At 47.5% G+C, this 60,948-nt stretch overlaps 1 pseudogene, besides 10 other annotated features; it reads left to right on the top strand.

Annotated features, from left to right (window-relative positions):
- Positions 12,166 to 12,794: an enhancer, noted in NCBI's record as "H3K4me1 hESC enhancer chr20:55383713-55384341 (GRCh37/hg19 assembly coordinates)". NCBI's record gives its function as "activates a minimal SCP1, AML or CMV promoter by ChIP-STARR-seq in naive H9 embryonic stem cells {active_cell/tissue: H9 hESC(naive)}" and the evidence as "EXISTENCE:reporter gene assay evidence [ECO:0000049][PMID:30033119]".
- Positions 13,426 to 14,055: an enhancer, noted in NCBI's record as "H3K4me1 hESC enhancer chr20:55382452-55383081 (GRCh37/hg19 assembly coordinates)". NCBI's record gives its function as "activates a minimal SCP1, AML or CMV promoter by ChIP-STARR-seq in naive H9 embryonic stem cells {active_cell/tissue: H9 hESC(naive)}" and the evidence as "EXISTENCE:reporter gene assay evidence [ECO:0000049][PMID:30033119]".
- Positions 14,056 to 14,686: an enhancer, noted in NCBI's record as "H3K4me1 hESC enhancer chr20:55381821-55382451 (GRCh37/hg19 assembly coordinates)". NCBI's record gives its function as "activates a minimal SCP1, AML or CMV promoter by ChIP-STARR-seq in naive H9 embryonic stem cells {active_cell/tissue: H9 hESC(naive)}" and the evidence as "EXISTENCE:reporter gene assay evidence [ECO:0000049][PMID:30033119]".
- Positions 15,939 to 16,810: an enhancer, noted in NCBI's record as "NANOG-H3K27ac-H3K4me1 hESC enhancer chr20:55379697-55380568 (GRCh37/hg19 assembly coordinates)". NCBI's record gives its function as "activates a minimal SCP1, AML or CMV promoter by ChIP-STARR-seq in naive H9 embryonic stem cells {active_cell/tissue: H9 hESC(naive)}" and the evidence as "EXISTENCE:reporter gene assay evidence [ECO:0000049][PMID:30033119]".
- Positions 15,939 to 16,818: a biological region, named in NCBI's record as "Sharpr-MPRA regulatory region 537".
- Positions 16,524 to 16,818: a silencer, noted in NCBI's record as "tiled region #537; K562 Repressive non-DNase unmatched - State 21:Repr". NCBI's record gives its function as "represses a minimal TATA promoter and a strong SV40 promoter by Sharpr-MPRA in K562 cells {active_cell/tissue: K562}" and the evidence as "EXISTENCE:reporter gene assay evidence [ECO:0000049][PMID:27701403]".
- Positions 31,572 to 32,330: an enhancer, noted in NCBI's record as "H3K27ac hESC enhancer chr20:55364177-55364935 (GRCh37/hg19 assembly coordinates)". NCBI's record gives its function as "activates a minimal SCP1, AML or CMV promoter by ChIP-STARR-seq in primed H9 embryonic stem cells {active_cell/tissue: H9 hESC(primed)}" and the evidence as "EXISTENCE:reporter gene assay evidence [ECO:0000049][PMID:30033119]".
- Positions 32,331 to 33,090: an enhancer, noted in NCBI's record as "H3K27ac hESC enhancer chr20:55363417-55364176 (GRCh37/hg19 assembly coordinates)". NCBI's record gives its function as "activates a minimal SCP1, AML or CMV promoter by ChIP-STARR-seq in primed H9 embryonic stem cells {active_cell/tissue: H9 hESC(primed)}" and the evidence as "EXISTENCE:reporter gene assay evidence [ECO:0000049][PMID:30033119]".
- On the top strand, positions 35,364 to 35,469 carry RNU6-929P (RNA, U6 small nuclear 929, pseudogene; annotated as a pseudogene).
- Positions 45,287 to 46,136: an enhancer, noted in NCBI's record as "H3K4me1 hESC enhancer chr20:55350371-55351220 (GRCh37/hg19 assembly coordinates)". NCBI's record gives its function as "activates a minimal SCP1, AML or CMV promoter by ChIP-STARR-seq in primed H9 embryonic stem cells {active_cell/tissue: H9 hESC(primed)}" and the evidence as "EXISTENCE:reporter gene assay evidence [ECO:0000049][PMID:30033119]".
- Positions 60,742 to 60,948: part of an enhancer, noted in NCBI's record as "H3K4me1 hESC enhancer chr20:55335163-55335765 (GRCh37/hg19 assembly coordinates)", that runs on past the window's edge. NCBI's record gives its function as "activates a minimal SCP1, AML or CMV promoter by ChIP-STARR-seq in primed H9 embryonic stem cells {active_cell/tissue: H9 hESC(primed)}" and the evidence as "EXISTENCE:reporter gene assay evidence [ECO:0000049][PMID:30033119]".

Genomic DNA, 60,948 nt, shown 5'->3' with positions numbered 1-60,948 from the left:
GGTCTCCTCCCATTTATTCTCCACGCTGCAGCCAGTGTCACCTTTCCAAAATGCAAAACTTACAAAGAAACTCTTTTCCCCAGCTCAAACCCTTTGGTGCCTCCCTGTCGCCCTCTGGGTAAATTTCCAACCTCTGAGCATGCCTCACTGGGTCCTACAGGATTGGACCATGCTCCACCTTCAGCGTCCTTGCCCACTCCTCTCACCTTCGGGTGCTCCAGCCACAGAGAGTCTGCTGGGTTCCTTGAAGGTAGATTCCCTCCCTCTTCTGGACCTTAGCTCTGTGCCCTTGCCTGGCCCCAACTTCTGCTAGTAAGGTAGCAACACCTCCTCCAGGAAGCCTTCCCTCTGCCCCTATCCTGTGTCTCTCAATATGCCTCCTGCCACTCTTCCCTTAGCCTAGTCCAAGTACTCAGAGCCAACAGGGAGCCAGAGAACCAGGCTGATGTTTCCCTGGGATGGTTGCTAAGACAACCTGAGATTCACGGAAGCCCTTAAAACACAGAGGTCAAGAGCTCACACTCTGGAGTTAGAACCGGGCTTGAAGATTTCCAAGGCACTTTTTTTTTTTTTTAAATTCTCTGAGCCTCAGTTTCCTCATCTGCAAATTGGGAATAATGCTTTTTTCTTGTAGTATGAGAAACATTAAGTTGGGTTTTTACCACTTTTTTAATGGAAATTTTTATTGAGGTAATTGTAGATTCACATGCAGTTGTAAGAGATAACACAGAGCCATCTCTTTTACACTTTGCCCAGGTCCCCCCAGAGGTAGTATTTTGCAAAACTGTAGTATAATATTTCAGTTGGGATGTTGGCATGGATGCAATTCAGGAATAATTCACAATGATAAGTTGTGAGTTTTTTCCCAGATATTTGTGTCAGAACATTCAGTAAATACGGCAATGGTGAGCATGAATTCAAATCTGGACTCTCATCTCGGTTCTGAGGTAAGTAGCTGTTGTTTTTGGCTGCCAGCACCCATTTCCCCATTCCCCTATTCTCTATATTTTGGTAATAGACCCTGCTTGCCTCCATGACACATAACTCAGGCCACAACAAGCAAAGTGGCTTATACTGTGGACTAAGTATTGGTGAGAGATGTGCCTGTGATCCGAGCAGAGCCTGTAAGAGTCCTTCCCTGGGAAATGTAGGAAGCTGTTTCCAACACTACGGCACAAGGGATCTGGGCTGAGGGATGTCCTCCCTGCCATGAGGTGACAGGCTGTTTCCAAAGACAAGTGGAAGAGAATCAGAGAAAGAGACAGAGAGACAGACAGGGAGGCAGCAGGTAGCAAAGTGCAGCTCTGCTTCTTTCTTATCTCTTTTTGCCTTTCTTTGAGCCTCACAATAAGTGTTCCAGTCCTCTGAGCCAACACATTGCCTTTTGGTAAAGCAAGCTTTTCATTATGCTTGTGACATGTGTGCCCAAGAAAGTCCAGAACCAACATCATCGTAAGCAAGTCACTCTGAGACTTAGTTTTCTCACCCTTGACATGGACAGTCATTCTAAATTATCAGTGTAACTCTGCAAAGATTCCCAGATAGGGTCTGGGGACCCATTGTGTTCCATCTACATGAACTCAAGTGAAATTGGCGTTCATTTATTATTTGTATGATGAAATCCTTGAAAGTTACAATAAGATTTCCAAGACTTGTTGAATTAAGGGGAAAGGGGACACGGTCATGTTTTTCTTCCCTGTGAACAAATTAATGGCATCATGGCACTGCAAACCTCAGTTTTACAGCTTCAGTGGGAACTTGGATTGTCTTTTTCCTTTGTGCTCCACATTACCCTCAATGTAGATTCTTGAAGACGAGCTCTCCTTCATGGTTGCCAACTGATAATTTAAGGTGAAGAATTTAAGAGGGAGGAAAGGAACTAGATGCTTGGCTAGCTCCACCTGAGGTCATATCCCAGCTTTCTGAAAGAGTGGGATTGTTAACAGCAGTGCTTCTTAATCAGGTGATTCTGTCCCCCAGGGGACACCTGGCAACGTCTGTAGACATTTTTGGTTTTCACAACCAGGAGGGTGTTACTGGCATAGAGTGGGTGGAGATCAGGGATGCTGCTGAACATTCCACAGTGCACAGGATGGCCCCCACCACCAAGAACGATCCAGCCCCAGATATCACTAAGTGTCAAGGCTGAGAAGCCCTGATGTGAAGCGCTCTGGCAGCCAATTGTTCAATTTCGCCTTAAGACATGGCCTATCTGTTCATTAATCACAACAGGAATGATCAGGTTAATTCCAGTAGGCGTTGTGGCAAGTGGGGGAAAGTTCCTCTCCCAAGAAGCTTTATGATCTGAAAGCAAGCATAGGGTAGAGGCAGAAAATAGAGCCAAACATAAATTGAGGTTTACTCTGGCTAGGGTGTTTGCTGTTGCCAATACGGCGGGCTTTCCCACCAAGCAAGGATGAGTGTTTTGACTACATAAGTTTAATGGCACCAATGAAGACGGGGCCTCGAAAGGCTTGTGGCTCATTTCACCAGATGTAAGTGGGAGCCTGCTCTGAGGCAAGCCCAATTCTAGGAACTGAGTACCTTGCAGTGGAAATACCAGGTGCAACCTCGACGCCTGCCGTTCTTGTTGGTGAGTGTTATGGGGGAAGAGAGGGAAGAGAATGAGTGAAATGAGTGGGGGCAGGGGAGAGGATGGATGCAGTATTATCCAATCAGTAACTTCACGACTCACCCAGGTGATCCTGGTTCTGGAACTCTCGTTTACTGGGGGGAAGGGAAGAGAAACTGACATTTATTGAGTTCTATTGAGGGCCCAACACTCTGTCTACACCATCTTGACTAATCTCACTAACCCTCCTCCTACCTCTATGAGATAGACACCTTATTTGGTTGGGACAAAGGAGGAAACTTAGGACCTGATAAAAAAGGAATTACTTCTATTTTGACATGACTCCATTTCAACTTTGTTTACAATGAGAAAAAAATTAGACATAGGTGGCGCCACTGCACTCCAGCCTGGGGGACAGAGTGAGACCCATCTCAAAAATAAAATCAGCAGGAGTGTATGGGTGGGGTACCCTCCTTCCTTCCCCTCTTCCTCCTTCCTCCCTTCCCTCCTCCCTCCTGTCACCTCCCCAGAGAGGTCACCTCCTCTCTGCGGAGGTGACAGGAACAGAGACCTGAAGACAGAACAACAGCAAGCGAGGGAGAGGTGGTGACAAGTGGTGGGATTCTGGACATGGGTCTCAGCAGAGCTGGCAGGATTCGCTGAGGGATCAGACAAGAGATGGGAGAGACTGAAAGGTGTCAAGGAAGATGTTCATTTGTGCTGACTATGAAAGAAATACAGGAGCATCTATTTTGTTCACTCGTACTCTCAACATCCGGCACAATATTTAGCACATTGTAACACAGAAAATGTTTTGTAAAAGTCCTCTTGCTTCTTCTCCTCCCTCCTAGTTAGCTGCCTGGAATACAGGTGTGATGGCTGGAACTCCAGCAGCCATAAAGAATCATGAGGTGACATCTTTCTGAAGCTACATACTAGGGACAGTGGAACAGAAAGACAGATGGTGCTGAAATCCCTGATAAGTGTAGAGTCTCCACCCTAGCCCTGGGCTACTCATCTTCAGACTTCTTTCACACAAGAAGATATCTTTCTGTTTCTTTTAAGTTATTATTTCACTCTGGCTTCTGTTCCTAGCAGCTGACTTTGATTTCCAACTGCATAATGCTATGTCTAATTTTTTTTGAGATGGGGTCTCACTCTGTCCCCCAGGTTGGAGTGCAGTGGTACAATAATGTCTAATTTTTTTCTTATTGTAAACAAAGTTGAAATGGAGTCATGTCAAAATAGAAGTAATTCCTTTTTTTTCCAGGCCCTCAGTTTCCTCCTCTGTCACAACCAAGTGCGGAGTCTATCTCACAGAGGTAGGAAGAGAGTTAGTGAGATTAGTCAAGGTTGTGTAGACAGAGTGCCGGGCCCTCAACAGAACTCAATGTTAGCTTCTCTTCCCTTCCCCCCAGTAAACGAGAGTTCGAGAACCAGGAGCAGCTGGGTGAGTGGTGAAGTTCCAGACTGGATAATAGAGGGTCCTCCACAGCGGTGTTGCTCACAAGTGTGACTCACAGAAATAATTTAAGTTTTTATAGTAGAAGCAATAAAAAATAGTAAGGAACAGGTGAAAAGAATTTTAATAATATATTTTATTTAAGCTAATATGTGCATAATATTACCATTTCAACATGTAATCATTACTAAAAACTATTAATGAGTTGTTGGGTTTTTTTTTGGTGCTCAGTCTTCACATCTGATATGTGTTACACACTCACAACACATCTCAGTTTGGACCAGCCACATTCCAAGGGTTCAGGAGCCATGTGGTGTGTGGCCACTCTTGGATATCACAGGTCTAGAGCCCTGAGGTTCACTGTACCCAAGCAGATGATGACAGCTACAGACCCTGGCAGAACCAGCCCACGCTGAGCCCCTTTTGCCACTTGGAACACCTTGAAGTGGTCATACCAATGACTTCTCTGTTCACTCGACACAGAGCACAGTCCTGCGTGGGTCCAACAAGACTTGGTCCAACAAGACTTTGGAGAGACAAATGTCCTCTACGGACCCAATGTGTGCGGGTTTGTTCATCCATTTACCCAACAAGTATGTGCTGATTGGGGACACAGCAGTGATAAGACCTTTCTCCGGTGTGGTGGTTGTCAATGAGGGACAATTTTTTCTCTTAGGGGACATGTAGAAATGCCTAGAGACATCTGTGGTTGTCGCAACTGAAGGTGGGGGAAATGCTATTGGCCTCTAGTGGGTAGAGGCCAGAGATGCCAATAAACGTTTTGCAATGCCCAGGACAGCCCCCCGACAAGAATGATGCAGTCACCAATGTCAGTGGGGCTAAGGTTGAGAAACCTTGTTACGGTGAGGGAGCCTTGTAATCACCATAGCACGACATGTTTATAATGAGAAAAGCCAGGGGGCTTGGAAGCACATAGGAGAGACCGTTAGCATGTGATGTCTGTGCTGAAATCAGAAGGATGCACCATGCTGTGGGCAAAGAGGGAAGGCAAAGAGTGCATCAGGCAGATGGCATGGCATGTGCAAAATTGGGGGACGAGAGAGGGCTGATTTTCTTGGAGGAAGCAGAGGGGGCTGTGTTGCTGGAGTGGGCGGTGCAAGGGGAAGAATGGAACAGCTGAGGTTGAAGAAGCCATATATAGAGGTCAGATCATGTAGATCACTTAGTTAAGAAGCTTGACTCAATCTCAAGGGCAATAGGGAGCCATAGAAGGTTCTGAAGTGAAGTGAGGGTTTGTGAGCAGAACAGATTTGTCTCTTAGCAAACCAGGCAAGAAGACCCTTTTGGAGGCAGTTATGGTCATTCAGTATTATTTAAAGACCTCAGAGTGGGCTGCAGGGCTCACACGCCTATAGCCTCTAACCAGTTCTGCCTGTTTTGCCGCTGCTGCCACTGCTGCCACTGCTACCGCTATTGTCTGTTTGATGCATTTGGCGAGGGGTGATACCACGCTTCTGCATTTCCCCTTGAGCAGCATCTGACCATGACTAGCTCCCTGAGACTTTGTCCTTCTGAGGAGGTGGGAAACCAGAGGGCCATTCTAATGGCCCCTTCCTGCCCCCCTTCCCCTCCATGCCCCTCCGCAGACTGGCTGGGCTTGTCACTAAACCAACCCTCCCGAGGTCCCAGCCCCAGGAACAAAAGCCCCAGACCATTTCCAGTAATGCAATTTCATGCTCCGAGGTCTTTCACCACTCTTGGAGCTTTTTTTTGGAGTTCTTTATTCCAAAAAGTGCGTGTTCTCGAGAAAGACAAAACAAAGCCCAGCATTTCTGTTAGTTCCAGTAAGCGCTTCGAAAAGTCCCAGCTCTCCTTCTGACAACTGTGCTTCCTTTGCGGCCACCGCCACCAGATCTAATTTTTTTTGTTTTGTTTCGTTTTTCTTAAAAATGAGTCTCCAGGCTGGGCGCGGTGGCTCACGCCTGTAATCCCAGCACTTTGGGAGGCCAAGGAGGGCAGATCACCTGAGGTCGGGAGTTTGAGACCAGCTTGGCCAACATGGTGAAACCACGTCTGGGCGTGGTGGCAGGCACCTGTAATGCCAGCTACTCCGGGGGCCGAGGCAGGGGAATCGCTTGAACCTGGGAGGCAGAGGTTGCAGCGAGACGATATTGCACCACTGCACTCTAGCCTGGGCACAGAGCAAGACTCTGTCTCAAAGAAAAAAACAAAAACAAAAAGAGTTTCCTTTGGTGAAAACTTTTTTTAAAAAATTATGAATCCCCTCCCCCTCCTCCTCCTCTCTTCCAATGTTACTCTAGTTTGCTCCTGCTCCTTTCCGAGCAGGAATAACTGCACTCCAGAAAGGACAGGAAGAGGGGCAGGCAAATACTGACGGGGTGTCAAGCTGCCTATAAGAATGAAAGTGGGCGCTCTCTTGGCTTCAAAGGCCTCTGCCCTGGAAAGAACCCAAATGTCCATCAACAGATCAGTGGATCAACAAAATACAGAATATCCCTACTAAGGAATATCATTTGGTCTCAAAAGGAATAAAATTTGAACACTTGGTGCAACATAGATGAACCTTGAAGACATGAAGCTAAAGTGAAAGGAGCAGACACAAAAGGACAAACACTGGGCGAGTCCACTTTCCGGAGGTTCCTAGAGCAGGTAAATTGATAGGGACAGAAGATAGAAAGGAAGTCGTCAGCCGCGCAGGGGAAGAGGGGGCGGGGTGTTAGTGTTTAATGGGGACAGACTTATAGTTTGGGTTGACAAACACCTGGAGTTATAGTTTGGATGACCACACCTGGAGACGGGCGGTGGTGACGGTTGTGCAACAACGCAAATGTACTTAATGCCTCTGAGCTGTGTACTTAAACATGGTTAAAATGGTAAGTTTTATGTCATTTGTATTTTACCACGATTTTTTAAAAAAGTAATTTGTTCTTGACATGTTTTCCACTCAAGAGTCCGGGTTCCAAAGGAATATAAATCATTCTATCACACAGACAATGCACACGTATGTTCATCACAGCACTATTCACAATAGCAAAGACATAGAATCAACCCAAATGTCCATCAATGATAGACTAGATAAAGAAAATGTGGTACATGGGCTAGGCGCGGTGGCTCATGCCTGTAATCCCAGCACTTTGGGAGGCCAAAACGGGCAGATCATGAGGTCAGGAATTCAAGACCAGCCTGACCAACATGGTGAAACCCCGTCTCTACTAAAAATACAAAAAGTAGCCAGGCATGGTGGCACACGCCTGTAATCCCAGCTACTCAGGAGGCTGAGGCAGAAGAATCGCTTGAACTCGGGAGGTGGAGGTTGCAGTGAACCGAGATGGTGCCAATGCACTCCAGCCTGGGCAACAGAGTGAGACTCTGTCTCAAAAAAGAAAAGAAAAGAAAAGAAAGAAAATGTGGTACATATACACCATGGACCACTATGCAGCCACAAAAGAAACAAGATTATGTCCTTTGCAGGGACATGGATGAAGCTGGAAGCCATTATCCTCAGCAAACGAACACAGGAACAGAAAACCAAACACTGCATGTTCTCAGTTATAAGTGAGAGCCTAGCAATCAGAACACAGGGAGGGCAACAACACACACTGGGGCTTGTTGCAGGGGGAATGAGGGAGGGAGAGCATCAGGATATATAGCTAATGCATGCGGGGCTTAATACTTAGGTGACGGGTTGATGGGTGCAGCAAACCACCACGGCACATGTTTACCTATGTAACCAACCTGCACGTCCTGCACGTGTATCCCAGAACTTAAAATTAAATTAGATTAAATTAAATTAAATTAAATTAAATTAAAAAAAAGAAAAAAGAGTCAGGGTTTGCCTTCCTTGAAATTGCTTCTCTTAGAGAAGTCCCGAGCAGCGGAAGTGTTAGCTCGGATGTAGTTTGGATCTGTGTCCCTGCCCAAATCTCATGTTAATTTGTAATTCTCAGTACTGGAGGTGGGGCCTGGTGGGAGGTGATTAGCTCGTGGCGGTGGATTTCTCATGACTATTGTTGTCACAACTGAAGGTGGGGGGAATTCTGTTGTCCTGTAATGGGTAGAGGCCAGAGATGCCAATAAACATTGTGCAGTGCCCTGGACAGCCCCCTAACAACAAAGAATGATGCAGTCCCCAATGTCAGTGGTGCCAAAGTTGAGAAACCTTGTTCTGGAGAGGGAGCCTCGTAATCACCATGGCATGACATGTCCATAATGAGAAAAGCCCAGGGGGCTTGGGAGCACATAGGAGGGACCGTTAGCATGTAATGTTTGTGCTGAAATCAGAAGGATGCACCATGCTGTGGGCAAAGAGGGAAGGCAAAGAGTGCATCAGGCAGATGGCATGGTGTGTGTGAAATCGGGAGACGAGAGAGGGAAGTGCCATTCTCTTAGTGCTGTCCTCACAATAGTGAGTGACTTCTTGCAAGATTTGGCTATTTAAAAATGTGGCACCTCCCCACTCTCTCTCTCTTGCTCCTGCTCCTGCTATGTGACATGCCTGCTCCCCCTTCACCTTCTGCCATGATTGGAAGCTTCCTGAGGCCTCCCCAGAAGCCAAGCAGGTGCCAGCATCATGCTTCCTGTAAAGCCTGCAGAACTGTAAGCCAATTAAACCTCTTTTCTGTATAAATTACCCAGTCTCAAGTATTTCTTTATAGCAATGCAAGAACGTCCTAACATAGCTGCCAAGCGTACTTATTGTAAACTCTGTTGTGTCTGTCTGGTAGTCATCCCTGCTTCTTTTAATAGCAACTCAATTTTTCTGGAAACCTCCCTCTCACTCCCAAACACACACACATGCATTTACTACATTTACCATCTTAGCCCACGTGGTTGGGGTAGAGCTGGCCCAGCCTCCATACCAAGGACCCTGGTCTGGTTGATCAGCATAATCCATCCCCTTAGTTACTTAATATGTGCAGGAATGGGTACAGGACACATATTGGTGCAATCATAGCACTCCCAAGACCCAGGAACAAAGGTATCAGCCCTTTGAACCTGCTGAGAAGGTGGGACATAGGGCTACATCTGCGTGCAACCTTGGAGGGGAAGCTTGACTGAAAGTAATGGCAATGGGAGAAAAAGAGACAAAAGACGCATAGAGATCCACTCCTGATATTTGAGTCCCTGGATCCAGCCATGCCTGAAGCCAGATACTCTTTGACCTTTCAGGGATATGAGTCAAATATTTTTCTATATTGCTGAAGCCTGAATTGAATTTCTGTACTGACAGCTTAGTAGAGTCCTGAGTAAAATCCTTTCAGCAACCCCTTGGGGTGACCTTTTTTTTTTTGAGACGGAGTTTTGCTCTTTCACTCAGGCTGGACTGAAGCAGTGTGATCTCAGCTCACTGCAACCTCTGCCTCCCCGGGTTCAAGCAATTCTCCTTCCTCAATAGCTGGATTATTGGCACCCGCCACCACACCCGGCTAATTTTTGTATTTTTAGTAGAGACAGGGATTCGTCATTTTGGCCAGGCTGGTCTCAAACTCCTGACCTCAGGTGATCCAGCCACCTTGGCCTCCCAAAGTGCTAGGATTACAGGCATGAGCCACCATGCCCGGCTGAGCATTTTGATAATCAATACCTATTTTACAAATCTTCCGAGGTTGAGTATAATTAAGTAATTTGCCCAAGTTCATCTAGACAGAAAGTAATGGAATCATAATTCTATCTCCAGAGTTTGCATGTTTAATCCCTGTCTTGTGTGGCCTCATAAGAGGATGTGAGGAAGACTGTTCTAGCATCAGAGGGTGGTCAAAGTATGTCTTGTAGCCTTGAAGCCCTTACTATTTCCCCCCAGATCTCTGTCCTGTTCTTTTGTCCTTACTTTTCTTGTTTTTACTGCATGATCTTTTCTGTTTCTTCCCTCACTGGTCTTTACCTTTGACTTTCTCCCTTTCTTTCTTAACCTCTTTTCTCCACTATCAGACCTCCTGGCCAGAATCCCCTTTCAATTCCCTCCCACTGTTGACCTTCGAGGATACTAAACAGGAATTTTTTCTTTGTGTACCAGAGCTTCTTAAGCCCTTCCTGCCCCAAATTCAGAGGTGAGCCGGAGCAGGGGAAAGGTGGGATGTGAGGGGAAAGGCAATATATCACTTAGAAAGTAATAAGTCAAACTCAAAATGCTTTAAACATAGGGGGGTTATTATTTCACTGAAGTGGGGTGGGCCCAAGGTTGGATAATCCATGGCTTATTCACTTAAGGACCAAGATTCTTCCTCTTTTTGTATTCCACCATCTTTGGGTTACTCCCCTCATAGTCTAAACGTGGCTGCCATTGCCCAGTTATTATCTTCTCATACAGCCTCATCTGGAGGGAGTAAAGGACTGCATCTTCTTGATAACTTTTTTCTTCCTTCCTTTTTTTTTTTTTTAATGAGACAGGGTTTCACTGTGTCACCCAAGTTGGAGTTCAGTGGAGTAATCTTGGCTAACTGCAGCCTCGACCTCCCAGACTCACGTGATCCTCCTGTCTCAATCTCCTGAGTAGCTGGGACTACAGGCATGCACCATCACAGATGGCTAATTTTTGTATTTTTTATAGAGACAGAGTTTTGCCATGTTGTCCAGGCTGCTCTTGTACTTCTGGGCTCAAGTGATCTGTCCACCCCCCTCAGCCTCCCAAAGTACTAGGATTACAGGCATGAGCCACTGTGCCTGGCTAATACTTTTCTTTCAAGAGCAGGAAATCTTCCCCAGAAGTCCCCTCAGTAGACACCCCCTCACTTCTCATTGGCTGGAGTTGAATCCCAAGCCCACCCTCAAACCAATCCCTGGCAAGGGGAATGGGCTTATCAGACAAGCAACCCAGTTACTATAGCTGTGTAACAAATTATCCTCAAACTTAGAAGCATAAACATTTTTTATGCTAATGGATTCTGAGTCAAGAATTCGGGTGGCAGAAGCAGCCTGTCTCTGCTTTAAGGTGTCTGGAGCCTCAGTCAGAAGTCTTAAAGGCTGGGGCTAGAATCATCCGAAGGCTCACTCACTCCATATCTGGTGGTAGAGACCGGCTGTTGGCTGGAGGCCTGTTTTTCTTCATGGGCCTCTCCATGTGTTCTACCCATGTGGGCAGGCTTGGGCTTCCTCCCAACATGGTGGCTGGGTTCCAGGGATGAAGGGGGTGGGGGAGAGACAGAGACAAGCAAAAGCTACATCGCCTTTTCTGACCTGACCTCAGGAGTCATTCAGGCTCACTTCCACTGCATTCTAGTCGCCGAAGCAGCCACAGAATCCACCCAGGCTCAAATGACAGGGAAATCAATCACCTCTGCCACTTAACAGAGTGTGGCAAGGCCCCGGAAGAGCATGTGAGGCCAGAGAGATCATTATAGCCATTTGGAGAAAATAGCTTCTGCCACACCTGGGTTGGAGCCTACCTTTCCTGAAACTCACCCTCCCTCGGGGCTGTGGGGGAGAGAAGCGGGGTGCTGTTGGTTAGGTGGGAGAAGGGCGAGCAATTGGTGAGTAGGGAACTGCATCTGCTACAAAAGGGACAGGACCTGTGTGCTGGCTCCAGCCACATGAGCCTCCGTGCATTCCTCCCACATACCACGTTCTTCTGCCTCGGGGCCTTGGCACATGCCGTTCACTCTTCCTGGAACATGCTTCCATTCTTGGCCCATCTGATTCTTCCCCATCTTTCCAAGTGCAGCTTCAAGGGCGTTTCCTCCGACAGTCTTGCTGATCTCCAGCCTGAATCAGGTTCCCTTTCTAGAATCGCCCAGAGCAGACCCTGCTGTTCGCTCCTGGCCTTCTCACGGCGATTAAGAACTCATCACAGGCATGCAGGGTCCTGGTTATAGGTGTGGCCTCTGAACCAGGCACCTCGTATTCAAATCCAGGCCCTGCTCCTCACTGGCTGAGCAACCTCGGGCAAGTCTCTTGACCTCTGTCAGCCTTGGTTCCCTGATTGAGGATCCTAACAATCAACCTACAGGATCAGGTTCTTATGAAGATTAAATGCGATACTAGAGGCAAAGCTCTCAGGTGAGTGCCTGGCACATGGCAGGTGCCTGGTCTGCCCCTATTCTCGAATCTGTTCCGTGTCTCTCTCCCCTGGCAAACTGCAGGAGTGTCTGCTATGCTCACCCCCAGCCCATTCTTCTTAATCCCCAGCATGGCCATGTGGCCCATGTGGTGTCGGCAGTAAATCAATATTTGTTGAATGAATTAATAAATGAATAAATGAGTAAGTCTTCTTCCAACAGAAATGACCTCAGACTTGATTTCAACTAGAAGCCCAGATGAACACACCTGCTCAGATCGTGCATTTGCCCCAGCGTGTGGACTCCTTATTAAGGGCCTTAAGATTCCATGGGAATCCGCAGAGCACAGATGTGTGTATGTGGGGTGCGGGGGGTGAGGTGTGGGTTGGGGGATGCTGGGCGGGAGCAGCGGTTGCCCAGCCTTTGCCAGGGAAGGGCCGGTTGTGTGGGTGGAGCCCATCTGCAAGGCAATCACACTTCAAAAGCAGAGGCTGAAGGCAAGTGGAGACTCGCTCCTGCTTGCTCCTGAGCCTCCAGGGCTTCCCAGCTTCCACCTCTGATCTCGGAAGTCTTACCTGTTCAAGTGGGGGAGGGCAAGGGGCAGCTGGAGCTCCCAAGGTTCTCCGCACCCCACCCTCACTTCAGACCAACACACAATAAGTTATTGTACCAGGACACTTACCAGCAATAAAATGAGTAAAGAAAGTTTTTTTTTCAGCAAACAAGTTATTTCATAGAGGGAGCTCTGGGAAGGGGCAGAGAAGCCTCTGAAGGGAACAAACAAGTGGGGTCAGGTTGGACTCCGCCAGGCTCCCACCTCCTCTCCTCGCTGTGCACAAACCACCCTGTGCCCAGGGATGAAAGCTCCCCAGGAAACCCGGAAACAGCACCCGGGAGGCAGGCTGGCCCTGGGACAGGCCCCCAGCCATGGGTGGGGATGGCTTGGCTGGGTCCTTCCTTGATTTAACTATTTTAATCCAGCAGCTCCTAGAGGCACACACGAGGATAGACATTACCTCTGCAGGAAGGGCTGGAAAAAACTTAGAGGGTTCACTCCCACAGCCCGTGGAAAGCTCAGCAGGCCGGTCAGGTGTGAACTAGGGAAGAGGAAGCACTCCCCTGCCAGGAAAGCCAGAGAGCCCAGCCTCACCTCGGCCCCAGCCGCCTCCCTCCCACCTGAGACACTCACTCCATCTTAGAACCATCTTTCCTGCTCACGCCTCTCCCCAGTCACTGCTTTGAGCAATAAGATGTTAATCCCTTTCCAAGAGGTACAGGAAATTAAAAGCAGAAGCACTGAAGACCTTGTGAGGAACAAATTAATCCCACCACACCCACCCCTTTAACCTGTTCTCCACCTCCCCAGGAGCGCTCCCCCAAATTCCCGCTGTCTTTGTGAGCCATGGTGTGTGCGTGGGGAGCTCCGCTGCCACGGTCTTATTTTGCAGATGAGTAAGTCGGGGCTCAGTGAGGTTTGGAAGTGATTTGGTTAAAGGTGCAGGGACGTTTTGTCACCAGAAATTCACATCCCGTGGAGAAGGTAAGAGGGAGGAGATGACAGTCGGGCAAGTATTATTCCAGAGACATTCTATGAGTTTGCGAGGTCACTTGGCAAATGAGTAGGAGGAAGGGACAGGGATGGAGGAGAAACAGGGCTCCTGAGTTCAAGTTGAGACAAAGGGGTTTCAGAATTTCTGCCTCGGAGGGGCTCAAGGCTAAGCCCAGATGTAAGGGGAGCCTAGGCATGTCTGAAGCCTCCACTCACAGAGGAAGCATGGTTTTTACTTAGAGAGTATGTTAGTTCATTCATTTGTATGTTCATCTCCCCTTGGCACCGCCCCTGAGGTGAGCAATTCAGGAAACTGAGGCCCATTTGCATGCAGCCAGGGTGAGAGGTGCCTATGTCTGTCTGCCCTGGCAGAAAGAAGAACCCCGGGGGATGCAGGAGGTCACGGGTGACAGTGTGTGCCCGGTGGCTGTCCTTATGGCTTTTTTCTTCACTGTTAATCCTCTAATGAGCAAGGTGAAAAGAAACCCGCGCCTGCTCAGCCACCCTGCAGGGAGTTGGCTCACGGGCCTGGGCCTTGGGCTCCACAAAATACTCAGGGAAAAAGAGGCTGAAACTCCTCCTCCTCGTGGAGTTGGGGTTTATAATTACGTTCTCCAGGGCTGAGCCAGCAAGTCGTGTCAAAAACGCAGTGGCTGGCCGTGTCCCTGCCTTGATCAGCTGTCCTGGTGGGCCTGGGGCTCCCTGAATAAACTGCTTTATGCCGCCTGTGCCCTGCAAGTGGGCGGCTGTCCGGCGGGGCGTGACTGCCTCTCCTCACTGTCTCCTAATATCCAGTCTTACCCCCAATCCCCCTGCCTCTGCAGCCCCTCCCCCTCTTGGTCTACACAGCAGGATTTGCTTCTCCATCTGTCAGGGTTATTGGAAGCTTCTTCAGCACGAAAGTACTCAGTGCCTTCTGTGGGCCAACACGCTGCTGGGCTCCGGGGAGACACCATGGGGAACAGACAGACCTGCTCTCACGGACCTTACAGTCTAGTGGGGAAGGAAAAGGCTAGAGGAATAAATATCAAGTTGTAAGTTGTGACGAGCTCAGCCAAGGAGGTAAAGAGGATGCTATGAGAGGCCAGTCACAGTGGCTCACCCCTGCAATCCCAGCACTATGGGAGGCCGAAACAGGAGAATCACTTGAGCCCAGGAGTTTGAGACCAGTCTGGGCAACATGGCAACATCCCATTGCTACAAAAAATGTGAAAATTAGCAGAGTGTGATGGTGTGCACCTGCAGTCCCAGTGACTCGGGAGGCCGAGGTGGGAGGATCACTTGAGCCTGGGGAGGTTGAGGCTGCAGCGAAGTATGGTGGTGCCCCTCCACTCCAGCCTGGGCTACAGAGCAACGCCAGTCTCAAAAAAAAAAAAAAAAAAAGGAGGGTACTATGAGGCCACAGGGACCAAGCTACACTCGCCAGGTGGCCCGGGCAGGCCTCTCTGAGGAAGGAGGGCCAGATAAGGGGCCATGCTGGGGGGAGAAGGAGGTAGCCAGGGACAAGGTCCAACCTGAGGCAGGAGGCAGGGTGCTGAGCTGAGCCCCCGCTGTCCCCAGGGCTCTCTGTGAACTCACTCACTCACTCTCCCGAGGAACGGGTGAGCCAGCATCATCCGTGCCCTGCAAGTAAGACGGCTGCAGAGAGGCCCAGCATTTTGCCTAAGGCTGCTGAGCTTATAAGTGGCAGAGGCAGGATTTGAACACAGGCCACTCACCTGGCCCCAGAGCCAGTGTGTATAATAGGCCACCTCACCCTGGGGGAGGCTGCCGGCATGTGGCGCCACTGCTGCAAAGGCCCTGTGCCTCTGAGGCGCTGGCTACCTGCTTGCCTCTCCCAGAGCAAGCCAGGCAAGGCTTCACCATGGATCAGAAGGCACCCATCTCCCTGCCCAGGGGTGTCGAGCCCCTTGGCACCACAGAAAGGAAGGAAGTGAGGGGATTGAGTCACTATACCTGGGGAAACTGAGGCTGAGAAGAGACTCCAGGTCCTTGGAGATTGGAGGGATGTGGGTCCTGATCCATCGGTCTGTGCCCAGCTGCCTCACCACCGCCTCTCTCCTGATTTGGGCTCCCCAGGCCCCAGCATGGAGCCTGCAGCCTGGTGCCCAGTAGAGGCTTTTTGATTAATTCACTGACCATCAATTTACAAGGTTTTCCTCAGCTTGGACCATGAAATCTGCATATCCACACCTGGTCCCTACCAGGGTTTTCAGTGTGTGTCGAGGTCAGAGTGTGTGTGAGTGTGTCTGTGTGTGTGAGGGGGAGGAAGTGTGTGTCTGTGAGTGTGTCTGTGGGGGGGAGTGAGTGTGTCTGTGTGTGGGGGAGGGAGTATCTGTGAGTGTCTGTGTGTGTGTAGGGATCGGAGTGTGTGAGTGTGTCTGTGTGTGAGTGTGTCGGGGTTGGAGTGTGTGTCTGTGAATGTGTCTGTGTGTGAGTGTGTGCGGGAGGCAGTGTGTCTGTGAGTGTGTCTGTGTGTGAGTGTGGGGGGAGGGAGTGTGTGTGTGAGTGTGTGGGGGGAGGGAGTGTGTGCCTGTGAGTGTGTGAGGGGAGTGTGTGTGCATGTGCATAGGAATGAGAGTGTGTCTGTGTCTGTGTGTGTGTGTGACTGTGTCTGTGTGTGAGTGCATGAGCATGTGTGTGAGAGTGTGTGTGCACGAGTCCCACCAACCTTGGGGAACACTGGCCCAGAAGAAGCAAGTGTATGTGTGTGAGAAAGCATGTGTGTGCGTGTGTGTGTGAGTTCGCATTTTCTGGGTGTGTGTGTGTGTAGAGGGAGAGTGTTGTGTGAGACTGTGTTTGTGTATAAAAGTGTATGAGAGTGTGTGCTTGCATGTGAGAGTGTGTCTGGGTGTGCATCAATAACCATAAGGGTGTGTGTATGTGTGTAAGCGTCTGTGTGTGAGTATGTGGATGTGTGCTGAGTGCATTGGCAGTGCGAGAATGCGGGGAAATGTTTGTGTGAGGATTGTGCCTGCTTGTGTTGCACGGACCTGTTTTCCAGCAGCTACCAGACAGGTCGGGAGTGTGAATGGGCCGATTGTTAACCTCAGAGGCAGGGAAGGAAAGCAGCCTTTTGTCCTGCGGGGAGCTGAGAGCTAGGAATGCGAGATGCTAAAGGCAGCAGCTTGACGGTGGGGGCTCCCCTGTTCACGCAGACGCCTTGCCTGGGACTGCACACATTCCCAAGCTTGCCTGTTGCCTTGGAATTGACCCCACAGAAGGTGAAATGCTTTCTAAACCATGACTGATCAAATTGCTGTGTTTTACCTGCGTCACCATTTCCTAAATGTAGAAAAGCAGGCTTTTCTGGAAGAGGGAACGTGAGCCTTGCTGTGGGATAGACATCTGTTACGATTTTGATGAGCCGGGTTTACATAAGCCAAGTCATACAGTCGGCCCAAGAAAAAGGACGGGAAACACACGGGGCTCATGAGTTGACAGAGCTGTGAGTCAACAGGTCTCCACTGAGCACCCCCCGGATGGCGTGTGGAGGGAGAAGAAGGCTGAACTGGCCGGGCGCGGTGGCTCTCGCCTGTAATCCCAGCACTTTGGGAGGCCGAGGCGGGGGCGGATCATGAGGTCAGGAGATCGAGACCATCCTGGAAGGCCAAGGTGGGCAGATCACGAGGTCAGGAGATCGAGACCATCTTGGAAGGCCGAGGCGGGCGGATCACGAGGTCAGGAGATCAAGACCGTCCTGGCTAACACGGTGAAACCCCATCTCTACTAAGAATACAAAACATCAGCCGGGCGTGGTGGCGGCGCCTGTAGTCCCAGCTACTCAGGAGGGTGAGGCAGGAGAATGGCGCGAACCCGGGAGGCGGAGTTTGCCGTGAGCCGAGATCGTGCCACCGCACTCCAGCCTGGGCGATAGAGCGAGACTCCGTCTCAAAAAAAAAAAAAAAAAAAAAAGGCTGAACTGGTTATGATTGGTTTATAAAAATCAACAAATCAACACCTGGGACGATGAGTGTGGAGAAATTGATGTAATTTCTTTGGCATCGGTGGCTTTCTCATCTGTAACATGGGAATGTTGGTAACTTTTCATGGGACTCTTTAGAGTCTTTTTTTTTCTTTTCTTTTTGAGAAGGAGTCTTGCTCTGTCACACAGGCTGGAGTGCAGTGGCGCGATCTCGGCTCACTGCAACCTCCACCTCCCGGGTTCAAGTGATTCTCGAGTGTCTCAGCCTCCTAAGTAGCTGAGATTACAGGCGTGCACCACCAGGCCCAGCTAATTTTTGTATTTTTTGTAGAGATGGGATTTCGCCATGTTAGCCAGGCTGGTCTCCAACTCCTGAGCTCAAGTGATCCGCCCACCTCGGCCTCCCAAAGTGCTGGGATTACAGGCGTGAGCCACCATGCCCGGCCAACCACTGGAGTCTTAGACCTGTATGCATTCGCCCATCCATAAAAACAGAGGCTTGTGCTTATCACTTGGAACATGGCCTGGCCAGCAATAATGACTGCTTCCCGGGTAAGGATTGTCGTTATTTCTACTAAAAAAAAAATAGCACCTGAAAGCATAATTTTTGGATGCTAGTTGTGTTTTCACTACTATGCATTTTTGTAATAAAAATGTCCACCTGGGTACCAAATTACATTGGGGCTACCAGTCCCAGCCTAAGAACGGCAGCTCTCATAGGACCACCAACCTCGGGGAGCACTGGCCCAGACGAGGCAGGTGCGGGGCTCCCAAGGTGATGCTTTGGCGAAACGAGCCTCTCGGGGTCTCTTGCCTGAACCCACTTGGCGTGCCCCTCTCAGATCCTCTCGTGTTCCGTTCTCCTGCTCCTGTGCCCCCAACCCCCAGTTCCACCGTGGTTGTCTGCTCCTGTTAGCATTTCCCTCTGCCACGGTGAGATGCCGAGCGGCTGAAGGCCCCGTCAGTCCCTTTCCCACTACGCTGAGCAGGCGGATGAATCATTTTTGATTTTTTCCCCCTTCGCTGGCAAATCGGAGTTGTCAGCACTCAACTCAAAAAGCTGCCGTGGGGAACATCCCCGGGAGGTGGACGTTGTCAGGGCAAAGGACTTGTCGCCAAGGAGACTACAGCCCCCGAGCCCACTGATGGGGTGCAGCCTTGACCCCCTCCACAAAGGGGCCTTTGTTACATGATAGGGGCACCCCAATTTGTAGGCAACATGTGTCACAGGTGAGTTAGCTTCAGCCCTGCAGAAAATTCTCCCCATCATCAGAGCAGAGTTTTCCAACCCACTCCCTCCTTCGTCAAACAAATTGCTTCATGTGCCTTTAAGTCTAAAAATCACATTTAAATATTTGATTCGCTGCCATGAGCCGAGGAGAAAAACGTCTATTGATGGATGCTCTGATGAGCTATTTGGAGAATGTCTCCTCGCTGCTCACCCACACAATTGTGGACATGCCTCTTTCCACTCATGCGCTTTCAAGAAAGTAAAACAAACAAAATGCCAAAGAGCTCAAGGTGCACAGGCTGGTGGCAGGGATTAAGGTGTAGAGTTTGCAAGGAAGCCGCTGAATGATCCATTTTATACAGGTTTTGTCTGTTGATTTTACAGGGAGATTGTTTTTTTCGGTAAACATCATTACATGGCAGTGTGTGTTTTCATTTCTTTCCGGAGAAATGAAAGACATTTGTAGCTGAAGAGATAAACTCCCCGTGCTTTTCAGATTTTTTTTATTGAAGTACCAGGAACACGGCCAAGGAGAAATGAAATTCGAGTGCCCGGGAGATCGCCACAGCTCTGGACGGGGCTTAGGCCCACAAAGTCCTGGCCACCACGTGAGAAGAAAGTTTTTGAGAAGCAGCCATGCGAATCAACCCAAAAATTCCAAGTAAGAGCTGGGAATGAGGTACTCTATCAGGACACCCACTAGCCGACTTTCTCTTCATTTAATCCTGGTGGCTACACGTAACATTTCCATGTTCCTAGACCAAAAGGTCGGCCCTAAGCATTTGGCATTGTTAAAATTCCACCATACGTCAGGCACGGTGGCTCACACCTGTGATCTCAGCACCTTGGGAGGCTGAGGCAGGAAGATCGCTTGAGCCCAGGAGTTTGAGACCAGCTTTGCCAACATGGAGAAACCCCAACTCTATCAAAAATACAAAAAGTAGCCAGGTGTGATGGCATGTGCCTGTAGTCCCAACTACTTGGGAGGCTGAGGTGGGAGGACTGCTGGAGCCTGGAAGGTTGAGGCTGCAGTGAGCCATGATTGTGGCACTGCACTCCAGCTTGGGTGACAGAGTAAGAACCCATCTTAAAAAAAAAAAAAATATCCGGCCGGGTGCAGTGGCTCATGCCTGTGGTCCCAGCACTTTGGGAGGCTGAGGTGGGTGGATCACGAGGTCAGGAGTTTGAGACCATCCTAGCTAACACGGTGAAACCCCATCTCTACTACAAATACAAAAAAAAAATTAGAGAGGCGTGGTAGCGGGTGCCTGTAGTCCCAGCTACTCAGGAGGCTGAGGCAGGAGAATGGCGTGAACCCAGGAGGTGGAGCTTGCAGTGAGCTGGGATAGCGTCACTGCACTCAGCCTGGGCAATACAGTGAGACTCCATTAAAAAAAAAAAATCTACCATAGGCAACTGACCAGAAAATCTGTAGGGAAAGCAAATATTTCCTTTTCCTGTATTAGATGTGGCTGGAAGAATTTGTCTTCTTTCTTTTCTTTCTGATTTGATTTTTTTTTTTATGTTGAATGAATTCAGGACTCATGCTGCCTGGGAAACAGTGTTGGCCCACTCCCGGGATAGAGTCCCCTGGGTGTGCCTAAGCTACGTGTTTCACCCATGGCCAGAAAAGGCAGCCTTGGCCAGGTGTGGTGGCTCATGCCTGTAATCCCAGCACTTTGGGTGGCCAGTGTCTGTAATCCCAGCTACTCAGGAGGCTGAGGCACAAGAATTGCTTAAACCCAGGAGACAGAGGTTGCAGTGAGTCGGGATTGAACCACTGCACTGCAGCCTGGGCAACAGAGCAAGACTCCATCAGAAAAAGAAAAAGAAGAAGAAGGAGGAGGAGGAGGAAGAGGAGGAAGAAGAAAGGGAGAGGGAGAGGGAGAGGGAGAGGGAGCAGGAGCCCTGTGCTCCAAGCAGCTGCAGCCAACTGGGCAGGATGAGCACCGGACCAAAAGGGAGCCAACCCACTGACAGGGCTCATCCAATCAGGTTCCTTCCTCCAGCAATTGAACAGATCAGGTTAATGATGGAAGAAGAAGGGGAAGGGGCAGAGAGAGAGGAGAGAGCCCGCAGGGTCCCAGAGAAAAAGAAATAACAACTGCCCAGTTTCTGTAAGAACTGGGCCCATCCTTCCTGCCTTGAGTTCCATGAGATTTTGCCAGCTTCTTTCAGCAGACCCTCTTCTTACTTGAACTACCTATCTGGGTTCTGCTCCTTACAATTCAGAGACTTCACTGGAACAGGGAGGAATATAAATGACCCAAGTTGGGGCCTATGTGAGAGGCAGGGTTTCCCGAGGGAAGAGGCTCTGAAGGGAAGTCAGCCCATTTAAGGGAACCACAAACAACAAACATGCAAAAGACGGCCAACTTCACGAGAAGTTGGAGCAAGGCAAAGTAAAACAGAGAGGCAGCATTTCTGGTGACAGCAAGTACAGGTGTGAGTGTGGAGGAAATGGGAGCCCCCTTGCTGCTGGGAGGTGCATAAATTTGAGAATATCTTTTAAAATTCAAGACACATATGCTCTATGATCCAGTTCTTCTCCTTCTCCGTATCTACCCTGGAGACAAACTTGCAGAAACACTCAAAGAGGCAAGTACAAGGATGTTCATGGCAAAAACACAGATAATCTAAATGTTCTTCAGTAGCAGAAAGACTACAAAGTGGATTTTTCTATATCTGGAAATATGGTGGAAGGAGGAGGAGGAGATGGTGGTGATTATTATTATAAAAGAAGAATCAACATTTATTGTGCGAGGTGTTGTTTTCAGAACTTTACATGTCTCAGTTACTCTAATTAATCTATATAAAAACCCTAGTAAGAAAACACTATTATTACTTCCACTCTATGGATAAGAAACTGTGGCTTAAAATATAAATTGCATATTTAGCTGATGATTCTGAGGGTCAGCATTTTGGGCCAGGCTCAACTGGGCAGTTCTTTTGCTGATCTTGGGTGGGCTCCTCCAAGTGTCTGCAGTCATCTGCCATTTACCTAGGTGGCTCTGCTTCTGGGGCTTGCTGGCTATTGGCTAGGAAGCAGGAATCACTGGGCCATCTATCTCTCATTACCCAGCAGGCTAGTCTTGGCTTCTTCACGCTGGGGCCATAGCAGGGATCCTGAGAACACAGAAGGAAGCTTCATGCATACACTCTTCAAGCCTCTACTTAAGTCATGGCTGTTATTGTCCCATTGGCCAAAGCAAGTCATGTGTTCCAGCCAGATACATGGGGTGGATACCTCTTGAAAGTTCCTGCAAAGTCATTGCAAAGGGCACACAAACAGGGATGGGAAGAATCTGTGGCTGTTTTTGCAATCACCTCACTTGTGCAATCAAAAATCAATTCTTCCCAAAAAACTAAGCAAATTGTAAATAGACGATCGAGAACTTTTCAGGGTCAGGCTTTGGCTTCACCCTAACAGGTGAGGGATCTCTGGGCCATCTCCAGCCATGCCTCCACTCACTGTGCTCATGCTGTCCCTTGCTTTAAAATCCAGTTAAACCTTCAGCAGGAGCTGACACTGTCCACAACTTCTTCCTTCTGTGGCTTCTCCTAGTTTCTCTGCCACTTCTCCAGCCACTCCTTTTCTGTCTCCTTCACAAACTTATTCCTTCTATCCAGGAGATACACACATTTGTTTCTCCTACCTAAATCTCAAATCTGAACCCTATACTTGTACGTCCAACTACTTGATTGCCTTTTCCCATCTCTATTTGGCTGGCTCAAGGGACTTTATCAGCTACTGGTGCATAATAAACCATCCCTAAAATCCAGCTAGTTTGCTCATGATTCTGAAGTTAGTAACTCAGGCTGGAATTAGCTGGATAGTTATTTTGATCTTGGCTGATCTCATTCAAGGTCAGCTAGAGCCAGGTAGCCTAGGATGGGCTCAGCTGGGATGGCTCATCTTGCTCCATGTGGTCTCTCATCATTCAACAGGTCAGCATGAGCCTGTCCACTTGGAGATCCTGGAGGGCTCTAAAAGAGTTAGTGGAAGCTTGTAAGGACTCCTGAGACAGGCTTATAGCTGGCAGGGTGTCCCGTCTTCCACATCCTGCAGGCCAAACATGTCACAAGGCCAGCCCAGGGATGTGAAAATTGACTCCTCCATTCAATGGAGGAACTGCAAAGTCACATTGCAAAGGGGTGTGAACACTGGGAGAGAATAAGTGGGACCATTTGTGAAAGCCATCAACCACAGACACCTCAAACTCAACAGATTCAAAACTGAACTCAAGATCTTCCCCCAAAATCTGCACCTCTCCCAAAAGTCCACATCCCAAATAGTTTCACAGCAAAGAAAGAAATGCAGAAGTTATCCTTGACCCCTCTCTCTTCCTCACACTCCAGATCAAATCCATCATCTCCAAAATACCCCTTACATGTGTTTTTCTTTCTCCATCTGGCCCTTCAGTCCCTAAACAAAGACACAGACACCAGCATTTCATCTGATAGCTTCAGCAACCTCTTAATAGATCGCCCTCACCCATGTTGCCCCCTCCTGTAAATTCTATACTTTGTGGCCCTTGAGATTGTTATAAAGAACAAATCAAATTCCGGTACTTTCCTTCATAAAGTCCTTTAGCAGCTCCAGTCCCCTTAGCATGGCTTCATGCCTGTGAGATTTGCCTCAGCCCATGCCAGGACCCCGGGCTCCTTACAATCCATCCATGTGAGTCTGCTTTCAATTTCTCAGACTCATGTAGTGAATTGAATAATGTCCCCAAAAACATATGTCCAAGTCCTAACCCCCCATACTTGTGAATGAAACAATACTTGGAAAAAGGGTCTTGGCAGGAGTAATTCAGTTAAAGACCTTGATACAAGATCATCCTGGATTTAGGATGGGCCCTAAATCCAATGACTTGTGTCTTTTTTTTTTTTTTTTTTTTTTTTTTTTTTTTTTTTTTTGAGACAGAATTTCGCTCTCTCACCCAAGCTGGAGTACAGTGGCACAATCTCGGCTCACTGTAACCTCCGCCTTCCACTTTCAAGCGATTCTCCTGCCTCGGTCTCCTGAGTAGCTGGGATTACAGGTGCCCGCCACCAGGCCTGGCTAATTTTTATATTTCTAGTAGAAACAGGGTTTCACCATGTTGGCCAGGCTGGTCTCGAACTCCTGACCTCATCTGCCCACCTCGGCCTCCCAAAGTATTGGGATTACAGGCGTGAGCCACCGCGTCTGGCCGACTTGTGTCTTTTTGAAAGAAAGAAAAAGGAGGTTTGAGGCACCGGGACACAGGGGAGAAGGCCGTGTGAAAAAGGAAGAGACTGGAGTAAGGCGTCTTCAAACCATGGAACGCCAAGGGTTGCTGACAACCATCAGAAGCTGGAAGAGGCAAGGAAGGATCTTTCCCCTAGAGCCTCCAGGAGGAACATGGCTTTGCTGACACCTGGATTTCAGACTTCTGGCCTCCAGCACTGTGAGAGAATCAATATCTGTTGTTTTAAGCCACTAAGTTCATGGAAATTTGTTGTAACAGCTCAGGAAACCACTGTGGCATGTTAAGCCTCATCCCAGGGCCTTTGCCCTGGCTCTTCCCGTGGCCTGAAACGCACCTTCTGGGCCTGCTCACCTGTCTGGCCCCTATTTTCCTTCCTGCATGAGCTCATTTCATTGCAGCTTCAGGGAAGCCTCTTCTAACTTCCCTAAGGAGAATCCCTTTCATAGACTCTCTGGCACCATTTCTTCTCTTCTTTCCCCCAGCTTTATTAAGGCATAATGGACAAATACAAAATTATATCTATTTCATTTCTTCTCTTTCACAAGGCTTATGAGAGTTGCAATTTTTCATTTATCTATATCTGTGATTAATGCCTTTGTCTGTCTCCCAAGCTGAACTGCAGTTCCTAAGGGGGCAAGGATGGCAGCAACCTCCTGTTCACCTCTGAATTTCCACCACCAGCCCACAATGGATACCCAATAAATATGCAGAAAGCCAATGCTTGATGTCACTCACATTTTCCATTTTAAGTGAAAATTACAAATCACATGTGAAATAACTGGATCAATTAATAAAAAGAAATAAGAAAACCTAAAAGTCCCACCTGGCAGGCAGAAGCCAGAGATGAGGTGGGTGGGGATCAGCCCTGGGTCCTGCGGATCCTCAATCCTCCCAGGGCACAGGGTGACGCAACAGAAGTAGCTTCCTTTCTGTGCAGTATCTCAGAACTGATCTGCATACAAGCTTCCTCTCCTTATCAATGCTGTGGCCAACAGAGGTGCAATTGAAACTCTGATGGACCCATTCCAGAAACCTGGGCGGCATAGAAAGCTTGCCAGAGCAAGGCTTGGCCACTGCTGGGGAGGCACCTGATTAAAGGAGGTTCTTGTCTGTCCTTCCCCTGGGAGTCAGAGGGGGTCCTGGGCCAGCCAAGGTCATGGTCCCTCAGTGCTCCGGGAAGAATTACTTGGCAGCAGTTAGTATAGACCAGAAATAGTTACTGAGGCCCTACTGGGTGCCAGGCACAATGCTAGGGGCTAGAGAAACAGGAGTGAACTCATGAACTAAACTCCCAGCCCCAAGAAGAAACAGATGCCTATTAATCGATTATACAAGCAAATTAATAAACTATAGGTTTTAGACAGGGCATGGTGGCTCACGCCTGTAATCCCAGCACTTTGGGAGGCCAAGGCAGGTGGATCACTTGAGGTCAGGAGTAAGAGACCAGTCTGGCCAACAGAATGAAACCCCGTCTCTACTAAAAATACAAAAATTAGCTGGGCATGATGGCATACGCCTGTAATCTCAGCTACTCAGGAGGCTGAGACACTCGAGAATCGCTTGAACCCGGGAGGCGGAGGTTGCAGTGAGCTGAGATTGTGCCACTGCACTCCAGCCTGGGCGACAAAGTGAGACTCCATCTCAAAAAAAAAAAAAAATTGAAAAAAAAAAAACTATAGGTGGTGATAAGGGTATGACAGAGAGGTACTATCTACAAGGAGAGCATGTAATAGGATTATCAGACCTGGTTTAGGGAATCAAGAGAGGCTTCCTGGAGGAAGTGACATTTAAACCAATACTTAATGGACAGCCATTCCCAACCCCATTCTCCTTTACTCATTCCTTCTATCAAGGCTGCAAGAATTAAACACTTTCCCAGCCTCCACTGCAGCTGGGGTTGCCATGAACAATTGTGACTAATGAGATGCAAGCTGAAGTCAGCTGGCTCCACTGTCCTTCTTCCTGCCTTAAATGGGAATGAGATAGCTGGAGCTGAGGCAGCCGTCTTGTGACCCTGAGGGAACAGCAAAGAGAATCGCAGAGATAGCAGCCCCAAGTCACAGAACCAATACTAGAAACCAGCCGCCTCCAGATTTTTTGTTATGGGAGAAAAATATGTCTGTTTTTGTTTAAACCACTATAATTTTAGCCAAAAGCATTCCTAAGTGAAACAGGTCTCAAAGATGAGTAAGTTAATGAAGGAAAGAGTGGCAGGAAGAGTTTTCCAAAGAGGGGAAACAGGCTGGGCATGGTGGCTCACACCTGTAATCCCAGCATTTTGGGAGGCCAAGGCAGGCAGATCACTTGAGGCCAGGAGTTGGAGACCAGCCTGGCCAACATGGCAAAACCCTGTCTCTACTAAAAATACAAAAATTAGCCGGGCGTGGTGGCGGGTGCCTGTAATCCCAGCTACTTGGGAGGTTGAGGCAGAGAACCACTTGAACCTGGGAGGTGAAGGCTGCAGTGAGCCGAGATCGCACCACTGTACTGCAGTCTGGGTGACAGAGTGAGACTCCATCTCAAAAAAAAAAAAAAAAAAAAAAATGGTCAGGCACGGTGGCTCACGCCTATACTCCCAGCACTTTGGGAGGCTGAGGTGGGTGGATTACGAGGTCAGGAGTTCGAGACCAGCCTAACCAACATGGAGAAACCCCGTCTCTACTAAAAATACAAAAATTAGCTGGGCATGATGGTGCGCCCCTGTAATCCCAACTACTGGGGAGGCTGAGGCAGGAGAATGGCTTGAACCCAGGAGGCGGAGGTTGCTGTGAGCTGAGATTGCACCACTGCACTCCAGCTTGAGTGACAGAGCAAGATTCTGTCTTAAAAAAAAAAAAAAAAAAAAGGGAGGAAACAGAATGTGCAAAGGCCCTGGAGTGGAAAAACCCAGTAGGGGACCCAGAGAAGGTCAGTGTGTGGTTGAAGCTTAAAGGGGAGCGGGGAGGGGCATGGGCCATGAGGCTGGCGAAATTGGAAGAGCTGATAGGAGACAGCGAATGGTGGGATGTTAGCCAAGAGCACCATGGAGACTAGAAGAGTTTCAGACAAAGGAGTGACGGGAGATCAGGTTTTCTTTCCAGAAAACATCTCCCTGGCAGGTTCTGGGGAATAGACTGGAAGAAATCAAGGGTGGGAACTGAGACACCAATGATAACCGTGGCTGAGGGAGGGATGCTGGGATGGTGGGAGAGGTGGTGGAAATAGAGAGATCCTTCCAACCAGAGGTTCCCAAGCAGGGCCGGTACTGCCCTTGACATTTGGCAACATCTGGAGACATTTTTGGTTGTCACACTCTCGGGGAGGGTGCTGCTGGCATCTTGCGGGTTGAGGCTGGAGGTGCTGCTCAACATCCTACAATGTACAAGAGATGTTCCCACCGCACCCCAGCAGAGAATCATCTGGCCCAAAATGCCCAGAGTGTTGAGATCATCATGGTCATGGCCCCTCAGCACTCCGGGAAGAATTAATGTGTTTATATTGTGGAAGAAAACTGGACACATGTTGGAAAGATGGGAGGCTAGAGAGAAAAGTTCCAAAACCGGGGCCAGTTAGGAGACGGTGACCCTAATCCCAGCAAGAATCAGCATGGGGTGCAGACCACAAGCTGAGGTCAGTAGGGCTGGACCGCCCTCCCCGAGGCTGAGAATTCAGATTTCTAATCAGAAAGCACCCACAGCTGGGCTTACTAAGGGTAGAACATAGCTGGGAATGATCTAGGCCACAGCAGTGTGTCTGCCCAGCCCTTGTCCTTAAAGAGGAGGGTCCCAACTGCCATCCTGGTTGTCCATGCCCCCACCCTGGCCAAAGCAGACTGGACAAAGGGTGGGCAACAGACTCAAAATGAGTGATCGGCTCTCTTTCCCATGGACGGGCGCTGACCCCTTCTTCCAGTCATGGCATCTGATTGTGCTCTGGGCAACTTCCAGCCCACCAAGACTCTCAGTTATGATGTCCTCCCTCTCCAAGGCATGGGCACTGGCCCCAAGTTCAGCCAGACTCTCTCCTTGGAACTTGAATTTTGAGCAGCCTCAGAACGGATGGGAAATGCTGATTTTCATCCCAGCGGAGGTGCCCTGCGGGACTGTTCTTTGTGCCTGCTCTCTAGAGCCACAGCTCCCTCTGGAACTCCCTTTTGGAGTTTCTGTTTTTAGTTGGAGTTAGAGGCTACTACAAGTTCTCTTAATAAATTTCTTTTTTCAGCCAGGCACGGTGGCTCATGCCTGTAATCCCAGCACTTTGGGAGGCTGAGGTAGGCAGATCAGGAGTTTAAGGTCAGGAGTTTGAGACCATCCTGGCCAACATGGTGAAACCTCGTCTCTACTAAAAATACAAAAATTAGCTGGGCGTGGTGGCATACACCTGTAGTCCCAGCTACTCAGGAGACCAAAGCAGGAGAATCGCTTGAACCTGGGAGGCAGAAGTAGCAGTGAGCCAAGATCATGCCACTGCACTCCAGCCTCAGCAACAGAGTGAGACTCTGTCTTAAAAAAAAAAAAAAATTCCTTTTTTGCTAGTGTATTGGTTTCCTATTGGTGTGGGAACAAATTACTACTAACTCTGTGGCTCAAAACAACACAAATGTATTCTCCTACAGTTCTGGAGGTCTGAAGGACAAAATCAACCTCACTAGACTCAAGTCAAACATCAGTAGGGCTGCGTTCTTGCTGAAAACAGTGGAGAGAATCTGTTTCCTTGCCTCTCCCGGCTTCCAAAGGCCGCCTGCTTTCCCTGGCTCCTGGCTCCTTCCTTGCCTCCAGCACATCTCCTACTCTGGACTGACCCTCCTGCCTCCCCTTCGCAAGGACCCTTGCGATTCCGTGGGCCCACCTTAATAATCCAGGATAATCTCCTCATCTCAAAATCCTTAACTTGACCATATCGGCAAAGTCCCTTTGTAAGGTAAGATTCACAGGTTCTAGGAATGAGATCATAGACATCTTTGGTGGGGGTGGGGGAGGCATTATTCAGCCTAGAAGAGTCCATTTCTGTTGCTTGCAACTAAAGAATTCTGATTGATATGTCAAAAGTCACAAACCCAACCCCAAACTCTAAAGATACTGCATTTTGGCTGAAAGCAGTGGCTCACAACTGTAATCCCAGCACTTTGGGAGGCTGAGATGGGCAGATTGCTTGAGCTCAGGAGTTTGAGACCAGCCTGGGCAACATGGTGAAACCGTCTCTACAAAAAATACAAAAATTAGCTGAGCTTGGTGGTTCATACCTGTGGTCCCAGCTACTCAAGAGGCTGAGGTGAGAGAATCACTTGAGCCCAGGTGACAAAGGCTGCTGTGAACCATGATCATGCCACTGCACTCCTGCCTGGGCAACAAAGTGAGACCCTTTCTCAAAAACAAAAAAAAAAATTATTTTTTATTTGAATTAGAAAGTCTTAGGAGTGGTTTGAACCCCACAGTTCACTGAAGCCCTGAGACTTATTTTTGCCTACCTACCTAGTTGTTTAAGTTACCTGCCTAGCACCTGAGAGCACATTGGTTGCCATCCTATAACAGGTGTGCAGCTACGGGTTCCAAAAATTAGCCCGATGTCACTACCCGAATGCTTTAGGACGTGGCAGATGGATGTAGTGGGATCAGTGCCCCTCCTGGCAGCTCCAGCCAGACCCTCAGCTGAGCTTTGTAGGGGCAGCTGTGTCTTAATGGGAGGATGAAGGAACAGGAACAGGTGGAAGGAAGGAAGGAAGGAAAGAAGGGAGGGAGGGAGGAAGGGTAGATGAATGGATGGGTGGACAGATGGATAGAGGAGGATGGATGGATAAGGGAATCGATGGATGGATAGACAGATGGATAGAAAGAAAAGATTATCCAGTATTTACCAGAATGAGGCCTCAGAAGTAACAAAGCTATGGAAGAAAAAGCAAATACGATGTGTTTATGTTATACGCAGGAGTAAAAGGAGGTGGCAACTTTGCTGGTTTGGTCTGTGATTGAAACAAAAATTCTCTTGAAAACAAACCTCCAGTCAGTTTTGCTTCTGCAAAGCGAACAGGCTTATAACCTCATTACAAAGATAGTCCATGTCACCCACTCTCAGCCTCCCGGGCCATTCAGAAGATTTGGTCCAATGAACAAAGAACCTAGATAGGAAAGCGGCAGCAGGAAGAGGACAGAACCAAACCCTCTCAAAAAGCTATAAAAAAAAGCTCCAAGTTCAGGGAGGAAAAGTAATCATCCTGTAATTTGCTGTTCACTAATGGAATCTATTAATTTATAGCCACAAAAGAATCAGCTAATTTGTGGTTAATGGTGTTTAAAAGATAAACAACATAGATTAAATCTATGGAGCCCAACCCAGGTTCACCAGAATCTGTCTGCACAGAAAGCTCTGGATGGGGGAGAGATGAGCCCAGCCCCAGGCTGCGGTGGACAGTGGCGCTCAGAGGTCTGCTGGGAGCAAAAAGAGATTTGGGTGAAACAGGTAAGCCCGTCCTCCAAGGTACCACATGTAGTCCCAGAGGAGGCTTATTTACTCCATAGGTTTCCTGTAAAATTGCAAATCCTCTCCTCCCTGACACAACACCATCCCTGCTCTCTCCTGCAGGGACCACCCCACCCCACTGCAGCAGTCTCCCTAACCTGCCACATTCCTTCCCACCTCTGGCCCTTGCACTTCCTGCACATGTAGCTGGACGGCCTTTTTTTTTTTTCTTTCTTTCCTGGGAAAAATAATCCAGATTATGGAGAGTTAACTTACTGAATGTCCCCTTGGAGAAGAGGCATTTCACATAACCACATCTCAGAGATTCCTGAACATCTCCCGTGAGACTGCTCCTATCCCATTCTCAGCCCCATTTTACTGGTCAGAAAACTGAGGGCTAGAAAGGTGAAGCAGCTGGCCCAAAGCTTCACTGTACATGTGGGGTGGGTCTGAGATTTGAATCCATGTCTTTCTGCTTCCAGAATCTGAGGGCTAGACCAGCATTTCCCAAAACTTACTTTTTTTTTTTTTTTTTTTTGAGATGGAGTCTTGCTCTGTCACCAAGGCTGGAGTGCAGGGTCGGGACCGCTGTTCACTGCAACCTCCGCCTCCTGGGTTCAAGTGATTCTCCTGCCTCAACCTCCCGAGTAGCTGAGATTACAGGCATGCGCCACCATGCCTGGCTAATGTTTGTATTTTTAGTAGAGATGGGGTTTCACCATGTTGGCCAGGCTGGTCTCGAACTCCTGACCTTAAGCAATCCGCCCGTCTTGACCTCCCAAAGTGCTGAGATTACAGCCGTGAGCAACTGCGCCCAGCCTTACTCATTCTCATAACAACATTTTTGCCATGTCTGCTACCACCTATATGTATGATATTTGTTTAAATGGACTCCCTGCCACTTTTATTTTTTGTTAATTTTAGTTTCATCCTGAACAATGTTATCCAGGTCTGATAAGTTAATAACATAGTTGCTTCTAACATAAACTTGGAATAAATACCTGACTACTAAGATAAACATGTGCCTGTGTCCTGCCTTATAATCTTATAAACCTCAGTGGTTCAAGAACTACACACATTTTAACCACACATCCCAAAAAGTCATAATCACACGGTGTGTGTCCCGCTCACCATAGCCTGCATGCACTATCAAGTTCTAGCCTCTGTCAACCTTCTCCTGATATAAGCCACCCTTGAAAATGCACTGGGCCAGGCGTGGCGGCTCACGCCTGTAATCCCAACACTTTGGGAGGCCAAGGCGGGCAAATCACGAGGTCAGGAGTTCGAGACCAGCCTGGCCAACATGGTGAAACCCCATCTCTACTAAAAATACAAAAAATTAGCTGGATGTGGTGGCAGACACCTGTAATCCCAGCTACTGGGGAGGCTGATGCAGGAGAATCACTTGAACCCAGAAGGCAAAGTTTGCAGTGAGCTGAGATCAGGCCACTGCATTCCAGCCCAGGTAACAGTGAAAGACTCTGTCTCAAAAAAAAAAAAAAGAAAGAAAGAAGAAAGAAGAAAGAAAAGAAAGAAAGGAAGGAAGGAAAGAAAGGAAGGAAAGAAAGAAAATGTATCAAAAGCCCTCCTTTTTCCTGAAGGCCTCTTGACTCCTCCAGCCCAAAAGCGCCCCTCCCTTTGTTGACAGCTAGAAAATTCATGCCATGAGCAAGCCACAAAAAGACAGGATAAAAAACAGGATGTGGCTTTTGTTTCTTCAAGTAGACTGGAAGATCTTGGAGGATTATAAAAAAAAATGAAAACAAAACAATTCCTATACCTTGAAGTCTAAGCTCTGGGAAACAGAGATGGACGCACACAGCAGGTGCTCAATAAAGCCTGGGGGAAATGATGGATGTGGACACAGTACAGAGAGGGGGCCAGGCAGCACTTTCATGGCTAGGTTGGGGCCGGCCTGAATCATCCTTCCTCCTTTGCTAACAAGGGTCAAAACTTCACCTGGGGATGCTCCCTCCCTTCCCACAGCCCAGGGCTCCAGGATGGGCCTGGGACACAGCCTGCCCAGTCCATGCAGAAAATCCCCCTAGCTATTCCCATTGGTTCAGAAAGCGGGTCTGTTACCCAAACCTGGCTGAGGGAGTCAGGCCCAGCATTTTTGTTCAAATGGATGAGGATGGAGCAGCTCTTTCTTGCCAGCTTGAACCTGGGAGCCGTGGGCCTGGAAACACTGTCACCTTCCTGCTCCCACAGGGAGCCTGGGAGTTAGAACCCTTGTGGAAGAGGCAGAGACATAAGAGAGGGCAGGGCTTGGCAATGTGATTTGAGATCCTGGATCAAGACATTCCTGAAACAAGTTCTACCCTTGGATTTTTTTAGACAAACTTTTTTTTCTTGGCGTAAGCCTTTTTGAGTTGGGTTTTCTGTTACTTAGGCCCAAAAACACCCTGGAGGAACCCCTGACTAGGAGCCAGGGAAGCAGACTCAATTGTATCTGGGGTCTAAATGACCCTGGGTGAGTCATTTCATCTCACATGACCCTGCCCCAAAGAGGCCTTCCCTGACCATTCTTTCAACAGCAGCTTCCATCCCTCCCTACCGCTCACTTCCTTGTCCAGCCCCATCATTGCACAATATCACATTCCATATTCATGACCTTGTTTGCTAGTACTCTGCCTCCCTCACTGCGGTGTCCTCAGAACTCAGAATAAGGCTGGCATGCAGACACCTTCTGTAAATATTTGTTGCAGGATCTTGCCTCGGTTTCTGCAGCTGTAAAATGGGAGAGCAGTGCTGCGTTGTCCTCAGTAGCCTGCCATCAGGGCTGCATTCACTTCCTCCTTTCATTGCTGCCACCCAGGCCTCCGGGAACGTGGCACAAGGTCTCACCCAAAGGCGCTGGAGTGCCTCCCAGAAAACTACCTTTCCCACAGAGTAGAAAGTTTTATGATTTTCCTCCATTTCTTCCTCTGCCTACACAATCTCATTGACTAGAAAGTCCCTCTTGATGTCTAACCCAATATTTCATGCTGCAACCAAAGTCTATTTATGTGCATCTTTTCTGAGTTCTGGAGTTCAGCAGCTGGAGTGCTGACTTCCAGACATTCCCAGCCAAGTAAGAACACAAAAGAACCAGTTTAAAGTGAGAAGAAATCCAGTGAGAAAATAAAAATTCCTTTACCTAGGAGATGCCCTCATTTCCTTCCCATGACCAGCTTCTGACTCGTCAGAAAGCTCTTTACTTGTCTCCACACCTATGAACACAGCTCTTCCAGAGATGTGGGTACAGAAGATGAGAGTAAAATAAATAAACTATCTGTTTAATCATTCTTATTGCCAAAACAACGGCTGAGCCAAAATACCGAGGCTCTGATTCATCCCAACTGACGTCCGTTCTAGGGAGGAGGCAGGAGGCAGGGAAGTAAGAATTTTTAAACCCGTTTTCCAGATGAATTCAGAGGAGGCTGGGACGTTCCACAGCGCCAACCCCACAGTAAGCAACAGAAGCGAACCACTTTCTCTTTGTGGTCGAGGATCTGTCTTCTCTTCATTTAAATAGGGCAGAATTCAGTGGCTCGCACCTGTAATCCCAGCACTTTGGGAGGCTGAGGCAGGTAGATCACTTGAGGTCAGGAGTTCGAGACCAGCCTGGCCAACATGGTGAAACCCTGTCTCTACTAAAAATACACAAAATTAGCCGGGTGTGGTAGTGGCGCCTGTAATCCCAGCTACGCAGGAGCCTGAGGCAGGAGAATCACTTGAACCAGAAGGTGCAAGTTGCAGTGAGCCGAGATTGCGCCACCGCGCTCCAGCCTGGGCGACAGAGCAAGATTCCATCTAAAAAATAAATAAATAAAAATAAAAATAGGCCGTCGTTGTGGCTCACGCCTGTAATCCCAGCACTTTGGGAGGCTGAGGCAGGTGGATCACCTGAGGTCAAGAGTTCAAGACCAGCCTGGCCAATATGGTGAAACCCCGTCTCTACAAAAAATACAAAAATTAGCCAGGCTCAGTGGCAGACACCTGTAGTCCCGGCTACTCAAGAGGCTGAGGCAGGAGAATCGCTTGAACGTGGGAGGTGGAGGTCACAGTGAGCTGACATTGCGCCACCACACTCCAGCTTGGGTGACAGAGGGAGACTCCATCTCAAAAATAATAATAACAATAAAAATAAAAATAAAAATAAATGGGGCAGAATTCAAAGGAAGATACACAGTACCTAGGATGCAGATTTCATCATTCATTCACTCACTCATTCATTCATTCAAGAAAATGAAAAGCCTCGACTGAGCACCTTCCCTGTGCCCCAAGCTGGCTGTCTTCCCAAGTCACCTTGCACCTTCCCCACCCCTCTGGGGGAGGAAAGTCAGGAATCATCCACCCATTGGCTGAGTCGGGAGGCTGAATGACGTAATTGTTGAAAACATTGTTCCTAGTCTGTTCTTTGTCTTTTAATTTTATTTGTGGTGTTTCTTGACGTCCAGGGATTGTTAATGTTCATATAGTCAAATCTTTATGTCTTTCCTTTGAGGACTCTGGCCTGAGATACCTAGAAAGGGCTCCATGGGGAGTAACATTTAGAGCCATATTTAAGGCCATACGTCATGAGCAGTCAGGGGGTCCAAGGAGGCGATCCTGGCTCATTCGTTCATTTTACAAATGAAGAAACTGAGGCTCCATGGTGAGTAGGCAGCCCTGCCAGAGTCCAGGATTCTACCCAGGGCTCTTTCTGCACATAATGAGTTGCTCAGAGACCCTTATAAAAGTTAAGAAAAGACAGAGGGCTCTCCACCTCCCAGGCTGCATTGCCGAGTGACTGACACAGCTTCTGTGAAGCCAGAGGCCATCTCATTCGCCCTATAAATTCCGTGTCATCTGCTTTGCTCTGAATATTCGTTCAACTGTCCCGCTGTGGCTATGGGCCCTCAAACCCATTCCCCTGAAGGCCCTTCTAGGCTTATGAAGGCAGACACCACCAGGGAAAACATGAAGAGTCAACATAAGCATCCAAAATTCCAGGGACTGTGCTCGCTCCGGCAGCACATACACTAAAATTGGAACGATACAGAGAAGATTAGCGTGTCCCCTGCACAAGGATGACATGCAAATTTGTGAAACGTTCCATAATTTTTTTAATAATAAAAATAAATTCCTGGAACAGTGAACTCATGGAAGCAGAAGGTAGAATGGTGATTGCCAGGGGGTGGTCAAAGGATACAAATTTTCCGTTAGAGAGGAGGAATAACTTCAAGTGATCTGTTGTACTACGTGGAGACTATAGTTAATAACAAGATTTTTTTTTTTTTTTTGAGACAGTTTCCCTCTGCCACCCAGGCTGGAGTGCAATGGCGCGATCTCGGCTCACTGCAATCTCCACCTCCTGGGTTCAGGTGATTCTCCTGCCTTAGCATCCTGAGTAGCTGGGATTACAGGCATGTGCCACCACACCCGGCTAATTTTGTATTTTTAGTAGAGATGGGGTTTCACCATGTTGGTCAGGCTGCTCTCGAACTCCTGACCTCAGATGATCTGCCGGCCTTGGCATCCCAAAGTGCTGGGATTACAGGTGTAAGCCACCGTGCTCAGCCAACAAGATATTCTTGAAAATCAGGAAAAGAGTAGATTTTAAGTGTTCTCACCACAAAGAATAAGTATATGAAGTAATGCATATGCTAATGAGCTTGAATTAGCCACACTACCAGGTATACACATTTCAAAACATTATGTTGTATACAATAAATAAATACAACTTGTATTCATTATAATTAATTTTTAAAACTCCTGGACACGAAAAACCATCACTAATACAATTAAAAGACATAAAACAATGAGGAAAAATATTCCCAACCTACATGACAAAGTATTTAGCCTCTTAAAATAGACAAAGCTCGTATAGAGTCATAAAAATGGCTAAAGAAAAATGACAGGCAAATCACAGAAATGGAAATAAAAGTGGGCAATGCATGCAGGAGAAATGTTTAGATTCATGAGGAATCAAGCAATGGAGGTGGAAATTGTAATTGTAATGACATCATTCCGTATCTCTTTCAGAGTAGCAATATTTGAAAAGAATGGTAACCCACGGTGTTAGCCAAATGGAGAAATGGTACCCTCACAACTGGAGGAAAGAAACAGATTCAACTGTTCTGAGTTTTGGAATACATATTAAAGTCCTTTAAAATGTGCATTTTTTTTATTCCTAAGGAATTATTTAGAAACTACGTATAAGGAAAGAAATGTATTTCCACATCATTTATATGGGAAATGTTGAAAGCAGCCTGTAGGCTCAGCACTAAAGAACTGGTGAAATATTCTCCAGTACAGACTTTGCTGTAATGATATGAAGCCATGGAAGTGACTGATGCTTCATAAAAGATGATGACAACATGCAGTTAAAAAAAAAAAAAAAGGTTAATAGGCTGGGAGCTGTGGCTCACGCCTGTAATCACAACACTTTGGGAGGCCAAGACGGGCAGATCGCTTGAGGTCAGGAGTTCGAGACCAGCCTGGCCAACATGGTGAAACCCCATCTCTACTGATAATACAAAAATTAGCCAGGAGTGGTGGCGCATGCCTGTAATCCCAGCAACTTGGGAGACTGAGACACTCGAGAATCACTTGAACCCGGGAGGTGGAGGTTGCAGTAAGTCAGGATTGCACCACTGCACTCCCACCTGGGCAAGAGAGCAAGACTCCATCTAAAAAAAAGTAAAATAAAATAAAATAAAAATCAGGTCACAAATCAATATGTATACATCATTCCATTTCTGAAACACACACACATACATGAGTACAAGTACACAGTAAAAAATCTGGAGGAAATATTCACCAAATTGTTAACAGTGGTTTACTTTGGAGGTAGAATTATTTATGTTTTTTTCCTCTGCATTTTCGTTAATGTATCCCAGGACTGGAGAAGATGAGGAGGGGCTGGGGAGACAGACTCACATTCTTGTTGGAAATGTTATTTGTCATAAACTTTCTAGGCAAATATGATGGCATTTATCAAAAGTCTTAATATGTGTGAATCATTTCACCAGTAATTTTACTTCTAGGAATTTACCCTAAGGAAATAATCAGAGATGTGTGCAAAGACTTATATACCAGGATATCCATTGTACAGTTATTTACAAGAGCAAAAAGTTGGAGCCAGCCTAAATATCCAACAATAGAGAATTGTTTAAATAACTGTCGGTTTGCGTTTACAATGAAGTGCGATGCAGTCATTTCAGGTGATGTTGCATATTAGATGTCATGACAAAACATTCTTGATATAAAGAAAAAAACAGTTTAAAATGGCAATATGATAGGAATATTGTAAAATACTATACCCAATAAATTATGAATTCTTATGTACAAAAGGCTGAAAGGTAGATGTTTGCTGTGATAAGCACTGAGTGATAGGATTCTAGGTCATTTTTATTTTTTCTTTGTGTTTTCCTACACTTTGCAATTTCAGTACAAAAAAAAAAAAGGTTACTGCCACAATATGATCTTCTTTAAGAAAAAAAAAATCTCAGGAACATATAAACAAAAAGAAACTCATCATTCATCCCTGTAAATTCTCAGTTCCATGCCAGACTGTTGGTGATGACAATCGCGGAGCTACCTGGGGAGTCAAACGACCGGGTTTAGGATTCAAATATGCCCCCTCTAGACATCCTCTGTCGGTGCCAGCCGGAATCGGTCCTCCCCTCACAGCTGCTCCCAGCCAATCCACAAGCTTCAGAGGGCTGAGAAGAAAACGGATCTGTTTCTATTTTATTTATTTATTTATTTTGAGATGGATTCTCACTCTGTCACCCAGGCTGGAGCGCAGCGGCACGATGTAGGCTCACTACAACCTCCGTCCCCCGGGTTCAAGCAATTCCCCTGCTTCAGCCTCCCACGTAGCTGGGATTACAGGCGCCTCCCACCATACCCGGCTAATTTTTTGTATTTTTAGTAGAGATGGGGTTTCACCATGTAGGCCAGGCTGGTCTCGAACTCCAGACCTCAGGTGATCCACCCACCTCGGCCTCCCACAGTGCTGGGATTACAGGCGTGAGCCACCGCGCCTGGCCAAAAACTGACCTGTTTTTAATATTGGGTAAAGAATCCTGTCGAGTCCAGCTGGCCATGCTCCCCACACTTGCTCAGTCATCTCTGTTGTGTAATGGTGAAGTATTCGCCGTATTCTCAGAAAGCTCATAGTCAGGACAGGAAAGAAGTTCCTAAATATGTGTTCCGGGGCTCACCCCCTTTTCTTGTGGGGAAAATCAACCCCTTTGCTAAAGATAATTAAAGTCACAGAAAGCCTGGAACTGCATCCCTGGGATTTTTATCCCAGAGGCTCCGGGCTCACACAGCTAAGATTTTCAAACCTGACTACCTCTCACTGCTAATGAGGACCAGAATGGGAGCAGGTTGCAAATGGAGAAGCTCCCAAACAGGGCATGAAGTGAGTACCCAAGGCCATCCCCAGCCAAGGGGACCTGGAGGAGACACTGGGCGGGGACACAGGGCAGAGACCAGGGACGGGGCAGCTGGGGTATCCGCTAGAAGGAAGGAACGCTCCTTGGCAGCTGCCTTAAATACTGGACATGGGGAGAGAATTCTGGGCTCACCAGTGGGGTTTTAGAGGCCTTTCAAGACAGCTGCCGGGAGTGTTTGTGTCTCCTTCCTTCTATTCCTCCCTGCCTCTTTCCTTTCCCCCCTTCTTTCCCTCTTTCCTTCCCTCCTTCTCTTTCTTTCCTCCCTCTCTCCTCCTTGCCTTCTTCCTTCCTTTTCTTCCCTCCCTTTCTCCCTTTTGTTCTTTCCTTCTTTCTTTCCTTCCTTTCTTCCTTCCTCCTTCCTTCCTCCCTCCTTCTTTCCCTCCCTCCCTCCTTCCTTCTCTCCCTCCTTCTTTCCCTCCCTCCCTCCTTCCTTCTCTCCCTCCTTCTTTCCCTCCCTCCCTCCTTCCTTCTCTCCCTCCTTCTTTCCCTCCCTCCCTCCTTCCTTCTTTCCCTCCCTCCCTCCTTCCTTCTCTCCCTCCTTCTTTCCCTCCCTCCCTCCTTCCTTCTCTCCCTCCTTCTTTCCCTCCCTCCCTCCTTCCTTCTCTCCCTCCTTCTTTCTTCCTTCTCCCTCCCTCCCTCTCTGCTGTCCCTCCTTTCTTCCTGCTCAGTAACTATCTACTGAGCACCCAGCACGTGTCAAGCTCCTGTCCAGCCCTGCACTTGCGGTGACAAGCAAACCCAGACAGACCCCTTTCCTCATGGATGTCTAGTCCAGCACACTGCTGCCCAATCAAAATATAATGTGAGCCCTGTAGGTCATTTGAAATCTTCTAGCAGACACAAATCAAACGATAAAAAGAAACAGGCACACCGAATTTTATCCTCCAGTTTAGTTAACCCACTATATCCAAATATTATCACTTTGACATGTAGTCAATATTTAAAAATGATTAATCAACTATCTTGTATTCTTTTTTTCAAACTAAGTCTTTGAAATCCAGTGTGTGTTCTGTACTCACAGCACATCTCAGCTCAGCCCAGCCGCATTTCAAGTGCTCAGTAGCCACTGAGGTCTAAGGCAGAGATTCTCAACCGGGATCCCATAGTTTTAGTGTGGGCTGTGCTGTGCATTGTGGAGCATTCAGCGGCGACCCTGGACTCTTTCCTCCAGTTCCAGTAGCGTCCCCTCTCTCCAGACGCAACAACCACAAATGTCTCCAGACACTGCCAAATGTCCCCTGTTGTTGCAAAGTTGCCCCCTGTTGATCTAGTGGCCACTGCACTGGACGGCACGAGTCCAGCAAGCCAGGGAAGATGCAATTGAGCAATGGCATGCAAGGGTGAGTGCCAGGGAGGGGCCGCACTTCGAGGAAGAGTGATACCGGACTGGCAGCTGACCAGACTGGCTCAGAGGAGGTTCCCAGAGGGCTAGGGTTTAAGCTGAGACCTTTCTCAAGTCCAGCAACCACATGTCCCACAGAAGGCTAAGCCAGGATCCGGTGGCCCCAAGAGATTACATCCTGGCTCTGAGCCTTGGTTCACATCCCACCATACACCAGGGCTGCTGGGAGGCTCAAAGGCAATTTGGGATGTAAATATTACTAGTGCAGAATGAAAGTGTGCTTCAAACAAGACATATTTGCACTGCTGTTCTTCACTCCCTCTTCCATCAAAGCTCTGGGACCTCATTCAAAAGAAGGCCAGGGTTGGCTGGGCACGGTGCTCACGCCTGTGATCCCAGCACTTTGGGAGGCCGAGGTGGGCGGATCACTTGAGGTCAGGAGTTTGAGACCAGCCTGGCCAACATGGCAAACCCCTGTTTCTACTAAAAATACAAAAATTAGCTGGGCGTGGGGGCGCACACCTGTAATCCCAGCTACTCAGGAGGCTGAGGCATGAGAATAGCTTGAACCCAGGAGGCAGAGTTTGTAGTAAGCAGAGATCATGCCACTGCACCCCAGCCTGGGTGCCAGAGTGAGACTCAGTTTCAAAAAAAAAAAAAGAGGGCCAAGGAAGCACTGGGACAGACCCAGACTTGAGCCTCTCTAAGCCACTATTGCTTACTAGCTGTGTGACCTCGGGGAAGTTACTTAACCCCTCTGAGACTGTTGCCTCATCTGTGGTATGAGGCCAAAAAGAGTACCCCCTTCAGAAGTGTGTCATAAAATTAAGAGAAGAAAGTATACAATGAGCTTCTCAGAATACCAAACACGTGATTTAACCAAAGCTCAACCAGCACTGGATTTGTGTTGCTTAAGCAGGTATTCTACCCAGTCACTTACTGACCAATAACGGTACGCCACCGCTATTTTAGACGCTCGGGGGTACAGATAGGGTTCCTAAAAATGGAAATTTACTTTGCTTAGGTAGATCAGACAATACGCAAGCAAGAGATAAATGCACCAGATAATTTCTAGTGCGGGTAAAGTTTATGAAGCAAATAAAACAGGGTCTTGTGAGAGAAAGTGGCCTCCTAGAAGAAGTGACCCCAGATCTGAGACAACGAGCAGGTAGGAAGCCTGCCTGGCGAAGATCTGGGAAAAAAGCTCCCCAGGCAGAGGAAGCCGAGAAGCAAAAGCCTTGAAGCGAGCCCAAGCCTGCCTCACATCACGAGGGGAGGGGAGGGGAGGGGAGGAGAGGGAGGAGAGGGAGGAGAGGGAGGGGAGGGAGGGGAGGGAGGGGAGGGGAGGAGAGAGGATGGGAGGGGAGGGGAGGGAGGGAAGGGGAGGGGAGGAGAGAGGATGGGAGGGGAGGGGAGGGCAGCTGTAGCAGAGTATGCGGGGAGGGGAATGGTGGGAAATGAAGTGTGAGAGGTGTACGGGGCCGGCTCAGCAGGGCCCTACTAGCCACAGCTGACATTTATTGTGTGTGCCAGGTTTAAATGCATCCCTTCACTTTATCCCCGCTGAATCCTGTGAAAAAGGCACTATCATTCTCCCCACTTTGCAGATGAGGAAACTGAGGCCTGGAGAGATTTTAATTAACTTGTTTCTTGGCCACAGTCACTCAAGGGGTCACCTATAGAGGATGGAAGGAAATAAGACTTGAATGCAGGCAGTCTGACTCCCGTGCTGGACTCTATGGTTAAAAATAAAAAACTGCACAACAGAAGCCACTGGAAAGTTCTCTGCCCTCCTCCAAGGCAGACACAGCTATTGATTTCCAGACCTATGCAAGCGGGTGATGGCCCAGGCTGGCATCCCTGACCCTCCCTCCACATCCCCCAAAACCTGAGCCGGCCACCAGACAGAGGTTATACTATGGGGGCTACCAGAGCCATACCCTCAAAAGCTGATGGGGTGGAGACAAAAAGAAAGAACTTTTGTCACTGCAGTTGGGCTTGAGAGTGCCCAGGGTCCTTGGACTCCCTGTTCAAAAGGGCAAATTTGCTGGGGTCACCTTGCGGGGTTTACACCAGGGGCTCCAGACCCAGAATCAGAGCCGAGAAAACCAGTAAGAGGCCTTGGTGAGCCCCAGCGCCGGGCCTGCCCTTACCGCCTCCAGCAGAAAAGATAACAGAGTTGGCGGCTCTGGTTGACCAGAGGCAGCACTTGGCAGAGGGACAAGGAAGACTTACAGATTCTCTGCCTTCACTGCTGCTCTGTTTAGACAAAGGCAAAGTGGCAGTCTGTTTTAAAAAAAGGCAACAAAAACAACAAACTCACATCTGTCAGAGCCTTTTGAGCTGGTTGGGTGCGTGCAGACTCCTGTGATGTGGGAGGCAGGAAGAGAGAGAGGCGTGACTTCCAGGAGAAAGTGGCAGAACAAAGGCCAACTGAAGACTGAAGCCCGGAGCCACAGTGGGCTGGAGCAGGGGGGACTTGCACATCTGTCTGAACACATCTCTCCAGGGCTTGGGGTCTCAGTTTGCCCATCTGCAGAAGGGGATAAAAATAACAGTTGGTTAATACACCAGGGACTTTGCTTATGTTACTCCCTTTAACGTGGACAGCAGCTTCGCAAGGCAGTTTTATTTCATTTGCAGATGAGAAAATGGAATATTCACAAATTAAAGGAAAGTCTCCAAACCCAGTTCATCTGACCCCAGAGCTGGGCTCTTTAATTTACCAACACCTACAAAATGCTCCAAAAATGTCAAGAACAACAACCAGGATAATAACTAATGCATATATAGCACTTCCAGTGAGCCAGGCACTCTGTAAATGCTTTTAAATCTTGCCACAACTCTGAATTAGGCACGATTATTATCCCGATTTTACAGATGTGGGAACTAAGGTGCAGATGGAAAATAAAATAATGTTTCTTCATTTATTTTTTTCATTTCCCCCTCTAAGGAGCTTTTCTGGAACATTTTCTCTATTTGCCACTCCCTCCACATGCAATTTTAATGCCACAGATCTACAGTATATCTATTTATGTAGTGAATGTACACATGGGCTTTATACATATAAAGTAGGATTTTTAGGCCATGCATGGTGGCTCACGCCTGTAATCCCAGCATTTTGGGAGCCAAGGCAGGCAGATGGCTTGAGCCTAGGAGTTTGAGACCAGCCTGGGCAACATGGTGAAACCCCATCTCTACCAAAAAAAAAAAAAAAAAAAAGGTTTTTTGCCACTAAAGAACCAATTTTTGCCCCTTTGGGGGAGATATCGCCTTCATACAAGAATGTATGAACTCAAAGATTGCCAAGATCGGCCGAGTGCGGTGGCACTTTGGGAGGCCGAGGCGGGTGAATTCTTGAAGGTCGGAAGTTCAAGACCAGCCTGGCCAACATGGTGAAACCTCATCTCTACTAAAAATACAAAAATTAGCTGGGCATGGTGGTGGGTGCCTGTAATCCCAGCTACTCGGGAGACTGAGGCAGGAGAATCGCTTGAACCCGGGAGGCGGAGGTTGCAGGGAGCTGAGATCGCGCCACTGCACTCCAGCCTGGGGGACAGAGAGAGACTCTGTCTCAGAAATAAATAAATAAATAAATAAATAAATAAATAAATAAATAAAATTTATAATAAATAAAAAATAAAAATTTTAAAAAATAAAATAAATAAAATAAAAAATAAAATAAAATTTCCAAGGTCAACCAAGTTTGCAAAAATCTCTTTTACACTCAGATTCACCACACACTTTAGCCTTCTAAAGATGGGAGAGGAATGGGATAGCCTAACTTTCTGCAACTCGGTATTTCCCAGGCCTCCTGACCACAGAAACCTACTTCCAGGGAACAGCTAGAAACATCCCAGTTGCAGACATTTGGTCACTTGCGACCAAAGAAATTCCTGCTGACACCTCAGTGTGATTATAATTCAATGAGATTTAAGCACACCTACTGTAGACAGTTTTTGAGACAATGGAGGAAATTTGAACGTGGTCTGGGTATTTTGTGATATTAAGAAATTATAATTGTCTTTGTTAAGTGTGAGAGTGCGATTATGGTTATCCGAAAAAAATATTTATATGTTCAGCATACACACTGAAGTATTTGGGGGAAAAATGATTCAGTGCCTGGGGTTTACTTTAAAATATTCTAGCCCCTCTACCCTCCTCATAGAGGAGAGAAGGAAATATGAAAAAATAACATCGGAATGATCGTTGCTGAAGCCTGAGTTGGTATTTGGGGGGTTCTTTGACTATACTCAAATTGAAATATCCCATTAATGAAAAAAATTACATTCTGGGCAACAGAGCGAGACTGTCTCAAAAAAAAAATTAAAAATAAAATAAATGAGCAAGAAAGAAAAAAAGAATAAAAGAAAAAATGCAATCTTCTGAGAAGACAATTATTGACTACTGATGGAAAAAGAGGAGAGAGCAGAACTCCTCATTCATTCATTTCTTCATCAAATTCTGATTAACCACCTGCCATTGGTCAGCACAAGCCTTGAGTGCTAGGCTTATGGGAGCAGACAGGACCTTGGTCTTCCTGCCCTTGAGCAGCTCCCAGCCTCGCCCAGGCCAGATGACCAGGAAGAAGTTATTCCAGGCTTGTGCGGTTCACAGAGGGCAGGGGCACTGTGAGCCTCCAAGTGAGTTTTCTCCTTCCCAGGCCCGTTTGAAAGGGAAGGGCTTTGATTGGCTCAGCCACATCCAGTGCCCACCACATTGCCAACCACTGTGACTAGGAGGCGGGCCTGAGGCCCAGGAGGGATGTGTGGTTCCAGGCACAGGGACCTAGGGAACCCCGAGGGTTTGAAGGACACCTGCATGTTTGCAGGGAGCAGTGGCGCTGGAGGAGGGTGGGGCCTGAGCGGGAGAGGGGCCGAACAGCCTCTGCCAGGGCCATTGTCTTTGTAGGAAGAGGAAAGCCATGTTGCTCACGAATTGTAACTCACAATTTCCGAGAGCTTACCATCTTCTTTTTAAAGATTTTTTTTATTGTTATAGATTTAATGAGTACAAGTGCATTTGTGTTATGCGGATAACATAGTGTGCAGTGGTGAAGTATCATTGTCACCTGAGTAGTGTAAATTGTACCCAGGCTTACCATCTTTGAGATAAGGTGTTAAGCACTTCATGTGCATGATCTCATGTGGTCCCACCTGCAACCCTGGAAGGCAAAGACTGACATTAGCCCCACTTTCCACAAGTAGGGTGTATTTTTGATGGACAGAAAACACTTAGAACTGGCCAGATCTGCTGAGTGGATAAACAGGGACGTGGCTGCCCTGTGTCACCCTGGGGGGAGAAGTTCCAACCCTTTCCCTTTGATCCTTTCCTTCAGAGGGTCTCCTGCCAGGGGCAGAGGACGTGGTCACTGGGATCCCTGAAATCTCCCTGTCCATGGCTCAGGTCTGCCCCCTCGGCCCAGGGGACCCGAGGCCACTTTCTCTGTGGCCTTTGCTTGCCAGCAGGTCTACCCTCCCACCTCTCCCTCCCATCAGTCCAGAGAGAGTCCAGAGACAGGCAGTCATAGCAGAGGAAAGGAGCTTGTTCACCTCCAAGCCAAGAGACCATGCCTGCGAGAGAGTGCGGCTCACAAGGTAGAGGGTGGTGATGTGCGTGGGCTCTGGAGCTAAAATGTCTGGATCCTATCTCAGCCTTGCTGCTTTTTAGCTGTACAGTCTTGGCCAGGTTAAACGATCTCTCTTCACATCAATTTCTCTGCAAAATGGGGATCATACTAGGGGGTTGTCGTGAGCATACATGAGCTAATTCAAGGAACACCCCAACAGCAGCACTTGGGTGGAGTAAGTGCTCCTAAGAGATCCCACCGTCTTTAGTACGCACGTGAGTTTATATGTTTCAGCACTAAGCACAGGGGTCCCAGGGGTGCAGTCATTACTTGTGGGATGAATGAATGAACTAGTTACTCATCAGTGTTTTTAGAATTCAGCTACTTGTTCATGCATTCAACAGCATGTTTGTATTCGTCTGTTCTCACACTGCTATAAAGAAATACATGAAACTAGGTAATTTATGAAGAAAAGAGGTTTAATTGGCTCACAGTTCCACAGGCTGTGCAGGTAGCATGGCTGGGGAGGCCTCAGGAAACTTACAATCAGGGCAGAAGGTGAAGGAGAAGCAGGCACCTTACATGGCTGGAGCAGGAGAAAGAGAAGGGGGAGGGGCGACACACTTTTAAACAACCAGATCTCACCATAGCTCACTATCGCGAGAACAGCACCAAAGGGGAACTCTGCCCCCATGATCCGATCACCTTCCACCAGGTCCCGCCTACAACACTGGGAATTACAAATAACCCTCATGCTCTGGCCATGTAAGTAAGGCATGCCCACTTTCCCTTCACCTTCTACCATGATTGAAAGTTTCCTAAGGCCTCCCCAGCCACAGATCCAAACCATAACAACATTCAATTCCAGTGCTTGGTCAGATAGAGGGGATGGTCTTTACCAAGTACGAAATCCCTGGAAACAGATTAAGTCCCTTTAGTTTGCCCCCAAACTAAAACACAAGGTGACGGGAAGGCCCTATGAGTACTAGTTATGGTAAGCAGAATTCTAAGACAGCCCCAAGATTCCCTCCCCTTGTGGTTCATGTCCTGGATAACCGCCTTCCCTTGGTGTGGGCAGGACCTTGAATATGACAGGATGTCACTCTTGTGATTTTGTGATTATGTTCTAGGACAAAGATGAAAAGATTTTGTTCTGTAATTAAGGTACTGTAGGAATTGCCTTTGAGTTCATCAAAGGGAGATGATCCTAGGTGGGCCTGACCTCATCAGGTGGGCCTTTTTCTTTTCTTTTCTTTTCTTTTTTTTTTTTTTTGAGATGGAGTCTTGCTCTGTCGCCAGGCTGGAGTGCAGTGGCACGGTCTCAGCTCACTGCAACCTCTACCTCCCGGGTTCAAGCGATTCTCCTGCCTCAGCCTCCCAAGTAGCTGGGACTACAGGCGCACCCCACCATGCCCAGCTACTTTTCATATTTTCAGTAGAGACAGGGTTTCGCCATGTTGGTCAGGATGGTCTCGATCTCCTGACCTCATGATCCACCCACCTCAGCCTCCCAAAATGCTGGGATTACAGGCGCGAGGCACCACACCCAGCCCAGGTGAACCTTTTGAAAGAAGCTCTAGAGATCAGAGAAGGAAGAAGGGCAAGGTTCATAGTAGCAGCCATGCTTCTGCTATCCTGGAAGAACCAGGCCTCCATGAGTTCTGCAGCTGCAGCAAGATGAACTTTGCCAATAACCACATCTGTTTGGGAGAGGACCCTGGGCCTCCAGAGGAGATCCCAGCCTCAGCCAACATCTTGACTGAAGCCTTGTGAGACCCAGAGCTGAGGATCCAGTTAAGCCGTGCCTGGAATCTTTTGCCATGAAAGCAGTGAGCTCATAAATGTGAAATAATCGACAGTGTTGTTTTAAGCCACCGAGTTCGTGTGGTTATTTGTGAGGCAGCAATTGGAAACAAGCACACCAGTCATCACGGCCATTTTTCAAGGCTCACTCTGTATGAAGCATCATGTGTAAGGACTTTTTTCTTTTCTTTCTTTCTTTTTTTTTTTTTTTTTTTTTTGGAGACAGGGTCTCACTCTGTTGCCCAGGCTGGAGTGCAATGGTGCAATCTCAGCTCACTGCAACCTCCGCCTCCTTGGCTCAGGCAATCTTCCCACCTCAGTCTCCCAAGTAGCTGGGACCACAGGTGCACACTACCACACCTGGCTAATATTTTCATTTTTTGTAGAGATGGGGTTTCGCCATATTGCCCAAGTTGGTCTTGAACTCCTGGGCTCATGGGAATTCTCCTACCTCCTAAAGTCCTGGGATTACAGGTGTGAGCCACCACACCCAGCCAGCTAAGGACTTTTATGTACTGTATCTCAGGTCATGTTCTCAATAACTGAAGTAGGTTCTAATGATATTCCTATTTCACAGATAGGGAAACCGAGACCCAGAGAAGTCACATAGGCTGCTCACGGCTAGTTGGCGACAGAGACAAAATTTGAATCCAAGTGGCCTACCCCCAAAGCCTGCCCCAGGTACTGCAACTTGCAATATTTTTAAGTACATATGAAAGCATAGACATGAACATTTTGGAAAGGGTGCATGTTACACATTGGTAACCTGGATGGTGAGATGAGAAGAGAATGTTTTGCTTTTATGCTTTTTCTATAATTTCTAACTTATTTTACAGTTAGTGCATATTTTAACAATCAGGAAAAGAAAGAAAAATGCTTTGTATCCAGTGACGATCTCTGAGTGATGAAATTACAGGCCTCTTTTACATTTTTCCTTTCATCTCAATTTTCTACCATATCCGTAACAGATGTGTTGCTTGTATAATTTTTTAAAAGCTCAAGCCAAGAAAACAAGCGAATGTATTTCAGAAAGTGAAAGCAAAAAAAGAGAGAAGGGACCCAGGACAAGAGGCCTGGGCCCAGACATTCCGAGGAGAAAGGGCCAGGGTCTTGTTCTAATGAAAGCAAATTTGCTGGCAGACTTGAAATGCGGCTTCGGATCTCCCGGAAGAGGTAGCCGTCTGAGCCTCCCAGCAACTGGGCTTTTATTAAACATGTGCAGCTTCTTCTGCAAATGTTGTCACCTGAAACTTTGTTATTTTAATTGGTAGCTATTCCTGTGGGCTCTTGTTTGAAGGACAGCTGCTAAGAAATCCAGCTCCAGGCATTTCTTCGATGTAGGGAAAGGCAAGGAGAGGCGCGCTCACTGACCCCCAGGAGCACACTTTGGATAGAGCTTACGCTTGGGTTTAATGCCACCATTAATTAACAAGGGCTCATGTGCCAACCTCTATCGAGGCACTTCCTTTGGTGGCTCTCATTTTATCTTTCCACATCTCTATGAGGTGAGTCCTAGCATTATTTTCATTTTACAGATGAAGAAGTTGAGGTTTAAGGAGATCAAGTAATAATAATACCCTATTTCATTAAATCTAAGGCATACTCTAATTTAATATGCCACTATGAAAAAGAAAAACCTAGCTATCAATGTGTAAAACACCATGGACTGTAAGATGCACCCTGATTACAGAGCTGTTGAAAGACGCATCTTAAAAACCCACGGTTCGATGCAATGTGGTATTCTGAAATGGACCCTGGAACAGGAAAAACAGCCACTAATGGGAAAATTGGTGACACTCAAATAAACAGCTTAGCTAATAGTACTGTGCCAATGTGAATGTGTCCGCTTTGATAAAAAATACCATGGATATGTAAAACGTTAATGCTAGGAGAAGCTAGCTGTGAGAAGAAGGATATGAGGATATAAATCTCTGTTCTAGATTTGCAAACTTTTCCATCATATTATTATTCAAAAATAAATTTTCCAAGTAAAGAAATTCCAAAATTAAAAGTTTATTTTTTTTAAATGATAAAATATGGCAAGCGCTAACTAACATTGATACGGTACTTACCAGGTGCAGGCACTAGTGTGGTATTGACAAAAGCAAGGACACATGGATCAGTGGAACAGAACAGAGAGTTCAGAAAGAGACCCATACATTTAATGCCAGGTGATTTTCAATAATAGTGTCAAAGCAATTCAATGCAGAAAGGAAAGTCTTTCAACAAATGGTGCTGGAACAGTTGGACACCCATACACAAAAAATGAACTTCAACCCATATTTCAATTTTTTTTAAGTTAAAATCGATCATAGACCTCAGTGTAAAAGTTAAAACTACAGGCTGGGCGCAGTGGCTCATGCCTGTAATCCCAGCACTTTGGGAGGCTAAGGCGGGTGGATCACGTGAGGTCAGGAGTTTGAGACCAGCCTGGTCAACATGATGAAACCCCATCTCTACTAAAAATACAAAAAATTAGCCAGGCATGGTGGGGGGCACCTGTAATCCCAGCTACTCAGAAGGCTGAAGTAGGAGAATCGTTTGAACCTGGGAGGTGGAGGTTGCAATGAGCAGAGATTGCACCACTGCACTCCAGCCTGGGCAACAAGAGCAAAACTCCACCTCAATAAATAAATAAATAAATAAAACTTCTAGAAGAAAACATAGGAGAAAATCTTCATAACTTTGGATTAGGCACAGGTTTTTTTAAGATAGAACACAAAAAGCATAAATTGTAAAGAACAAATTGATAAATTGGACTTAAAACGAAAAACTTCTATCTTCGAGAGACACTGTTACAAAAATGAAAAGACAAGCCACAGACTGTGAAAATATATTTGCAAAACGCATATCTGATAGAGGACTGGAATGGAGAATATATAAATAACCCTCACAAGACAGTAATAAGAAAACAAATAACTCAATTAAAAATTGGCAAAATATTTGAACCAATACCTTGTTAAAGGGAACGAAATACAGCCGAGAAGGACTCCATACTTCTATATTTGAGCCCTTACGGATGAACCATAACCTAATTTAATGGGTAGATGAGATTGAAAACCTAACTTAGGAGGAGGCACCTGTAACAATTGCTGAGTCTTGGCAATGCCAGCAGACATGCTTCAGCCACCTTTACGCTGCCGAGCGTTCAAACTGTGTTCAAATAAGGTGGACGAGCTGTAACCAATCCAGCTGTTTCTGTACCTCACTTCTGATTTCCATACGCCATTTCTTTTTCTTTCTTTCTTTTTTTTTTTTTTTGGCTATAAATTGGGTCTGACCACGAGGCACCCTGGAGTCTGTCTGAGTCTGCTGTGATTCTGGGGGCTGCCCAATTCGCAAATCGTTCATTGCTCAAACTCCTTTAAATTTAATTCAGCTGAAGTTTTTCTTTTAACAGCCTTACTAAAGAATATATATGGATGGCCAATAGACTAATGAAAAGATGCTCAACATTATTAGTCATTAGAAAACTGCAAGTTGAAACCACAGAAAGATACCACTACATACTAGAATATGCCTAAACCAACAAAACATGCCCCTCTGAAAAAAGACACTTGGCAATCCCAAGTGCTGGTGCAGATATGAAAAACTGGAACCCCTGAAGACCGCATGTGGGGTGCAGAATTGCCCCGGCACCTTGGAAAACATCCTAGATATACCTTAGATATTTATCCAAGATAAACAGAAACAGATGTTCATACAAAAACCTGTCCGTGAATGTTTAGAGTAGCTTAATTCATAATTGCCAAAAACTGGAAACAAACCAAATGTCCATCAACAGATGAATGGTTGAACTGTGGTATACCTACACAGTGGAAAGCTATTCAACAATACAAAACCAGCACACCGCAGCATGGAAGAATTTCCAGTCCATTGTACTGAGCAAAAGGGGCCAGACTCAAAAGGCTGCCTCCTGACTGATCGCACTTATATGACCTGCTGGAGAAGGCAAAACTGTAGGGACAGATAAAAGATCACTAGTTGCCATGGGCTGAGGCTAGGGGTGGTGACTGACTAAAAAGCAACACAAGGGAATTTTAGAGGGGGGTGGAAATGTTCTATAGCTTGATTGTGACCATGGTCACACAACGGCATGTGTTGCAAAATTCATAGAACTGTACAACTAAAAAGGGTTAATTTTGTTGTGTATAACTTAGACCTCAATAAAACTGACTTTAAAAGAAGAATCAGCCCTTGGCCTGGCGCAGTGGCTCATGCCTGTAATCCCAGCACTTTGGGAGGCCAAGGCAGGCGCATCACCTGAGGTCAGGAGTTCGAGACTAGCCTGGCCAACATGGTGAAACCCTATCTCTATGGGCGTGGTGGTGGGCACCTCTAATCCCAGCTACTCAGGAGGCTTAGGCAGGAGAATCGTTTGAACCTGGGAGGTGGAGGTTGCAGTGAGCCAAGATCGCACCACTGCACTCCAGCCTGCGTGACAAGAACGAAACTCTATCTCAAAAAAAAAAAAAAAAGAAAGAAAGAAAGAAAGAAAGGACAAAGAATCAGCCCCAAGTAAGTTCATGCCCACAATTTTGTGTTATTTAGTTCATATAATTTTTTTCAGTAAATTTGAAATCATTATCATTACCTAAAAATCAGATCTCATCTAAATTTTTTTTTTTTTTTGAGTCTTGCTCTGTCGCCCAGGCTGAAGTGCAATGGTGCAATCCCGGCTCACTGCAACCTCCGCCTCCTGGGTTCAAATGATTCTCCTGCCTCAGCCTCCTGAGTAGCTGGGATTACAGGTGCCCACTACCATGCCCGGCTAATTTTGTATTTTTAGTAGAGACGGAGTTTCACCATGTTGGTAAGGCTGGTCTCGAACTCCTGACCTCAGGTGATCCACTCGCCTCGGCCTCCCAAAGTGCTGGGATTACAGGCATGAGCCACTGCACCTAGCTGATCTCATCTAAAATTAAGGTATATCCACTTTTCATTAAAAATAAAAAGCTCTCATAACACTGGGCTTCTCTTTTTTATGCAAAACTAGCTGGTTCTCATTGGCAGCCACCTACAGATGAGGCATGAGCTCTCCACTTTGCTCCAGTCCCCACCACTCCCTATTACCTCTCTGCCTCTGAAGCCTCCCTCATGCATGTGAGGACATCCGCCTGTAGGTATGTTACTTTGTAACTCCTGCTCTAAACCATTACACATAGTGATGTCTAACAGGTCATAAAAGGGTCTTCAGAAAATGAAAAACAAAAAACTCTGTAGCAGAGATTGCTGGATGCCTTCACACTATTTATTCTCCTTCCTCTTCTCTAACAGAAATCCTAAGTTTTTGAATCCTGAGATGAGTTTGGCCAAAGGACTACATTTCTGCACTTCCTTTACAATGTGCATGGCCATCCATGCATAAGCAGAAGGCAGTGGGTGGGGCGCCCATGAGAGTTCTTTAAGGGGCTGACTCAGATGGGAGGTGGGCCCTTTTGTGACTCCCCACTCCTCATTCTTTTTGGCTGGAATACAAATATGATGGCTGGAGCAGGAGCAGCCATCTTGGGACTGAAGAAAAAGGCCAAAGGAAACATAGCCACGTCAGCGCTGGCACCACTGAGCCTCTGAGTGCCACTGACTGCCCATCTCTGGCATCGTCTGAGAAAATAAACCCTAGAAGTAATTGACTCTAATTTCTACCTGATGCATTATTAAGATTAATGGTATTTGCCATATTCCAAGCATGAAACTAAGGTTTTCCACATAATAACTCATTTAACCTCTACCACAATCCCACTATGTAGGTGCCCCCGTTGACTCATTTCACAGAATAGGCAACCAAGGCAGAGAGCCCAATATCACACAGCTAAGGAGGAGCTTGCACTGGCAGTTCACTCAGGCTCTCTGCGTCCAGGGCTCATGCTGAGGTTAGATAGGAAAAGTGGGTGCCGCTAAGGGGCAGGTGAGCAGGTTCCCAGCCTAGGTCTCCCAATAACCTGCACCTCATCACATACCCTCTCAGTGTCCCCCTCTGTAAATGGGGCTGATCTTCCAGGCTCTGGTACCCACAGACTGTTATGAGGCTCCTCTGAGTTCCCAAATTTCAACAGCTTTTAAAAACACCAAGTGATGTGCAAATAGAAAGTATTACTTTTGTTTTCTTTTTCTTTTTTTTTTTTTTTGAGATGGAGTCTCATTCTATCACCCAGGCTGGAGTGCTGTGGTGCGATCTCGGCTCACTGCCACCTCCACCTCCCAGGTTTAAGTGATTCTCCTACCTCAGCCTCCTGAGTAGCTTACAGGTGCCCACCACCACGCCCAGCTAATTTTTGTATTTTTAGTAGAGACGAGGTTTCACCATGTCAGCCAGGCTGGTCTCCAACTCCCGACCTCAAGTGATCCACCTGCCTCGGCCTCCCAAAGTGCTGGGACTATAAGCGTGAGCCACTGCACCCAGCAAGAAATACTCTTTTTTGTTGTTGTTGTTGTTGTTTTTTGTTTGTTTTTGAGACGGAGTCTCGCTCTGTCACCCAGACTGGAATGCAGTGGCACAATCTCAGCTCACTACACCTCCGCCTCCTGGGTTCAAGCAATTCTTCTGCCTCCCGAGTAGCTGGGACTACAGGCGTACTCCACCACACCCGGCTAATGCGTTACTCTTCTTAAACCTTATGAAACACAGCAGAGCTGTAAAACTCTTTTCCTGCCATGCCGGGTACCAGTGTCTCCTGAGGGACGGTCCCCATTCTCTGTCAAACACACTTGCTCCTGGAAACTCCAGTTCTGCCAAATTAAACATCCAGAAGACTTTGGGGTTACGGAATTTCCTGCATAAGGCCCGTAACAGGCACTGGATAAATCTCTGTGGTTGACAGTCTAAGGTCCTGACTCCCGAGCTGCAGCTCTGCCAACCAAGCCCGGCTGCCAAGCATGGCGTTCCAGTGCTCTGAAGGGCTGGGGCCCCACCAGTGCGTGCTCACCCCTCTCCAAAGAGGATGTCTGTAATTTCAGATGGTCTGCATCTCCCTCCTCTCGGAACAGCATCTCAATCTGCCTTAGGGAAGCCACTCCATCCTCATCCTCCTGTGCATCTATTCGGGTAGGAATTAAGTCCCTGCTCCAGGGCTGGCACATGGCATAAGCACAGCCAGTCAGTGTATTCCACCACAGGTCACAGTGATTGGTTCAGGGATGGACATGTGGCCAAAGTCAGCCCAATGAGAATCAGCCCTGGGTTATTTTTTGTTTTGTTTTGTTGTTTTTTTGCTATTTTGGAAACGACAAATTTCTTTCCACTGAGGTTGCTAAACTGGTAGTCATAAATCCTGAACTGCTCGTGGCTGCCACAGAGGGGGAAAAAAAGTGCCTGAGGAAGTAACCAACCAGTAGAAAGCAGAGAGGAGTAATGGGGAGGCAGGGGAGAGAGAGAGAGAAAGGCAGGCCAGGTCACGTGGATGTTGTTTAAATCCCTAGATCCACCCATTCTCGAACTCCCAAATTAAAAACATGAGTCTATTCTCATTCAGACCTAGGCTCAAAACCAGGATACGCAGCCTGGCCAACATGGTGAAACTCTGTCTCTACCAAAAAAAAAAAAAAAAAAAAAAAAAAAATTAGCCGGGCGTGGTGGCACATGCCTCTAATCCCAGCTACTTGGGAGGCTGAGGCACAAGAATCACTTGAACCCGTGAGGTGGATTGCAGTGAGCTGAGATTGCACCACTGCACTCCAGCCTGGGAGACAGAGCAAGACCCTGCCTCAAAAACAACAACAGCAAGGGAATCTGCTTTTTACCAGTTGTGTGGCCATGACAACAGCCATTCCTGCTGCTTCTAATAATGGTGTTTGACTTGCTCTGGAGAAACCATTCGTCCCTTACTTTTGGTCCATGTGGTCCTACAGGGTTTGACCCTCTCCCCTGGCTTGGGGCAGAATCTTGAATTAGGGCAAAACAGTCAGAGTCACAGTGATTGGTTCACCAATGGGCACATGACCAAGCTGGACCACTAAGAGTCAGCCCTGGGATTTTTGGCTGGATACTCTGTCTGCTGAGTTTACTTGGCTAGAAACTGAGTGTAGAGTTGCGGGTGACTGGGAAGGAAGCTGTCTTCATAAAAATCAGAGTCAAGGGACTTTAGTACCCATGGACTGACTTTCCAGTGACATGAGCCAATCCGTTCTTATTTTGTTTGTTCAACCCAGTTTGAGTGTACTTCCTGAGCCTTACAACAAAAAGTCTTGCCTAATCCTCCCATTCTTTCTGCAGCTCAGTCAGACATCAATCATTTCTTAAGTGAAAATGAATGAGCACGCTTTTCAATACATCTGTTGCAGCCTCTTCTTCTGGACCGAGTTTCAGCTCTCCATGCTGGAGGCAGGGGATGAACCAGATGTACCCAGGAGGGCCCTTCTCATAATACCCGAAGGAAGGGTAACCAATTTGTGCAGCATCCAAGCAGAGACTGCAACCAAATGTGTCAGGTTTTGCTTGAAGAGATTCCTTCCTGGGCAGGAGCGGTGAACTTTCAAGCAGCACAGCCCCCTCCTGTAAGAGGTCACTGCGCACTCAGACCTGCCTGGACAGGCTGCCACGCGCTTCAACACTGGCCTTTTCCGGCCTTGAATAGGATCCCTTTATTCAAGTCTTTTTCAGGAAGACACGCCCTTTTCCTTCTGGCTGTGCCCTTGTTTGGATTAAGTCCCTGGGCCAGCTTCACAAACCAAGAAGCAAAGGATTGTTCCTAAGACTTGGCCCAGCTCTGGTGGGGATGGACGGAAAGATGATCATTGGTGAGCTCCAGAACCATCCCATAATGACCAAGTCCGTGGTCCACTTCGATCAGAGGCCTGGAGCAAGTCTCAGCATTGCAACTGATGTCCCCTGAGTTGATTCTAGCCCACAGTCCCCGTTCAGTCTGCAAAGTCTATCTTCATCTTTCTACGTGAAGCCAGCGTCTAAAAGACATGAGACTTCATGCAGCAATTGGGATTCCACCACCACCGCCCCCCACCCACCCCGCCCCAGTCATGAAGTAGAAAATCTGACCACGCGGAGCCCACACGCCCCGTAGCTGCACTGGTTCATGCTGAGGAGCAGCCGCCAGCCTCCAGGAGGCAGACGCGCTCTGGGTCTGCCATTCTCTACTTTGCCTGCCTCATCTTCCTGCCTGGTCCCAGATCCAGCCCATTCCAAGCCCGTCTGGTCCCACTCTCCCCCACCCACCAGGCTGAGCCATGCTTCTCTCTGTTCCTTAAACACACCACATTCTCTGCCACCCCTGGGCCTTTGCATGCGCTCCCCGACCTGAGCTGCTCAGCCTGCTGCTTTCCGTGGCCTGGAAGGGATTCCGCATCCACGGCATCTCCTTCCAGTGATGCTCAGACACACTGTTCTTTTCTCTTCCTTCCCTTTTCTCTTTCATTGTTTTTCTTTTAATTATTATTATTATTTACTTTTATTACGATACTTGAAGAAGTTTGATATTCAAGAGTTAAAAAAACTTGATGGCTTTTTTTTTTTTTCCTTGCACAGAAGATCATGTTAATAATTGGGCGCAGGCCGGGCCTGGTGGCTCACTCCTGTAATCCCAGCACTTTGGAAGGCTGAGGTGGGAGGATTGCTTGAGGCCAGGCGTTCAAGGCTAGCCTGGGCAACATGGTAAGACCCTGTCTCTACAAAAAAGTAAAAAATTATCTGGGCATGGTTTGTGCATCGGTAGTCTCAGCTACTCAGGACGCTGAAGTAGGAAGATTGCTTGAGCCTATGAGATGGAGGTTGCAGTGAGCAATGATCACAACACTGCACCCCAGCCTAGGCAACAGAACAAGACCCTGTCTTATAATCATAATCATAATAAATAAAATGATCATTGTTTCTTTATCTTTTGGTCTTTTTTTTTTCTTTTTTCTTTTGATACGGAGTCTCTCTCTGTTCTCAAGCTGGAGTGCAGTGGCGAGATCTCGGCTCACTGCAAGCTCCGCCTCCTAGGTTCACACCATTCTCCTGCCTCAGCCTCCCAAGTAGCTGGGACTACAGGCGCCCACCACCATGCCCGGCTAATTTTTTTTATATTCTTAGTAGAGACAGGGTTTCACCGTGTTAGCCAGGATGGCCTCGATCTCCTGACTTCGTGATCTACCCGCCTCGGCCTCCCAAAGTGCTGGGATTACAGGCGTGAGCCACCACGCCCAGCCTATGTTTTGGTCTTTTCTACTCCTCCTTTCTTTGTCTTCCTCCCCCTTCCCTCCCCCCTTCCCTCCCCCCTTCCCTCCCTCTCTCCCTCCCCTTTTCCTTCCTTCTTCCCTATTTTTCTTCTCAGCATCATTGTTGGAGGTGCTAAAAGCATAGGTTTCCATTTATGTTAGCTCACAATGGAAAGGCTCAACCCTCCCCTCTGTCCACCCATGTTTGTCTTTTCTAACTAGTAAAACCAGCAAATTCTATTTTTATGAAGAAAAGTTCTCTTTGCAAAGAAACCATTGGCTTTCGTCAGAACCATCAGCAACTTCCATCTGGTGCCCAAAGCCTTGGCACTCTCCAGAACCTGGGGTCAAGATGCTGATGGAGGGGGGACCCCTCAGAGGCCCCCAGCTCCCAAACAGAGGCATAGAACTGTCCTATCCTCAGTCACTTTCCTGCCCCGCCCCTTCCCCACATTCTCAGGTCCTTCTCCCCAACCTCATGCACCCAAAGCGTTTCTCCAACACAGCACCCTCTGTATGGTTTTCTTTCTAAAAATAGTGTGTGCGGCTCTCAGCTGCTCTTTCTCACCTCAGGAGACAGGGAAGACTCATGGGGTTGGCATTGGGGGTGAAACGGTAGAGAGTGGGGAAAACTCCTTTTTCAATAGAGTTGTTCCTCTCACTCTTACTAAAGGGTGAGTGGTTACCTTGGAATTAATCTCATACCAGACAGTAGGAGTGGCCCTTTCTCTCTTACCCACAATCTCCTTCCTGTTTCATGATGCACAAACACCCTCCTGTCACTGCGGTAGGATAAACTCAAGAAGTTTTGTCCACGTCGGAACGGGCTTCCCCTGGTCTATAGGCACTTCAACGTGTAGGTCTGAATTCTCTAAATGCTTCCAGGAAGGCGACACAGAGGGTTTAGCTCCCTGGATCTGTCTCTGCTTGCCCGTGATGATGGCTAACTCCAATTTTCTTTTCCAAATTGTTATTGAAAGGAAAGAGCAAAAGCAGTCCACTGCTGCTGGACACAGCATCTCTACCCCACAGTCTCTGTGCCTCAAACACCCCTGGGATTTGGAATGGTGGGGCCCCAAGCTGCCGCTTCCATTTTCCAGAGGCCACAGTTGTGATCCAGCAGCCCAGGAGCTCCGGCTGGACTCACCCACTAACTCTCTAGTCCATCACCATCATCACACACCAGAAAGACTCCTGGGTGAGTCATTGCCCTCAGACATTCAAAGAGGTGCCATGGAGGAGTTGGTCAGATTCCATGGCACCAAACAACAGTCACTGTGACAGCCATCAGGGGAGCACACAGGAGCAGAAGGGGCCGGTCAGTGCTGCAGGAGGCCTGGTGTTGGTGGGGACGTGACATGTCTCCAGTCATTTCCTTGGACTTTCATTGACCTACGTCAAGGCAGTAGGTTGAGTTGTGCCTCCTTAAAGTTCACGTCAACCTCAGAATGTGACCTTATTTGGAAATAGGGTCTTTGTGGATATAATTAAGGTAAAGATAGAAATGAGATTATCCTGGATTAGGGTAGGGCCTAAATCTAATGAGAGTATCCTTGTAAGAGATGGGAAAGGACACACAGAGAAGTCCATGTGAAGATGGAGGTGGAGATGGGAGTGATAAGTCTACAAGCCAAGAAATACCAAGGATTGCCAGGAGCCACCAACAGTGAGGAGAAAGGCCTAGGACGGGTTTTTCCCTCTGAGCCTCCAGAGGCCCTGCCAATACCATGCTTTTAGACTTCTGACCTCCAGAACTATAAGAGAGTACATTTCTGTTTTCTTTTAATACACCCAGTTTATGGTAATTTATTATGGCAGCTATAGAAAGCGAACACACTCAGGGAGTAAAAGAACATTGCTCTATTTTTTCCATGGGGCAAAATGCCCTTTCAGGGGGTGGGTATAAGTCAGCAAAGTTGGAGCTGGAAACAGTCCAATATTTTGACATTATCACCATCATCATCATTGCCATCACCATCATCACCATTATCATCACTATCATAACCATCACCATTACCATCACTACCACCATCACCATCACCACCATCAGCATCATCACCATCACCATCACCACCATCACCCTCACTATCGTAACCTTCACCATCACCAACACCACCACCACCATCATCACCATTACCACCATCATCATCACCATCACTATTATCACCATCATTACCATCATCATCATCACCATCATTATCATCACCATCATTACCACCATCTCTACCACCATCATCATCACCGTTACCACCACCACCACCATTATCACCATCACTATTATCACCATCATCACCATCATCACCATCAACACCATCATAATCATTATCACCATCATCATCATCACTACCATTAACAGCAGCAGCAGCAGCATCACCTTTATCATCATCATCGCCACCATTGCCATCACCATTATCGCCACCACCATCAGCAGCGGTAGTAGCACCAGCCTCACCATCATCATCACCATGGGTATCATTTAGTGAGTGTGTATTACATGCTGTATGCTAGACACTGTACATCCCTTCCTCAATCCTTCCAACAATACTACAAGGTAGCTTTAAGTGTTTCCATTTTCCGGACCAGAAAAGTAAAACCTAAGAGATTTAATAGATTTAATAACATTTTCCTCATGTTCTAAACTTAGATGGCCATTCCACATAATTACTAGCTGAGTGACCTCTAGCAAATTTATCACCTGGTTGATCTTCAAATCCTGTACCTACAAGATGAGTTTAACAAGGATGCCCACCTCACAGGGTTATTGTGGGAGTGGATGAGAGGATGAATATAAAGTACCTGGCACTCAATAAATGATGCAGTTGCTGCTGTCTTGCTCTTGCTCCATCAGCTGCCGAAGGAGGAAGGGAGGGTCTTCTTTGTCTCCAACTTCAGCCACATTATTATTACTCCCTGTAAAACCCTGCGAGTCATGAGGGCAGGAACCAGGAGCTCTAAAGCCTGCTAGGAAACCAGGTCATTTCTAACTCTCTAGCTCACCCACAGACATCTCACTGCGCCCCGCCCCCTCTGGCCCCTTAGCAACTGAAATACAAATCAGTTTCCTACCCCAAAGACAGGACTGGCTCTGTAATTTTCAGGGCCTAGTAAAAAATGCAAATGTTGGCTGGGCACGGTGGCTCACGCTTGTAATGCCAGCACTTTGGGAGGCCAAGGACAGCGGATCACCTGAGGTCAGAAGTTCAAGACCAGCCTGACCAACATAGAGAAACCCCGTCTCTACTAAAATACAAAAAAATTAGCCAGGCGTGGTG

The sequence above is a fragment of the Homo sapiens genome, chromosome 20 (genome assembly GCF_000001405.40).
Source record: "Homo sapiens chromosome 20, GRCh38.p14 Primary Assembly".
In the NCBI taxonomy this organism is placed as follows: domain Eukaryota; kingdom Metazoa; phylum Chordata; class Mammalia; order Primates; family Hominidae; genus Homo; species Homo sapiens.
This window is presented reverse-complemented; position numbering and strand designations above follow the sequence as displayed.